Source organism: Primulina tabacum, chromosome 11 (genome assembly GCF_025594145.1).
Source record: "Primulina tabacum isolate GXHZ01 chromosome 11, ASM2559414v2, whole genome shotgun sequence".
NCBI classification, from domain to species: Eukaryota; Viridiplantae; Streptophyta; class Magnoliopsida; order Lamiales; family Gesneriaceae; genus Primulina; species Primulina tabacum.
Genome location: NC_134560.1, coordinates 9,726,382 through 9,797,912, shown reverse-complemented (window position 1 = coordinate 9,797,912; position 71,531 = coordinate 9,726,382). Strand labels below are relative to the sequence as shown.

The window sequence follows — 71,531 nt, the reverse complement described above, 5'->3', positions numbered from 1 at the left end:
CAGAATTCCAATTCGAGTGAAAAGTCCAACCAGAAATACATATATCCTCGTGTACTTTGGCGACATTGACAGAAGCTAACACAGAATCATGAACTTTACGACTAAGGGCATCCACAGTAACATTCACCGATCCCGAGTGATACTGAATCTCACAATCAAAATCCTTCAAGAGATCCATCCACCTGCGTTGCCTCATATTCAAATCAGATTGAGAAAAGAGATACTTCAGACTCTTATGGTCCGAATAGATGAAAAAATTTTCTCCGTACAAATAATGGCACCAAATATTCAGAGCAAATACAATGGCGGTCAATTAAGATCATGAACAGGATAACGAGTTTCATGAGATTTCAATTGACGAGACGCATAAGCAACTACCTTGCCATGTTGCATCATAATACAGCCCAAACCTTTACCAGATGCATCTGTACAGACTACAAATCCTCCGGTACCTGAGGGAATAGTAAGAACAGGTGATGTGGTTAATCTCATCTTCAATTCAAGAAAACTAGCTTCACATTCATCTGACCAAATGAATCTCTGATTCTTCTGTGTCAGTTGAGTAATAGGTTTAGCTATTTTCGAAAATCCTTCAATAAAATGACGATAATAACCCGCTAAACCCATGAAACTGCGGATCTCAGGAACATTCGTAGGTCTCGGCCAATTCAATACAGCTTCAACCTTAGCAGGATCAACAGATATGCCATGTCTCGAAATGAGGTGGCCTAAAAATACTACTTTATCCATCCAGAATTCACATTTGGACAATTTAGCATATAAATGTCCAGTGCAAAGAGTTTGAAGTATTAGTCTCATATGTTCAGTATGCTCTTTTTTTGATTTCGAATACACGAGAATATCATCAATAATATGATAACGAATCGGTCAAAAAAATCGCGAAAGACACGATTTATTAAATCCATAAAAACAGCAGGAGCATTCGTGAGACCGAAAGGCATAACCAAGAACTCATAGTGGCCATACCTGGTACGAAAAGCAGTATTAGGCACATCTTAGTCTCTAACTCATACTTGATGATATCCAGAACGAATATCAATCTTAGAGTAAACAGAAGTACCCTGAAACTGATCAAATAAATCATCAATACGAGGAAATGGGTACTTGTTTTTTTCACAGTATCCAATTCAGTTGCCTATAATCGATACACATTCACATAGTACCATCTTTCTTTCGAACAAATAAAACTGGAGCTCCCCAAGGTGATACACTCGGTCGAATATATCCCTTATCGTGAAGATCCTGTAATTGTTCTTTCAATTCTTTCAATTCCAGAGGTGTCATGCGATAAGGAGCTTTAGAAATAGGTGCAGTCCCCGGCATAAGATCAATACTAAATTCAACTACTCGATGAGGAGGAAAATCAGGAATCTCATCGGGAAAAACATCCGGGAACTCTTTCGCAACAGGAATATCAGATAAAGAGGGCTCCTTCTTAGAAACATCAACAATGTAGATAAGATCACCATCATCTCCGCTAAACAAAAGTCGAGACATTTCCAACGAAGATATCAATGGAATTTTGGCTTGGGAACCCTTGCCATAAAAATTCCACTTGGGTTCATCAATAGGTCGAAATCGAACCACCACATGAAAAAAATCAACAGTAGCTCGATTTGTTGTCAAGATATCCATGCCAACAATACAATCAAGATCGTGTATTTGGAGGACAATCAAATTCAGGAATATCACATTATCCTCGTATATCAATACACAATTATGCACAACTTTCTCAGACAGAATAATCTTCCCTGCTGGCGTGGCTATCGACAAAGTGTCATACAATGGGGTACACTCAATATCATGAGATGCAACAAATGCATGAGATATGAATGAGTGAGATGCTCCTGTATCAAATAAAACACACGCAGGACAATCGCAAAGCATGCAAATACCTGCAATCACAACACCAGGAGCTTCTTTCGCCTGATCCTCCGTCATAGCATACACTCTAACTTGAGGAGGGACTTGAGCAGTCTGACCACCCTGATCCTCGATATCGTGGAACATTCTACTGCTGAAAAAAAGGGAACAGGAACAGTAGGTCTCATCATACTGGGGCCATCTCTAAATCCTGGCTGGGGTTGGGAAGAAGTCGTACCCTTGTTCGGACATACACGAGAGAAATGACCTTCCTGTCCACATTAATAACAAGTACCAAACATACCTCGACACTGCTCGATAGTATGTTTGCCTCCACAATAACTACAATAAGGAGCGACAACGGGACTCCCTCTCTGGGATCCACTGGAACTCGGAGAAGATGAAGAAGCAGAAGAACCAGTCTTCTTGAACTTCTTACCTCTTGGACGCAAAGTAGGCTGCTAAGCTGTCACTGGAGGTGGAGGAGTATACTGTGGACCTCCTCGCCTTAGTCCAGCTTCGGCGGCCTTAGCTCGTTCGACTGCCTCCGCGTAGCTCGTAGGTAAACCAGAAATGACAAAAGTATATATAGCAGGATGTAAACCATTTACAAACCTGTTATATTTTGCTTTTGCATTCGCAGCTACGTGAGATGCATATTTCAACAAAGTAGAGAATTTCGATGCATACTCTGCAACAGTCATTGTTCCCTGTTGCAGACTATTGAATTCATTCTCCTGAGCAGTGTAATAAGAAAGAGGGGAATACTGCTCCAAAAACTGCGCCTTGAAGACATCCCATGTGACTTCAATCCCAGCTTCTTTCAGTCCAATCTCAGCGGCTTCCCACCAAGATTTTCCTCGGTCTTTCAGTTGATACAAAGCAAGCTTCATTCTCCGAGGATTGGAGTACTCAACAATATTAAACAGATGCTCGATATCTTTTAACCAGGCTTCAGCTCTTTCTGCACTCTCAGTGCCAAAGAACCTCGGTGGTTTCAAATCCTGGAATCGAGCCATCACTAAATCCATGGACAATCCTTCAAATTTTCCAACTATCCTCTCAGTACTGCTACTCGCAGTTTCATTCGTGGGATCCATCTACAAATCAGAGGACGAATATCACAAATCAATATCAATTTTAGGGGTGGAAAAAAATACCGAAATATCGAAAAACCGTACCGAAAAAAATACCGAACTTATCGAAAAAATCGGTATACCAAAAATTTCGGTACGGTATCATACCGTACCGAAATTTTCGGCATCGATATCGGTATGGAATATTTTTTTTTGGTATTACCGAAATACCGAAAATAATTTTTTTTATTATTATTTTTAAATTTAATTTCGGTATACCGAAAAAATTGTCGGTATACCGGTGTCGGTACGGTACCGGTATGAACTTTTTTCATACCGAAAATTCGGTATACTGAATGTGCGGTATACCGAATTTCCGGTATCGGTATGAAAATATTCCATACCGATATTTTCGGTACGGTATACGGTCTACGGTACCGTATACCGTACCCACCCCTAATCAATTTCACATCATCATCATCTCATTTCATCAATCTCATCAATAACTTACTCAAACTAAATCAAGTAGAAGCAAATAATACAAATAAATCAAACACATACGCACAATTCATTTGTGCCTATTCACATGTACACAAGACTCAATCGAGCATTCTCAGCTATGCTCTGATACCACTTTGTGTGGGGCCCTTAACTCCTAATCGTTATTACAATGAAATTTGATTAGAGTTAATTAATCATCATCTCATTTCATCAATCTCATCAATAACTTACTCAAACTAAATCAAGTAGAAGCAAATAATACAAATAAATCAAACACATACGCACAATTCATTTGTGCCTATTCATATGTACACAAGACTCAATCGAGCATTCTCAGATATGCTCTGATACCACTTTGTGTGGGGCCCTTAACTCCTAATCGTTATTACAATGAAATTTGATTAGAGTTAATTAATTACAGTAGAAAACGAGTTTAAATTTTCTATACAATGAGCCCAAAACATCTTGTTTGAATACTAAAAATAGTATCTCATCTCACATCATAAAATATGCCCACACATAATCAAACTCAAATACAGACAAACAATCATATCCTCGGGACATGCCCCGGTATATAGATACATATACATATATACTGGGATAGGCCACTAAACCTCAGCTCAAACTGTGATTCCCTCCAGAAGTACCATCTCCGGTCTCCTGATAACTCATTGTCAACATACAAAGACAAGAACAGCCCCCTCTGGGTGAGCAAAGCTCAATCTGAAACAACCACAATATATAGCACAAGTATCTAAACAATGGTATATGATATGCAATGCATGTATGTCGTGGAGGTATCAGGTCAAATTCTCATCCACTGAGCACATGTCAGAATCAATCGAATCGCTATCAAATCAATGCTCGAGCTGGCACACCGGCCTCAATCAGGGATACTCATATGATAACGTCGACAAAGCGTCATCAAATCCCAAACCTCAATCAATCATCGGGGTCACAAATGACTATGCTTTAAGGGTCATGTAATACCAAACATAGCATCGTGTTCACAAACCCCAGAATTAAATCAAATCATATCAGGGTATCCAAGGATCATAGCTCAACGTGCATGTCATGTATGCCACATAAAATCAACAAATAAGGCATATAGACACATTATTCTCAATCCAATCAATCAAACATATATCATATGATACAGATATCTGTCGTATGTTACTCGGTCGCAACATACCTCAATTCTTCGTTCCAGTCGATGTAGCTTGAAGATATCAGTATAATAATCTATCTACATCAATAACATATTCATTTCAATCAATAACATCATTCAAAATCAACAATATAAGTTTCAAATATCTTTTGAAACTTCAAAAATTCAAAACTTCGTTTCTTGTCGGTTATTCTTCCACATATATAATCAGAATTAATAACAACCGACAAACAATTCTTCAATCTCAATCCAACGATTAAAATTCTCTAATTATAATAAATTGAGAATAAGTCAAAATAACATTACTATAATCATCTCTTCTTCGTTAACATCGTACACTATTCAACAATCTTCAATTTCTGTATGATTTAACAATTTATCGGATTTATTCCAAAAATCGACGAATTTCAGATATCACCAAAAATATAAAATTTATACATCAAATCGAAGACCTCGTGTCAACGATCCCAGAACCGAAATCGGTTCATCGATTGGATAAACCGATAAGTCGCACGATCGAAAAGAAAATCAAAATCCCTTTTTCTACTTCTCTTCTCTTTCTGAAGAAAATGATGTACAATTTCAATTCCACCACCACAATTTAAGGTTTGTTTTTTTTTTAAATTTTATATTATATTATATTATTATTTTAATAATAATAATATAATATAATATATAATATTTTAACATCGATATATCCCTTTAGACCAATCAAACGATCAAATTTTCCAAAACTCAAAACATGAAACTTCTATATCTTTGCGTTTTCTACGTTATATCCAAATTTCAAATCATTTGGACTTCATATGACCAAGATATGTCACTAATTATTATTTTATCCTTAAAATTAATTCATTATTTTTCAACTTATTTACAAAAATGCCATCAGTATTTTTCAATTTATTTACAAAAATATCATCAATACTATTTTATTTTTGGGGTCTCACATCGGGGCTGGTTTAATTGGGTCTGAGACCGGTCCAAGGTCAGGTGAGGGTCAGAGGTGATCGATGATTAAGTAGCTAATTGTGTCCTAGATCGACTATGAGTCTTAGTGAATGTAGGAAGCTCCTGCACAGATCGGGTCATGTTTGCAGGGCTTGTGTGACGTGTATTGGCTGGTTCCATGGGTCGAGGCTGGTCAGTAAGGTCCCTGGGAGGTCTGGTCAATGGATGGCTCGAGGTGGCTCGGCCATGGTTCGAGAAAAACGCAAGGTGGCTCGAGGGAAGGGCCTTAAGATCGAGTTTGGGCTAGGAAGAAGAGGAAAGGTTCGAACCATGGGTCCACGGGGGCGAATCATGGTTCACGAGAGTAGTTTAAGTAATAAAAGTTTATGTTTAAAAATTTGAATTAAATCGGAAATTTAACGCTTCACGAATTAGTAAATAGAAAATTAAATCGAAAGCCTCGAATTTAAGCGAAATAAAAATATTAAAATTAAATATAAGCTTAAATAATTTTTTGGGATTGTCTAGAGTCAATAAAAGTAAGAAAAAGTCAAAATCGAGAATTTAAAGTCCAGGGTCAAAACGGTCATTTTACACATGGGTAGTACAAAAAGGCTTGGCAGCGCCCGAAGGGTCATAACGCATGTTAAATGATTTATTATGATGATTTTGATGAAATTATGATATTTTTTGATTTATGGTAAAGCTGTGCAATTTTTACTATTAAAATATTATTTTTGGAAAGTTATGGTATTTTATGATTTAAAAAGGAAAGGAAAAATATTTTGAATGATGTGAAATGACTGTGACAAGGATAGAGGATATGTAGGAGATCCGTTTTAAAAAGGAACAGTGAACCAATTTTATGGGAATATCGTGAGGGAAAAGGCCCCAAAAGGACCGTTTACGGGAAAAGGCCCAGAGGGAGACCGACGATCGTATTTCCATGGCCGTGCCTAGTGCCTGTTCCCATTCGCAATGGTGAGCTAAGATTGATCAGTCGACCAGAGGATAAAAGGCTAGTCACTTTCGAGGATCAAACTTCGCCTAAAATGATAAATGATTGAAAGCTTTACGATTTTATGATATATGATTTATTTATGCTTAAAATTATTTTAAATAAAGTATGATTTCAATACATGTGCTTGTATGTATATTACTTGATACTTATGTTTAGGACGTGATGAGTCATTAGACTCACTAGGTTTGAATGTTGTATGTGATGATGATACTGAGGGAGGCGCTGATGCTTGAATCGATCGAATTGGGCAGTACACTCCCGAGGGACATTTATTTCCGCATTAGCTTAATATTTAAAAATTTAAATATTTTTGTTAATGATTTTATTAGAGATTTTATGCTTTATTTTGAAGTTAATTTTGATCATGTTAAAGGTAGAGGTTGACTTTTGATAATTGACGATTTTAGGGATTTTATGCACTTGATATTTGAATTGTTAAATTAGTTTGATTAATGGAAATGTTAAATTATTTAATTTATTGATTTTCGATTTTAAGCGTTATTAAAAAAAATTAGTAGGATTTTAAAGTTATAAGGTAGTGGACGTTTCATAATGTATCACCGATCATTACAAACCACGCTATGTTAAATGACGTGTTTTTGACCTGAAAATTTGCTTATATATTATTTGTCCTTGTTTTATCATTTTTCATTCCTATGGAATTAAATTTTGAAATGTATCATTCTTGTGTTTTATCATTCTTCATTCCACTTGCACATGAAGTTTTTATGCTATAAATTAATTTTTTCCTTCATATTCGATTAGAACTGTTAATTAATTATTTATGATTAAAATACTTAATTATGTTTCTATGTATTATTATTTTATGTTATGCAAATAATAATAACAATACTTAAAAGTATAATAATTACCATTGTTGTTGTTTTATATAGGTAGTATATAAAAAAATTTAGTATAACAATTAATTTATTTACACAAATAATATAAATGTTCTTATTATAAATATTGTTACTTTTGTTCTTAACTTCTTAAACACAAATAAATATTACAATTAATTTCATTTCTTATTATTTTATTTGAGATACGTAGTATCAAAACTTATTACTATAAAAATTATTATTTGTAGTATTATTGACTTATAAGATACAACTAAGAAATATAATTTTTGTATTTTAGAATAATAATCATTTTTGTTTTAGGAAAATAATAATAATACTTATATTTATAATTATTATTGTTGTTGTTGTTTCATATAGGTAACATATAAAAAATTAAGTATTACAGTTAATTTATTTTACACAAGTAATATAAAATTTATTATTATAAATATTGTATTTTCGTTCTTAACGTATTAAACACAAAATAGGTTGTATAATTAATTTATTTTATTATTATTTTATTTCACATGCTTATTGTGAAAAATTATTATTATAAAATTATTAACTTATAAGATACAAATAAAAAATACGATTTTTTTATTTTAGAATACAATAATACTTATAATTGTAATTATTATTGTTGTTGTTTTATTTAGGTAGTATAATAAAAAAAATAAGTATTACAGTTGATTGATTTTACATAAATAATATAAAATCTACTATTATAAATATTTTTAATTTTGTTCTTAATTTATTAAATAAAAATAACTAGTATGATTTTATTATTAATATTATTATTATTATTATTATTTAATATAACCGTTTATTTATTTTACAGAAATAATATAAAATTTATCATTATAAAAAAATTTAAATAAAAAATATAAATTTAAATGATTCTACTGTTAATTTTTTTGGTCTATTTAGTATGAAATTGATTATCATAATTATTTTTATTATTATTAAACTATTAAATAAAAAATATTGTTATTATTTTTATTATTATTGATAATAGTAGTATAGTCAAACAAATTTAGCATTATCATAATTATTATTATAATTAATCCTAATAAAAATCAAAGCATATGTAAATTAATTTTAGAATGTATTATTTTATGATATTCCACATTTTCTTATTCAATTGTAATTAAAAAAATTTATTATCACCATTTTATTTTGTGTTATCCATTGATTTTTTTATATAGGAATGGAAAATGTGCCGGTGTTTTTATTCGTAGGTGGTAATATTATAATAGGAAATCACACTGTAAAATATAGTTCCACTGCGTTGAGGGCAACACGAATACGAAGATATATTAATTTTCATGAATTGAAGGAAATAGTCTATCGGGCTGACAAATATTGAAAGTTCAAATTTTATATAAAATTTGTCAGCAAAATATTCCTACATGGACAAGTCACATTGTGTAGAAGTACATATTGACATCAATGATGACAACAATTTACAGTTTATGCTAGACTCTAGTAAAATTTGTCAGCAAAATATTCCTACATGGACAAGTCACATTGTGTAGAAGTACATATTGACATCAATGATGACAACAATTTACAGTTTATGCTAGACTCTAGTAACGTAATGCGATGTATTGAATTGAAATAGATTTCATCGAGCATAATGTACATGCTAAGGTTCCTCAATCATACATTCCATGTATAACTCAAGGGTTCAATTCGATGGGATTTAAAGATAAAGCTGATACTTTTTATGCTGCTTTTTTTCGAACCAATAGATGAAAATCGGTTTAATTTGAATGATTGGACTGGGGGAAGGGATCGGTATATTACGACACCTAAGAAGAAAATGTTAGCTGGCCGATTTTCACTGAAGGATGGGATTCTTGTATAAGAGGATGGTACTCGGTTTACACAAATCATGCAGATTTCGATTGTTAACTGAGTGCGCATGCTAGTGGATCAGTTTATGTATTGACACCTGTCGTACCTGATGAAAAAAGTTCACGTAAATTGTCATTAGATGTTCACCTTGACGCCATCGAAATATTTACTGAACCTGATATAACTGCAAGTGAAACTGTTGAGGATCGGGTTGAGTTTAGAAGGGGGGAGTTGAATAAACTCAATGGCCAACTTATTAAATTTTTTTCGAATGATGTGCTAAAATCCTGTTAGAGATTTTAACGATTCTTGTTCAAGTATAAAGACCAGCAGATCACAAGATAATGTGCGGAAAACGATCTGTTGGTTAGTGGGTGAAAAATAATAAAGCCGAAAAGCAGTAGATAGCACAAGGTTTGTTTTTGGAAGTTCGAAGATGAATCTTCTACGTCTCCCCTTCTTCTGTTTTCAGAAGGTATCACTAAAAGACTTCGGTGAATACAACACAACAATTGTACACACCCACTTCAACATGACTTACCCTTCACCTATTGAAACTCTTAGCTTTACAACTCAACTTCTTGAATGATCTTAAGTTCTGGAAAAGACTCTTTTCCAGTTACAAATTCTTCTATCAATGAAATAGTGAAGTGAATAGCTTGAGAAGATATAATGAAAAATAGCTAGCACAATATGATCTCAATGATCAAGAGTATGCAATGAAGCGTGTGCTGCTTTTTCAGTGTTTGAGCTCTTTAGATAACTGAAGGTTCTAACAATGCTCGAATGATGTTTTTCAATTCAGAATTTTTGTTCAATGCTGCATCCTTGTTCACGAAATCCTTCATCTCCATATATAGGCTCTATTCAATGTTCAAAAACTGAACGATTCTTTTCTTTTTGGTGGTTCAGCTTTATTGCTTAAAATGGACCCTGCAGAATACATCAAAAGTAATCAGTCGCAGTTCATACCAAAAATGGTATACCGTCTTAAATGTTCTTGTATAGCATTTAATGGCATTTAATGAAGCAATAAATGCTGGTATCACGTTAATAGATCAACGGTAATATTTTAGAGACTTTGAGATATGCAAGATTCTGTTAGTGTATATTTCGAATTTTGTATCCTTCTAGTTCTGGTTTTAGCTAAGAAATTATTTAAGCAGGTTTTAGCGCGATACAAGTACTTCTGGTTTATAACATCTACTGGTTCTACTGGTTTTGAACTAATCCAACATCTACTGGTTTTGTACTTAATCCAACATCTACTGGTTTTTTCTTAGCATCTCCACAATAAATTTAATTCTAACAATTTCCCCCTTTGTGGTGATGCCAAAACCTAGATGTTCTGTGTTAGTAAAATAGAGATAAGAACGGATTAGATAATCAAAACAATTTATATCCAGAGAAAATCACATAAAGTATAAATATAAAAGAGACACAAAGAAAACAAAGAAAAATTAGTTTGTTCCAATATCCTTGAAGATGGCTTCATCTGGATTTTGAATCCTTCCAGTTGGTATGCTGCTACTTGCTCCAGTTATATCGTCTTCTCCCTTTTTGGCATCATCAAGAAGGACCCTAGCAAGTAATTCAACCATTCTCCCAGATAAGTTGTGAATGCCATTTGTCAGCATCTCCAGATAAGGAGTCTGATTAGAAACTCGATCATTAATAGCAGTGAGCGTTTGAGATTGAGAATCAATCTTGGCATCCATCAGGTCCATAGTGGTGGAGATTGATCGAAACATTTCATCATGCTCGGTGATCCTGGTAAATATATCAGATTGAGCAAGCGCGATCTGACTGGAACTTTTGGATATGGCCTGTCGAAAGACGATGGTCTCAGCATGCATTTTACTCAGAGATTCCGCAGTGTTCTGTATTTCCTTAGACATGCGTTCTCGGAAGAATTGAGCATCATGAAATTCGGCGGCATTTTCATAAGATATCCACTTGACAAAGTCTGAAAGATTTACAAGATCCCTTTGGAGAGCATCAATTTGGAATTCTAGATCAAATGGTTCCATAGCTGGGGAAGGAGTCATTGCTTGCAATCTTTGTTTAATTTCCTCCATTCGGGCAATGCACTCAGGAGACTGCAAAGAAGGAATAGAGAATGGTGCAGCTTCTGCTTGAGTCGTAACAGCTGGTTCTGGTTCAGCAGAAGGTCCTTCTGAAGCAGTAGACTGTTCTGTTGGCCCTTCGTCTGGTTGCTGCAAAACAGCAGCAGGTACAGATACAGCTTGTGGCTCAACAACAGAGGATGAAGTATGCAACAAAATTGCCATATTAGCTTGGTGAGCTTCTGAAAAATGCTCAAGTGCTGGAAGAGACGATGAAGCAGTAGTCATAACAGTAGCACTGGCAACAGCAGTTGCAGTAGCAGTAGCAGATTCTGGAGAAGGATCAGTAGTAGTAGGAATAGCTTGAAGTAATTCATCTTGTGCTGTTTGGGTCGGCATAATCGATTCGATTACCTCATCAACCGATGCCAGATCATGAACAGAAATCAAAGAGGATGATTGAGTAGGAACTTCTTGAGGTGCAGGAGTACTAGAGACCTTGACTTCAGGAGAAGCTTTGGTCGGTTCCTCAACTGTCTGATTCTTCAAAATTGCGGAGACAGAAGTGAGACTGAACTTTGGAGGCCGAGAAAAGGCCTTTTCCTTATCAGCAGTTTGTTCAGAAAGAATTGTCAGCTGCTCCGACAAAATTTGAATGACATTCTGGTCATGAAAAGCAATAGGACTTGCAGAGCCAAAATTTGACTTTAAGGTTTTCAGAACAGTGTCCATCTTCTGCATTTTGAATTTTTCCAGAATGTAATTGTGACGATTTATAGCTTCTATCACATTTCGTGTCCCTGGTAGCATCAAAAATCTTTTTCTCATTTTCTACTGTTTGAGCATAAACACCAGTAGTTTTCAAAAATGTGATTGAGTGGTAGACACGTACCTTCAGCCAATCGTCAAAAAATTTCATATCTTCTCTGGTTGAGATTTCAACTTCTTCCAGATGTAGATTTATTGATGTTTGAATGGTTGATGTTGCCACCGGTGACTGAGACAACTCAGTAATCTTTTCTTTCCCTTTTTCAGAAGTAGCAGGGACTACTGGTTTAAAAGCAGAAGAACCAGTAGCAGATTCTCTAATGACCACACCAGAAGTTGGTCTGAAGCTTTGAGCAGGTGAGGGCCCTGATTCAATCGGTTTGGCTTTGGTGGATGAAACAACAGATGGAAAAACTTGGCGGAGAGGAACATTCTCCAGTTCAGACAAAACCGCTATTTTCTTGATGCGGATTGTTGTGCGAGGCTTCTTCTTAGCTGGGGTGGGAGGCAGTGAAGCTTGCTGAGTGGGTGCTGCTGATTCTCCAGATTCTGTTTTGTCAGAATCAGACAAGACCACAACTCTTTTTCGTTTAATTTTCTTCTGCCCCTCAATTTGAGATTCTCCAATCTCCTTCTTAATGGCCACAAACTCACCAACGGTTAGCTTTGGCCTTAAAGCAAGCACGCTATCAGCATCAGTCATTGTTACCAAAGAGCCATCCTCTTTTGCTGTTCCAGGAAAACCAGCATCTTTCAACATCTTACTGATTTGCACAGCAAATCCAGTACTTTTCCTGAGAATCATATCCTTCATAATGCGAAACAGAAAACGTCCCCAATCCACTTTCTTTTCTGATGTGATGGCCACCATCACTTGAACCTTTTCTTTTGTTAGTTTGTCAAAGGTTCCAGCCTTAACTAACAAGGCTTTTGCTACTATATCAGCAAGTACCTGGTACTCAATTTTCAGTAGCTTTTTGAAGCAAGAAGGTGAAAGTTTTTCTCCAGTGGCTGAAAAATTTGTCAAGTCGATGGACATGTCTTCCTTTGAAATGTCCGAGAGCTCGGAAAGGCCAGAAATCGGTAGGAAGAAAGTGGAACCCAGAAGTACAGCATCAATAGAGATCGATGCATCTCCCTGTGTATAGGTAATCTTGCCTTCCACAACTTCTGCTTTGGCATAGAAATCCAGAAGAACAGACTTGTAGATAACAGCAGGCGATTCCAAGAATATTCGAAGCCCGGAATTTTCCAATGATTTGAACATCTTGACAAGATTCTCATCCTTAATAGTAAGAACAGAAGCAAAATTCACCTGATAAGCATTCAACGTATATGCTGCGGCCATTTCTAAATTTGAAAGATAATAGAAGTATGTTAGCAATAGATGCGAAAAAGCAGTAGAGACAAGGAAATAATCTGAGTTCGTAAAGCGTAGAAAAAAAATGAACGGTTAAAGCAAAATATACGGTCATCAGTGAACATAGGGACACGTGTCGATATGTTAGAAGAGAGAGAGGCAAAAGTGTCAGTTACTCTACTCATTTTAAAATATTTTAAAAAATTGGCGGGCTGTCCGAGGCGGTTGCTAAATAAACAGAAGCTGATTTGTCATTTTATGATAATATCTACTGGAAGTGGATAAGATGCTGAAACAAATGCAGCACTTCAACAACTTCTGGTATGTATACTGTTTTATCGAAAAGACAAATCAGTTTCTAATATAAATGCCATAAAGATGTTCCCCCTCAATTAATGCAGTAGTAATGGATATTAAATACTAAACGACTCTTGGCAATCTTTCAATTTAAACCGTTGAATTTTAACAGTCGCAAGGATCCTTATCTCCTTTGAATATCACTATAAATACCTGCAAGGGTTAAACAAGGTTAAGTAAACATAAAAATCAAATGAAAGAAGAGGTAACAACTGATCCGGAAGCAGAAGCAAGAATGTTCAGAAGACAGCTTGCTGCGATTTCTAAGAAGATGTTGGAAAAAGTCGTTCTGCACATAATGATCCTTGGATCATACTCCTGGAGTTGTAATATTAATAATCAAATAGATTGTTTGCTTTCATTGAGATTGATATGTAACATCGATCCCTTCCAGAAGCATGCTAATGCAATAAGAGAGTGCTGGTGGATCGATAATGATAATATCATCTATAATGCCCTGTAAAGTATCTGATTATACATTAGTGCTGACAAGACCCAAGCTTGCTAGATTCTTTTCGAAAAAGACTCTCCTTCTTCTGCTGAAGTACTTTGCAAGAATACTACAAGCTGCTGATATTACTAAAGACATGAGCTTGATTAGTCTAGAATTTCAGAAGATGTTTCGATTGTCTTGAGATTTCTGTAACTTTCGCTTTGTTTAATGTACTGGAAAATTTCTAATAAAATTTCAGTTGAAGTACTTGATGTTCCTTTATTCCTTTCTGCAAACAACTCAATGTTAGAAAAATAAAATAAATAAATGATTAAGTTCAGAAGGAAGTAAGTCGTCTTATGATAGCTTCTACTGGAAACTGAAGAAAGCCTTGTTTTGTTAATGAGACAAAATACTTTCTGCATCTGACACAAAATCACAGAAGATCAGAATAAAGTTCTACCTAAATTAGTGCAATTATTAAATGAAAATACTTGGTAACTGAACCGATGATAGCTTGATATGGGATGTTTCATATATATATCTACTGTAGTCAAGACTTTCTCGAGCTTTGGTGCCTGATTTTCATCTATAAATATGAACATGGGGTAAACCAGATAATCATTCTTTAAGAGAAATGACAAGAGATAATAGTCCTGATTTGGCTGATGATTTTATGAGGGAGGTGACCGCTGCAAGAAAGAAAGCAATAGAAGACAAAGTACTGAAAAAGACACTTGCTACCTGGACTAAAGTCCAGGAGCTTAAGTCCTCCTTCGAGAGTGGGCGAGCATCTTCCACCAAGGAGTTGTTAATGATGAAGAAATATTATCGACGTCTCCATAGTGCTGATAGTGCAGACGTCGTCTCTGATGATGGCGTCTACCTTCTTATGCTCTTAAATGAGCAAAAGACTCTGAAAAAGATTGCTTTTTCAGAGGAGTTTCTACGTACCTCTACTGGAGAGCTGACCACTTGGTTGGCATTCTGGAGGGAGTACGTTAAAAAAGAAGTGAGAAATGTATGCCCTCGCTTCTATTATTTTTAATGAAATTTTATGTCTACTGATTATCTCTATCGTTCAGCTTTTACCTTCTGCAAAATTAAAAACTGAATAATCACAGAGGAAAAGTTAAGCCATAATATCAGATGATGATAAATAATCAAGTTAAATCTATTAATCCAAGTGTATTTCGAAAGTAAGAAAACTTATTCTCAGGCAGAGGTTTTGTAAAAATGTCTGCTGCTTGCTGATCAGTAGGAATGTATTCCAGACGAATGTTCTTCTTTTGCACATGATCTCTGATAAAATGATGTCTGATATCAATGTGCTTAGTTCTGGAATAGAGTACTGGATTATGTGATATAGCAATTGCACTGGTATTGTCACAAAATATTGGTGATTCAGAGGCTTGAACTCCATAGTCTTTAAGTTGTTGCTGTATCCAAAGTATTTGAGAACAACAGCTTCCAGCAGCCAGATATTCAGCTTCTGCCGTAGACGTGGCTATGCAAGTCTGCTTTTTGCTAAACCAGGAGATCAACCTATCACCAAAAAATTGACAAAAACCACTTGTGCTTTTTCTATCCAGTTTACATCCTGCATAATCAGCATCTGAGTATCCAATAAGATTAAACGACGAGTCCTTGGGATACCAGAGGCCTACATTTTGAGTACCCTTAAGATATTTTAAAATTCTTTTACCAGCAATGTAATGTGATTGTTTAGGATTTGATTGAAATCTAGTACAAATGCAAACAGCAAACATGATATCTGGTCTACTGGCAGTAAGATATAACAATGAACCAATCAAACCACGATACTGAGTTACCTCTACTGAAATTCCCCCTTCATCTTTATCAAGTTTAGTAGATGAGCTCATAGGAGTGGAAGCAGCAGCACATGCTTCCATCCCAAACTTTTTCAGTAGTTCCTTTGTATACTTAGTTTGGTTTATGAAGATTCCAGTATCAAGTTGCTTGATTTGAAGTCCTAAGAAAAATGTTAATTCTCCCATCATGCTCATCTCGAACTGGTCCTGCATTAACTTAGCAAACTTTGCACATAATTTGGGGTTAGTTGACCCAAATATGATATCATCAACATAAATCTGAACTAACAATATGTGTTTGTTTTTGGCTAAGGTAAACAAAGTCTTATCTACAGTACCAACGGTGAAACCATGATTAATGAGAAATTGTGAAAGTGTGTCGTACCAAGCCCTAGGTGCTTGTTTCAGATCATACAATGCTTTATATAATTTAAAAACATGATTTGGTAACAAATAATTAGAAAAACCTGGAGGCTGTTCAACATAGAATTCCTCTTGTAGTAGACCATTAAGAAACGCACTCTTTACATCCATTTGATATACTTTGAAGTTTTTGAAAGCAGCAAAGGCTAAGAATATTCTGATAGCTTCGAGCCTAGCTACTGGTGCAAAGGTTTCATCATAGTCTATTCCTTCTTCTTGTCTGAATCCTTGTGCAACCAGTCTTGCTTTGTTTCTTACAACTGTTCCTTCCTCATTTAGTTTGTTTCTGAATACCCACCGAGTTCCAATGACAGCTTGGTGAGAAGGTCTAGGTACTAGAAACCAAACTTTATTCCTCTCAAATTGATTCAGCTCTTCTTGCATAGCTTCTATCCAACTGGGATCCAGAAGAGCTTCTTCAATCTTCTTTGGTTCATCTTGAGAAATAAAAGCAGCATGCATGTATTCATTTATCATCTGTCTTCTAGTCCTTAGTGGAGCTGCTGGATTTCCAATTACCAAATATGGAGGATGAGATTTTCTCCAAATAAAAGGATTTAGATTGTCTTCATATAAGGCAGCAGATTGTTTTGGAGTATCGACTGCTGGTTCTGAAATGTCAGCTGCTGGTTCTGGAGTATCAGCTGCTGGTTCTGGAATGTGAATGTCTGGTTCTGGATTTTGAATATCCTTGACACTTGCTTCTGCATCATCTTCACTGTCTAATTCCAGATAAACTCTGTCTAATATTTTACTTAAATTAGATATGTTAGTAATCTCGGGAACACTGCTGTCTTCATCAAAGACAACATGAATAGATTCTTCAACATTAAGAGTTTTATTATTGAAAATTCTAAAAGCCTTACTAACTGCTGAATATCCAAGAAATAAACCAGTGTCAGATTTTGAATCAAAAGCAGCTAAATGATTTTTGCCATTATTGTGCACAAAGCATCTACAACCGAAAACATGAAAGTAAGATACGTTTGGTTTACTTCATTTCCATATTTCATACGGAGTCTGATTGTTTCTCTTGTTGATCATCATTCTGTTTTGTGTGTAGCAAGCTGTATTAATAGCTTCTGCCCAGAAGCGCTGAGAAATGTCTGCATCTGCTAGCATTGTTCTAGCAGCTTCTTTAAATGTTCTATTTCTCCTCTCAGCTACTCCATTTTGTTGAGGCGTCCTGGCAGCTGAATATTCATGATGAATGCCCTGTTCATCTAGATATATCTCAAGAATCTTGTTAGTAAATTCAGTACCTCAATCACTTCTGATTCAAATGACAGAAACTGATTTTTCATTTTGAATCTTTTTCAGAAGTTTGATCAGGAGGTTACTGGTTTGATCTTTTCCAGCAAGAAAAATTACCCAAGTAAATCTAGAGAAATCATCAACAACAACAAGAGTGTATCTCATTCTCCCTAAGCTTATGATAGGGATTGGACCAAATAAGTCCATATGTAATAATTCTAAACATCTTGAGGATGATTTGCTGCCTTTATTTTTGAAGCTAGATCTTATTTGCTTACCAAGTTGACATGCAGAACATACATGATTCTTAATAAATTTTATGTCTGGCAATCCATCGACTAAGTTCTGCTTTTTGAGATTGTTGATAGACTTAAAATTTAGATGATTCAATCTTTTGTGCCACAACCAGTGTTTATTACTTAGAGATGCAACTAAACATGTAGGAGCAATGATATGATCTATGTTCCATGAGATTTTATAGGTGTTGCCTTTTCTTACTCCAGTTATAACAGTAGAATCATCAGCATTTTTAACTGTGCAAGTGTGCTTCTGGAATGCTACTGAAAATCCATTATCACATAATTGACTAATACTGATCAAGTTATAACAAAGATTTTCAACTAAAAGCACATCCTTAATAGTGATGTTACCATGGATAATTTTACCCTTACCCACGGTTTTACCTTTTTAGTTATCCCCAAAGGTTATCTCTGGTCCAGCACAACTTACTACTTCTGATAGTAGACTTTTCTGTCTAGTCATATGTCTTAAACATCCACTGTCCAAATACCATGTTGATCTACTGATCTTTGATTTCTTCACCTGTTCCTGCAAGCACAAATTTTAGTATCTGGTACCCAATCTATTTGGGTCCAAGCCTTATTAGTCCCTTTGGAACCCACATTTGTATAATTTTTATATTTCGGGTATCCATGGAGGTGTGTGCAACAGAGGGTCTGTTGTTTCTAACATTTTGCATCTTAGTATGTTGTTCTTCCCTTCTGTTTTTGTTGTCTAGCATGTATCTCTTCTGAACAGGTCTATAATTGTAGTACTGGTAGTTTTTAACCTTCATAGGAGGTTGTCTTCCTGAGTTGAATCCTCTTCTTATTCTAGAACTCTGGTCAACTTTTTCCTTAGGTTCAACATAACCCAGACCATAGTGCATCCTTTTGTTCATCTGATTTACATTCCTTTCTACTGAAGCAGTAGGTACTTCTGGTTTCTGTACCACACTGGATTTCACAAAGTGAATATACTTCCCTTTGCACATATCCAGTTTTGGCTTAGTATTCGTTTCAGAAGTGCCTTAATTATTACAAAATCCGAGACCACTCCTCTCTCCAGATTGTTTTTGTAATTCTTGCATCTTTTCCAGTGAAATAGAGGACTTGTTCCAAACATTTACCAGTAGTGATAACTTCTGGTTTTCAGAAAGCATCTTCTGGTATTCTGCTTTTGCTTCTTTCATTCTCCGTTTTTAATTTACTCATCTCAACTTGTAAATCATTACAGCTGTCTACTTGCAAGCAAGTTAACTTACTGTTCTGATCTTTTAAGTCCTGATTTTCGATCTTAACTTCCTCGAATGATTGAGAAAGTCTAGAATACTCTTCTACCATGTCGTGTAATGCTTTGACTAACTCAGTGCGTGTAAATTTATCAGAACCAAAGTCAAATACCTCTCCATATGTCGAGGTTGAATCAGTATTTGTCATCAGACATTTGATCTCATCTTCATCACTTTCACTCGAATGGCTTTCAGAACCAGAAGATTCAGAACTTGAGTCTGCCCATTTGGACTTACTTTCTTCTGCAACCATTGCCTTCCTGTCTCTTCTGGTCTTTTTATCATTGCGTTTGACATCCTTCTTCCTCTGGTCATCCTTCTTTGGTTTTGGACAATCAGCAATGAAGTGTCCAACTTTTCCACAGTTATAGCATGCCATATCACTAGGTGATGATTCCTTTTTGAAATTGCGGTTGGGACTTTGAAATGTTCTATGATTCTTTCTCATGAATCTGGAAAACTTCTTAACAAATAATGACATTACGTCATTGCTTATCTGTTCAGCACTTCTCTCAGAAGTGTTCTCTAAAGCAGTAGCAGAAGATGAGCTTGGAGCAACTGTAGTAGTAGAGTTAACAGTAGCTGCGAGAGCTTTGGTTGGTGGATTTGCTAAGGGCTCTTCTCCACTTCGAACTTCAAGTTCAAACTCATATGCCTTTAAATCCGAGAACAAGTCATGTAGTTCTAACTTGTTGAGATCCTTGGAAGCTCTCATTGCCATTGTTTTGACGTCTCATTCTCTGGGTAGGCCTCTCATTACCTTTAATGCAATTTCTCTATTGCCAAAGTCTTTCCCAAGAGCTGAGAGTTCATTGACGAGGCTGCTGAATCGTTCATCAAATTCATTCATAGTTTCTCCAGCTCTCATCTTCATATTCTCAAACTTCTGCATGGCTACAGACATTTTGTTTTCCTTTGTTTCTTCGTTTCCTTCACAGATCTGAATTAATTTTTCCCAGATTTCCTTGGCAGTATGACACATCTTGATTCTGCTGAAGGTATTTTTGTCGAGTGTCTTGTATAAAATGTCCTTCGCAACGTTGTCAAGATTGGCTTTCTTCTTGTCCTCACTTGTCCATTCATATCTTGGTTTTTCAAGCATCTGAGGTGCACCTTCGGTGATAGCAATAGCTGGATTTGGCTTTAAGATCTTTAATGGACCATCAGTGATGACATACCACATGTCATCATCTTGAGCCGCAAGATGAGCGTGCATTCTGATTTTCCAATCATCGAAATCTTCTTTTGAGAACATTGGAACTTTGCTGAAATGAGCCATGTCTATTAAATATTTTTCAGAACAAGAATAACTCTGCTCTGATACCACTTGTTGAGGATCGGGTTGAGTTTAGAAAAGGGGGGGGGGGGGGGTTGAATAAACTAAATGGCTAACTTATTAAATTTTTTTCGAATGATGTGCTAAAATCCTGTTAGAGATTTTAACGATTCTTATTCAAGTATAAAGACCAGCAGATCACAAGATAATGTGCGGAAAACGATCTGTTGGTTAGTGGGTGAAAAATAATAAAGCCGAAAAGCAGTAGATAGCACAAGGTTTGTTTCTGGAAGTTCGAAGATGAATCTTCTACGTCTCCCCTTCTTCTGTTTCCAGAAGGTATCACTAAAAGACTTTGGTGAATACAGCACAACAACTGTACACACCCACTTCAACATGACTTACCCTTCACCTATTGAAACTCTTAGCTTTACAACTCAACTTCTTGAATGATCTTAAGTTCTGGAAAAGACTCTTTTCCAGTTACAAATTCTTCTATCAATGAAATAGTGAAGTGAATAGCTTGAGAAGATATAATGAAAAATAGCTAGCACAATATGATCTCAATGATCAAGAGTATGCAATGAAGCGTGTGCTGCTTTTTCAGTGTTTGAGCTCTTTAGATAACTGAAGGTTCTAACAATGCTCGAATGATGTTTTTCAATTCAGATTTTTTGTTCAATGCTGCCATCCTTGTTCACGAAATCCTTCATCTCCATATATAGGCTCTATTCAACGTTCAAAAACTGAACGGTTCTTTTCTTTTTGGCGGTTCAGCTTTATTGCTTAAAATGGACCCTGCAGAATACATCAAAAGTAATCAGTCGCATACCAAAAATGGTATACCGTCTTAAATGTTCTTGTATAGCATTTAATGACATTTAATGAAGCAATAAATGCTGGTATCACGTTAATAGATCAACGGTAATATTTTAGAGACTTTGAGATACGCAAGATTCTGTTAGTGTATATTTCGAATTTTGTATCCTTCTAGTTCTGGTTTTAGCTAAGAAATTATTTAAGCAGGTTTTAGCGTGATACAAGTATTTCTGGTTTATAACATCTACTGGTTCTACTGGTTTTGAACTAATCCAACATCTACTGGTTTTGTACTTAATCCAACATCTACTGGTTTTTTCTTAGCATCTCCATAATAAATTTAATTCTAACAGAAACATATGAAGATGAGCATGAAGACCGAAATGCCACATTTGCTGATATTGGTCCATCTCGTACCGACACCGGTGATCATATGCATGCATATCTTTTTGAAGGCAATTCAAGCTCTAACCCTTTTGGCAGATCCGCCACCTCCGTTGGGGTTTAAAATATTGCTTAGAGGTATAAGAAAACTGTATTTTTTTAAAAGAATACTAGTATTTAACCCGTGCGATGCACGGGATGATACTATTAACAATTAATGAAAAATGAATAGATATATAAATTAAAAATAATAATATAATTATAAAATATAAAAACTATTTTTTCGCTAATTTTAAAAATACTGTCTTAAATACAACACATGTCGATTGATTTTTTGGCTAATAATCACCATCATATATCAAAATTTTAGATTGTGTTAGTCTAATGCAATGACATTATGCTTATCGTATTTAATGTATTGATGTCGACCACCAACCTTGATACATATTTAATTCTTTAATTTTCGAGTAGCTGTATATTATTATTTTTTAACACGTGATAATAAAATATTTTTAAATCACATTCAATAAAATTAATGAGAAATATTTTTTAAAACAATTCAGTAATATCGTCTAAATCCACCTTCACAAACAATTTTGTGACATGACACGTGTTTGACACATTTGAATAATAACAATAATTGTTTCATCAATATCTTTATCCGAATGAGTTGTGATTTTATCTACAAAATCTCTTCATAATATACACAACAACCTATTATTCCAAAAAAAAAATAAAACATGTGATCATAAGTAAATTATGTATAAATCAGAAAATTTAATTTATTAACATTTACTATGTGTATTCCAAAACAATGTCAATAAATTTTATAAGGTGTCTTCTAATAAGATGCATACTTTCTTCATAATTGATTTAATCATTTCTATTACAGGACATTTTATACTATCGTGTATCCGTGAACTTTGTAATATAGAAGAAAATTATCACATTAGTAATACGTAATAATTATAATTTTGTACAAATAGAATAATAATATTTTTTACTTCTCGATCATGAAAGACTATATTTCAAACTTAATGTCTCGTTGTTTCCATATGTAGGTAATTCATAAAAACGAACAAATCTAAATTTAAACGAACATTACATCTTGGAAGGATTCAAATCATATATGGTGCTAAAAAGAGGAGTCATTTCAGAATTTAATTTTAGAGTAGATAAATAGAATAAAATTGTTTTCTAAAATAATATGCAAAATTGCGTTATTTAAAATTTAAAATTAAATAAGACATCCCAAAAGACAAAAATTATACATGGGATATTTTTGACAGAATTATATCATACATTAACTCTTTCAAATTATGAAAATATCGAATTGCATGCATTGAGTGTCAAACATTTCTGTATCGAGAGTAATTTAATGTCCATTTGAAACTCTTTTGAATCTATCTCTTTTAATTTTTTTGTGCTATCTTATTTGAATTTTTAAGAAGACAATTAAAGATATACAATATACATGTGGTTTTGGAAGAAAACTACAATGCATTAATTCTTTCAAATTAAGGTAATTTCGAAATAATATCCATTTGTATAAAAAAATTTATGATTATTAAATGATAATTTAATGTCCATTAGAAAACATTGTTGTAGTGATAACTTTTAACACTCAACCAATTTTATTTTTAGAAAAATTAAATATTGTATTTCTTTTTTAGTAAGTAATTTGGGTAAAAATTACTTAAAATAGCAAAATGTATTTTTGAGTGATTTACCTCATGAGTGATACTGAACATTACAATCATTTATATTTTAAATTTATTTATACAGCTTTTAATTAAATTGATTGATATAATCAATGCAAAAATTTTAATATAGTTTACGTTTCAATAGAGTTTAGTTTCAATTTGAGTAAAAAAATAAAAAAAACATATAAAATATAAATCAAATTAAAAATTAAATTTTAATTAAATGAATTGATATAATCAATGCAAAAAATAATTGAAGTAATCATTTATTGCTGTATATATATATCAATATTCATGATATATCTTATTTTTCAGAAATGACATTTTGATGAGAAATTATTATTTTTGAAAAAAATCTGCTTATACACACACACATATATATATAGATGATTAAAAAAATATATTTATACAGTTTGTAATAAAAATTAAATATATTATAGTAACACAAATCATATCACAAATTAAATTAATTGATACAATCAATATAAAAATTTTAATGTAGTTTATGTTTTCAATCGAGTTTAGTTTCAATTTGAATGAAAAATAATAAAAAACATATAATACATAAATTATATTTCAATTAATATAAAAATAAATTAAATTTAAATTTAAACTAGATGAATTTATATAATAATGCAAACAATTCCTTGTTTTCCCAATTACACAAATTTTTTTGTATTGTTCCATGAATTAAATATGTACGCAAACATATGTGAAAACAAGGAAAAGCCCATTTCAGAATTCTTCAGCGCACCAAGAAGAAACACTGTTAATAGCACTCTCTCTCGCAATCCCACCGGCCTCTGATTCTCCTCCAGGTAAGACATTTTACTCTCTCAATTCCTTTTTCGTGATTTATGTCCTCAAGATCGTATAATCAGTCATTTTTTTTATATATATTTCTACATTTTGATCTGGGTTCGATTTTCTAGACAAGCTTTTCGTAAAGTTTGTTTTTTTTTTTTTTTGAGGGGAGATTGTTCCTCTATGTGGACCGGGTTTAGTTCATTTGTCTGTGTATTTCTTTGTAGCAGCTTGTATCTTCCCTCATCATGGCAATCATTATCATTGTAGTTTGTTGTGTTATTCAGCTGGAAAAGATCTTTGCGGATCACTGTATTAGCAATTTCAAACAAATGGTCGTGTGAGTCGACTCTTCTATCTTTTTGCTGTTTGTTTTGATTCAAGAAGTTTGATTTAAACTTATTGCAGAGTCTATGTTACTGATGACAGTAGATTGTGTATTGATCATGACTTGGTTGATTATCAACAGAGTTGCTTCTGCTCCGGGAAAGGTTTTGATGACTGGGGGTTACCTTATTTTGGAGAGGCCGAACGCGGGGATTGTACTGAGTACAAATGCCAGATTTTATGCAATTGTAAAGCCACTATATCAGGACATTAAACCTGACGGTCTTGCATGGGTATGCTTGAATTCATGAAATGCTTATGAATGAATGACCTCAGTAAATCTAGATATCTGGATTCGTTTTCCACAATACTTGGGATGTTTAAGTTTTTACGTAGCTTTAATTGTCAGAGAGGAGAATATGCTTGCTGTTCGTTTATTTTCTTAAAGATTCAGCATTTCTTTTCAGTCATGGACAGATGTGAAACTGACTTCTCCTCAGATGGCAAGGGAAACCATGTACAAATTGTCGCTTCAGAATTTGGTGCTTCAGTGTGTTAATTCAAGGTGAATGTCATACCATTTTAATGTAGAGATTAGCAAGGGTAGTATGTGATTATATGGGTGCATTTTGCATTCAAATACCTTGTGATTAACAAGAAAACCTCATTCTCTTGGCTAATTTCAGTGATTCAAGGAATCCATTTGTAGAGCATGCACTGCAATATGCAATAGCAGCTGCACACGTGAGATTTGACCAAAATAAGATTGATAAATTACATAAACTTCTTTTATTAGGTAATATCGAATTATTTTCTTTCTTATTAGGAAGTTAAGATTTTGAAGGTATATAGGCTAAACTAAATCAGTTATGCAGGTCTTGACATAATTATATTTGGTTGCAATGAGTTCTACTCTTATAGGAATCAGGTAATGCAACTAAACGTTATTTTCCTTTTAACTATTTGTAGTGGATTTCTAGTTTAGAACTTATCGGCTAATAAATGCGATGTTTAATTTCATTGCATCCTGATTTCTGAAAGATCGCAAAGACAAAAGTTTTTTTTGTTGATCAAGCATTAACTTTTGACCATTTTCAAATTCTGATGTGAAATTGAACTGGTCTTTCAAAAAAAACAAATAATCAGGCTAAGCAATTCAAATTTTTAATGTTTCTGATAAAATCGTCTTTTAGCCATCAGTAGTGTATGTTGGAAAGCTGTGAAGCAAGTTTGTTGCGAAGTGGTCTCTATAAACTTTGGACAAATCTCAATCTTTCCAATGTCAATATCATTAGCATATAAGTTCATAGTTATAGATCATTGAAAAAACTTTTCAACTGGTTTCTCTGGTTCGCAGATTGAATCACGTGGACTTCCATTGACTCCCGAGACATTGTCTTCCCTCCCACCTTTTGCTTCAATCACCTTGACTGCCGAAGAGTTGTCTGAAACAAATTGCAAACCTGAAGTTGCCAAAACTGGTTTGGGATCATCGGCGGCTATGACAACTGCAGTTGTTGCTGCATTGCTTCATTACCTCGGGGTAGTCAGCCTTCCTTCTGTGGTCAAAGAACATATTCATGGAGATAAAGATGCTACGGAACTTGATGTTGTGCATGCTATGGAACTTGATGTTGTGCATGCTATTGCTCAAACCGCTCACTGTATTGCACAAGGTAAAGTTGGTAGCGGGTTTGATGTGAGCTCTGCTGTTTATGGTAGTCAGCGCTACATCAGGTTTTCACCAGAAGTGATTTCTTCGGCTCAGGTAGCTATTTTTTGTTACGCCAAATGTTTTACTTTTTACTTTCAGGTATCTATTTTTTTCTTATTCAGTATTCATTTTAGATGTAATTTCCATCAAACTCGTACCTCTGTAATATGAACCAAGATACGAGATTTGTGAAGACTTTCTGTAGAATACCACTTGGATCATCAAATTATTTTTCACAAAAACGAATACAAGGAACTGATGATATCCCCTGAAATATGCCATATGCCCATATCTGGAAAAAATATTTCCTTCTGCACTGTGACCGCTAGTACGGAATTTGCATTAGGCACTGTTGAATGGAATTTGATTGGAATGATATTTGACAATCGGTCAATCTTTTGACTAGCTAGTAAGTTGCTGATTGTTTATGTAAAATTGTAAAACATGGACCAATATACTTCTGGACTAATCCGTGTGGAGGGGGATTACAATATTCTCGTAAGAGCGGGATTTGCTGATTATATCATACTTTCATCTTTGTTGCAGGGTTCTGGTAAAGGGTTGTCTATAAAAGAGGCCATAGATAGTGTGCTAAAATCTAATTGGGACCATGAGAGGATTAAATTTTCCTTGCCTCCATTGATGACTCTTGTAAGTACCAAAAGGCATCTCAGGTGCATGCAATATTATGGATACATTTTCAAGCATAGTACATCGACTTGTTTCAAAAGATTTCAATTATTCTAAGTTTAATGCCGCTTTTCATCCTTTCAATTGCATTATTTGAAACTACCTTCTTATAATGGAATGAAATAATGTAAACTATTTTCTGTAATCAACTCTGGTTTTCCTTGCCTACCACTAGGGGAAAGCTGATCAGATCTCAAAGTTCATTGCGAAGAAGTGTGACAAGCTTATAATATCCATGACTGTGGCTTTTTATAAATGCCAAGTTCACCAACCCGTTTTTTTCCTTTTGCTCTCCAAATGATAAACCCCTGTCAAAAGATACGATGTTCCATTTTTTTATATTCTGCATAAATTTTGGAAGAGCAGGAACTGAGGCAATTTATATCTAATAGGATTTATGTACTTTATGCTTTCCTTCATGAAGTTGCTTGAAATAGTAATGGTACCCCTGCAGTTACTTGGAGAACCAGGAACTGGTGGTTCATCAACACCGTCTATGGTTGGCGCAGTGAAGAAGTGGCAAAAATCTGACCCTAAAAACTCTCAAGTAACGTGGACGAAATTGTCAGAAGAGAATTCTGCACTTGAAATGCATCTCAACACACTGAGCCAACTGGCACAAAAAAACTACGATGCTTATAGAACGGCCATCAACCACTGCAGCTTGATTACTTCAGCAAAGGTATAATCTTATGCCATCATTCAACCTATACTTTATTATTGAATTGGCAGGATGTCATTTTTAGTCTGATAACCGTGAGGTGTGACATTTTTAGTCCTTTGCGTATGGTATACTAAGTTTAGTCCTATAATTTTTTTTTTCTATAATCAATTTAATCGTTTCACACAGTGTTCTAATTTTTCCATTGATATTTGTCAATTTATGACATTTCAACAAAAATGACTAAAATTGGTTTTCAATTATTTAGACTGCTTTTCCGAACTTTTTTCTGCAGTGGGCTGAGGGGGGGATTCAACCAAACCACATGGAAGTTGTTAGAGCATTATCTGGAGCTAGGGATGCCATGCTTGGGATCCGTAGTAACATGCGCAATATGGGCTCAGCTGCTGGAATCCCTGTATGTTCTGTGGAATTTAAGTAAAACATGTTTTTTTGTGAATGTTTTCATTCATCACTCTACTTTTACATCTATTTCACCGTTTATTTGCATTGAAAAACCATTTTCAGATAGAACCAGAATCGCAAACTCGATTACTTGACACAACAATTAACATGGAAGGAGTTCTATTGGCTGGCGTTCCTGGAGCTGGTGGATTTGATGCAGTCTTTGCTGTCACCTTGGGGGATTCAAGCCAAAATGTGATAAAAACATGGAGTTCGCTTAATATACTTGCCATGCTAGTGAGGGAGGATCCTCACGATGTTTACCTAGAGAACAATGATCCCCGAGTAACAGGTGTTTCTTCTCTTCATATTTCTTGAAAAATTAATTTTTCTTGTATTAAAGTTAATGGAATAAGGGGCATGATATAGACAAAATAATAAGCACAAAGTGTTGTTGTAAGTGTCTCAATATTATGTTGCTTACATTCTTATTTTGTTTCATGTCAAATTTTGTAACAGTTATCATATATTAACAGGTATTGATTTTTACTTGATAAATTATCATCAGGGTGAATCAGTTTTGATTTCCCCAAGCAAGAAATTCTTTCAGCAACTGCTTTGATATTTGATACGTATGTTGTCAAAATTGCATTCAATTTCAAATGTTGCTAATGAATAAGAATCGCGAATTAGTAGATGAGAATGTGAGCAATTTTGTGTTATTTAAAAGGCCTATATAGACTAACGGATAAAAATGTGAAGGAGATGAGAATAATTACATGGTATCTTGAAGAGGAAACATACATTCACCAGTAGTCTCTACAAGAGCAAGCTCCATCTCTAAAATGGTGGAATCGATTCCGATCCCTAACGATGATTTCTTGTTCATAGATCATTGAAATTAACGTAGTATAACTGTGACAAAGGTCCTATCTAATCGATTCCGATCCCTAACGATGATTTCTTGAGCTTCATTCTAATTGCTTATATTTTGAAACATTATTCCATGAAATCTCTATGGTACTCGGCAGAATTAGTCAACAATTGACCGACAAAAAAAAAAACATGTGGTTGGCTGGAAATTTTCAGAGGAGAAAACGCGTTTTTATACGCGTGTTCACACGGACAAGGGGCTCTATAAATAGAGCTCCCCTTCATTCTGAATCATCTCTTCTTCGAGTTTTCTCTCATCTTATAAGCATTTGAGTGCTTAGTTCTATAATATTTGTGAGGTGTTTTGTTCTCCTGTATTAAGAGAGTGTGTTCTCTTTGGAAACACATTGAGTGAGTTACACCACAAAATATTATAGTGAAATTTTTGTCATCTTGCCCGTGGTTTTTACCCTAATAATTTTTAGGGGGTTTTCACGTAAATCTCAGTGTCCAGTTTATTCTTTATTTTCGAATTTTATTATCTCAAATTCCGCATGTGAGACCAACACTCTGGTACGGCAAAGGTCCTATCTAATAGTCACCGTCATATTTGCTTCAAAATTTAATTGGAGGAACAAAGAAGAGAGGATTGATTTGCGAGAAAATTAAATTAAAAAATTATATTAAAAACAATGATTTTCTATATATTTTGCTGGCAAAGTTGTAGCCCCCAAAAAAAGTCTAAAATTCTAGATAAGGGAGTTCGGGGTCGTTCAACCAAGTTGAAAATTCAGTGCAATTAATGGACTAAAATACTCCCAATCGATCATATTGACAACAACATTTCTCAAAGTCAAACAAAATTGAGAAAATTCAAATTCATCCACTTATTTTTAAAAAAAAATTTAAAAAAGGGTGAGGATTTTTCCTTTGAACGTAGAATGAAGCTCAATGTTTACAAACAATACACAATTGCTTGATTGGTATTATGAATATCTTCCTTGAACGAAGAAGAAAACAATAAATATGCATTGATTAAATTGTAGTAAACACTTTCATCAATATATTTATTTGAATAAAATAATAATTGGGTATTATTTATTTTTCAAATTTCAGACAAGAAAAAAGTAAGGATATAAATATGAATATTTTCTTCCCATGATGAAAACATAAATCCACAGATCTTCAAGAGAAGGATATGTAAATTCAAGAAGCCAAACTCTTTGATGCAATCTCGAAAACATTCTCGGAGAGCCCATTTGCAGACAGTATCATCTCCAGCTGAGCCTGCCGAGGAAAATAAGGGTAGAAAAATGATTCCTTAATCCCATACAAGAAGAAAAAGGTAGACAAGAATCGACCCTTGTTCTTATCTTTGCAAGAACTTGCCGGTTTTCATCGTATCGCTTCCACCTCGAGAAGGTTGACACCATTCGAGAAGCCATCTACAGTCAACACAATCCCACCACTTCGTGAAACGATATAGAATGAAATTGTAGCACTGAAGAGCGAAATGGGACCTATGAGACATGAACAAGTAAAAATAGTAATTAATCTTCATAGAAGAGGTGCGGAGGAAAAACGAGGTATTCTGAGAGAAACTAGAGAGCCCCATACCGCATTAAGTAACTCTTCTTTCAATTCAGTAGCGATCTGCTTTCTTATGAAAGTTCTAACCGCATGAACGGCGTCAGGGTCCGCGACTTCCATCATGTCCATGATTTCCCCTTCACCAGGCAGAGTTATAGCTTTCGCAATGAATTCCTAAACAAATCAGGACATCTAAAAACGTCAGCAAACCTATTTCTTGAAAAAGAAAAAATAGTTATATTTGGATCCAAGATTTTGTTGTAACAAGTGCAAAAATGGACAAAATCAATAAAATGAGACAGCTTTTAAATATTGTTGATTCTAGCCGAGTCAAAAAACGAGACAAAGAACAATTAGCAGAAATATTATGGAAAATAATTTTCGTAGCATTTTTCCCCATAGAGTCCAAACTTTTTCTTACCTTATCCATGCTTGAGCCACCAAGTACGCTTTGGATTCCATGTAAAAACGGGGGACTGAGAACCAATGGTTTGTTTAGCTGAAACTCTGACACTAGGCTAAGCATCAATTTTCTTGCTAGCACCTGCCCAGCCTCCCAACTAAAAGAGCAGAAACAGCATTTCGGATTCTTCCAATTATTTGTAAGTAAATGGATTGTATGTCCAAAATCACATACCGATTGAACTCATCATAATCATTAACAAGCAGAAAAGACAAATCAGCATCAGTGAGATCGGAATCCATCTGAACAGGAGCACTATAACCCCTAAGTATAGATGGCACTGGATGCTCTAGGATGTCGCTGAACACGAACTCTTCTTCTTCCTGCACACAATCAACAACAATAAGATAAATAAAACTTTCGGCAACATAAACAAATATTAGAGCATATCATTTATCGTGGATACAATGAGGTCGAGCAGCTCAAGCCAAATTTAATTTTTCATCTATTTTATAGTTACAGAACACAAAAAATAGTACATTAACAATTGAAATCTACAAGCATATTATAAATTGCACACATAAATATCAGATAAGTATATAGTCCAAACTAGAATATCACTTAATCCATAGCTCGGTCAACTGAGTGGCGATCCTTGCAACCCTTTTGAAAATAGAGAAGACATATTTACACTAAAATAAATAATTCAGAATTAACCTTTGTCACCCTGAGAACTATAGTGTGTACTGGCTGACCATTGCTGGTAACATTTTCCAATTTACCATCATGGTACACGGAGGATAGAGGCATGTCCTTGCCTTTAGAGTCAAGGAGGCCCAACGCTACAGGAATAAACATGGGTTCTTTAAGCGGCTGTCCTGGGGTCGGGGGGACCTCTTGACTGCATCCCAGATCATATTACATCAATAGTGAACAAAGCACACAAGACACTTGCATAACTGTGTTTTCAAAATAATGAACTTTTGTTGTAGTATCAGTCTGCAAATATCTGGTCGGGTCAAAAACCAATAAAATCACCCCAACCTGCATATTTCTACCCCTAACTTTGCTCGTAAAAATTAAGGTTGTTTGGATCAAAACATTTAATTAGATGAATGGATTTCAACTGACCCAAATAATTGAAAACTTGAGATACATAATTTATACCCAAAAAGAATTATAGTGTCCGAGGATTTGAGTGGTCTCTTTGGTAGAACTCAAATCGCCCTTAACTTAAAATATTGTTATAGATTCATAAAATCAATAGCAAAATACTAATTACGTAAAAATGATCAAATAGGATCTTACCTAAATTTGAGAGAAAAAGTACGATCTTGAGCATTATAAGCAGAGTTAACTTTCAGATGGGGTGTCCCAGCCTGGGAATACCTGCAATTTCCATTAAAATAAAGCTTCTCAGAACCAATCACAAGTGCTTATAAAGTGTTGTGAGCCCAAGTCCAGCAGGCCCAAACATAGAGGAGAGGGAAAGGCCCATAATCAAAGCCGTATGTTCTAAAAGGGGAACAGGGAAGGCAGGAAGGCGAGAGGAATAAAATGTGAGGGAAGGGTAGTAATTCATTCAGTTATATTTTGTTCTTTACTAAGAGTGACACTAGCATGGCTAGGGAAGCATTTGTACAGAGGAATTAAACTCTGGGATTTCTCATATCATTTGGATTTAATTTCCATTTCCAGATTTGTTCTTATTCTCAGATTTTTATCGTGAAGTCGAGATACACATTTATTCAAGTCATAACATAAAGAGATAAAGACATTTTAAAACATACCACAACAAGAAATTGGACATGTCAGCACCATTTGCATCCCTCGTGGCATTGAAGAAATCTTCACATGTCACAGCTTGCCCATCATGCCTCTTGAAATACAGATCCATACCCTAAAAGGAGCTCCACAAATGCAATTATATAATTATTGTAATGTAATAGAACTCTAGAAAAAGAAAATATTAAAAAAGTTGACAGTTTCAAGCAAAAATATTCTTCTTTACCTTTCGAAATCCCTAACTGCTCAACGACGTCTTGTACATCCTCACCACTTCAGCTCCCTGGCAGAAGAAAATAAATTATTGAAACAATGATGACAAGAACATAATTCTACTATTTCTAGAGACTGACAAACTCACCAACAGAATAAAAATAATTAATTAACAAATTAGAAGTCTCAAACCAAACAAGAAAATAGAGAAAGAACCAACCTTTTCATACACTTGCCTGTGTAGAAGTTATCCATCTGTTAAGGGGTAAAGCGATAAGATGTCAGAATAATTTCCAAACTATCAGTTGGTACAAAACTTTAATAGCGCGCGCGCGCGCACACATATATATATAAAAGAGATTTTGAAGAATGGGAGTGTTGGAAACCTTTATGTAAGAATGAGGTCGCACAGGATGCGCCATGGGACCTGCATCCTGTAAGATTAAGATAAAAGGTAGTGGCACTGTAGCCAAACTTACTGAAACATAATGTGCATACAAATAAAAAAACATAATGAATGAAGTAATGCAACCGGAAAACTTTTCAAAACCCTGAGGAAATTGAAAAGTTCGCAACTTTGAAACATCAGCTATCCGTTTTACTGGACGGCTTCCCAAGTCAGATGGAAATTCCTGAAAAATAGACATTGGGTTTGATGTTCTTGCTAAATACACAACAAAATATGTGCAGCCCACTCCAACAAAAAATGTATCTCAACCTGATCACGGAAAACAGTGAGACCTTCCTTTAAGCCAAGCTGGAACCAATCCCGACATGTCACTCTGGCATGTTCTTAAATGTGAAATTTTGTTTCAACATTGAAATAATCGAAGATGCATACTCGCTATTCTCAACTTACAAATAAAATCACAAAATCCGTTTTAACGATATCAATAAGTAAAAAAATAGAACTTGCCAATCCCAAATGTAGAAGAAGTTAGTAATCTCCATAATATGGTACAGTAATAGTTGGCAATCAAAAGTCACAATCAACTAGTATACTAATATACAAAACAAGGAATATAATATTTCAGAGTACAAGAAATACAAACCAACCTGTTCCCTGTCCAACTGTGGAAATACTGGAAAAATAAAAATTGAAGGGCTAGTTAAAAAAGGTCCTAGTTTCAGTAAAGATTAGAAAATAAAGAAAAAAGAGAAGCAAAATTTATACAAAAAAGGCACACCTCGTGCCCAATCGCACCCAAGATTGCAGCATAATCCGCATCTGTTGCAGTTTCTGGAGATGCCAGGACAAGTTCGGAATTAAAATCTGTAAAAACAAAAAATACAAAATTTATGGAAAAAATATCATTAATATTAAGATTATATGATGCTGTAACAGCTTTCAACATACATTCAAACTCTTGTTCTCCATGGCTCCACTGTCAATAAGATAAATACCTCAGTAATGTAACATAATATCTATGTTAGTACTGACAATGGGTCCTCAAAAGGGGTGAACTAACAAATAATCGGGAACAGCCACGCTTCCACGGAATAACATTATTACTAAAATAAAGAGCATTTGATCAGTGGCAAACCATTTTGTTATTAAGCTATGATTCTACTAAATACATGAATTACCATAATCCAAGCGAAAACAAACTTTTCAGCATTCGAAAAATTAATAACAACATTTTACAAATATTTTCAGAAAAATCGAAGGAACGTATGAAATATAGAGTACATGGAAATGTACTTAGGTAATCACACGAGAACAGAAAACCAAACCGATTGAGTAATTACTGTAAGGTCCAAAATAGAACGATCTAATCCAACTACATGTAAATCTAGAGAAAATAGAAAATAATTAATTAAATGGTTATAGTTGCATGAATTAATTATGACATGCATGATTACATGTTTAAAAATAAGGTTTATCGTTGGAGTGCATAAAATTGTACTTTAAAAGTTATTCGAGACACGATCGAGGAACGTAAATCGAAAGCTAAAAAAATGAAAATATTTTTGGGCTGAAAAAACGATAATATTTTTATTAAATAATTATTTTTAATTATTTAAAATATGATATATGTTATATAATATTTTTGAAAAAGAAGTGTTTCGAGGTGTTTTTAAATGTCGAGTCATATTTTTAAAAAGTATTCGATTTTCGACGAAAATATGAACTTTTCGAAAACTCAACTGATAATTTCACAAACTTTCCAAAACAAAATATTTTAAATAATAACTAATGAGCTTAATGTTTAAATATGTACTTGAACATTTGTTTTTGAGCTTTATTGATAAAATCCATAGAGAAATAGGGCGCCGCATTTAACATTAGAACGAGGAAATCGACAGCAAAATCACATTGAATGAAATGATTTAAAAAGTGTCGGGGTATAAAAATAGAGCAGGATACAAAATAAACGGATACGAATGTTAAAGCATCTACTTCATGATTGAATCGATTGGATTTTCAATTGTACACAGTGCAAAATGGAGGAAAGATTGCATATAATGGATCTCGAATAGAATAATTCAAAATCAAGGCATGTGTGTATTCAAAAGCTCAAAGCCGTGCAAGTATGTTCAAGAAAAGGATACAAGGCTGGCACATAATCCTCTCTGTCTTCCCGATAAAAGATCGAAGAAATAACAAGGCTAAAGAGCCAACATCATGCAGCGACTAAATCAGGTGTCTCGGCCTCAACAGATACCAAAGTTGTTTGTACTTTATCCACCCAATTGTCCAGTCGTTCACGCAAGGATTTGATTTGAGGAATCCCTAAAACTCTAGGTTGTACCCAAGAAACATATACAGTTCCCTCAACTTGGTCAATAATTCCCTCGATGAGATGCACCTGCAACGTTATTCAACAAACCAATCAACCTCCACAAGAACCAAGATTTACCACAACTCAAAAGTAAGGTCCTACATATTCGAGTAACCTGGATGTACTACATGAAAATTGAACCCTATAGATGCTGCTTATCAAAAAAAGCCAAAAACAAATGTATTATCCAGTCAATGTACGTAATAAGGTTACCATTGCTGGGATCTTGAACGTGTCAAGGAAACTAGTACTTTCATGCATGTGTTATTAATATGGACATTTTGCAGAGTATACAACATTCTAAACTTGAACTTACGGAAAGGCTCTTCATAAGAAGAGACTCAACATCTTCCACAGTAAGTTTTGTTCGGTCTGCAATGATACTTAACGGAATGGTTCTATCTTCGGAAGGACGGCTGCAATTAAAAACATATTTTGTGAGTTCAATGGAAATTACAAAACATAACAAAATGAACTCATGAAAACTATCAACGTCAAGAGTTTTTGCAGTTTCACCTGAAGATAATCTCCATCAAGCAGAGAATGTTGATCTTCTCCAGAAGCATTTTCTCATTCTGAACCAGTGCTGGTTGGCTACTCAGAGCAGCTCTATGGATGTGACACAGTTCTTGATAACGAACTAAATCACCAGAGTTGAAGGATTCAATAATATAGTATAACCACTCAACTTTAGTCCCTAATAGACTTTTTATCTGAAGAAATTTCCAGGATATTAAGTATTAGATATAATCGAGAGGCATGAATATCAAACAAATACCCGAAGGAAACAACATACTCTGTGTATTTTCAATAATCAGAAAACTGCAAATGACGTATCAATTACTTTTATGATAAATCCCCATGCCAACTCAAGTTTTTATCTGAGAAAGTTTCATTATCTTATACACATTTAAATTTCATCACGAGACTGGATCAACCCACTTTCAAGCAAACAAAACGGTGCCCATGTATCTTTATCAGTACACATCTGATGAACGTAAAAGCATAAGCAAATTTTATTTTTCTATAAACAGGAAAAATAAAAGGAAGATCTCCAAGTAATATCTGGTGCTTCAAGCCACCAGCATATTATTCATAGCTTTTACTTTTTTCTATAAATGCACACACATCCTAAATCTGAATATATTGTATTTTCAGTCTTCATGCTATGTGATTGGTATAAATTGCAAAATCATATATTTTGAAATTTTAAAAAAAGTATAATGAGTTTCTGACCGATAACTTACAAGCGGGTGTGCAAGAAGTTCCCCGAAGTTGTAAATGTTTTCCCCCAACAATGCTGATAAGGATAAGTCAAAGGCCAAATCCTACGGAACGATAAAAGAGATCAGTAAAATTAAGCTTAAATGAAAACTCGAGGACATGTTATCCACGAATAAAACTTAAATACTTAAATCATAAATAATAGCTCATAAATAATAGCATTGTCCTGATTTTCCAATAGGAATTACAATTACTTCCACGTTCCTAATATCAAAAACCCACTATATAATCTTAATTCAATATCAATTTGAATCTATGCTTCTTATTCAAACCAAAACTTTGAAGACGCTGAAGAATGCTATGTGGGTAAAATAAGAATTTGTACACTGGAAGAAATGTTGAGTCATGGCTTATAATAATTTATTTTAATCTATGCTTCCTACTCGAGCGAAAACTTTAAAGACGCAGAAGAATGCTATAGGTTAAAATTAGATTTTGTATACTCCAATAAAATGTCAGTCATGGTTTGTAATACTTTTTTCATCAGTTAACTTCATGTTTCAGGTGTACATGAAAAATGTAGCCACCTTATTGAAACACAACATTATAGTAAAGTAGAATCTTTTCAAGAAAACCTACCAGCTTAAATGATTCAGAGAAAGACTCTACTGACGTGTAAGCCAGATAAAGGAGAGCACTTTTGTAGAACTCCGCAAATTCTTGACGGAATTTGTGGAATTGTGATGAAATCCAATGGTAGCTTGCATACACAGATGGATCAATGTCAGTCATGCCATCAAGTGTACTCTTTCCCTCCTCCAAAAGCCTCTTACAATCTTTTTGATCACCATTCTCAAGCTTAAGTGTAGCAATCTGCATCTTGATATAAAGTATTGGCTCGTCTATGCGCATTTCTTTGGTGGTGCGAAGCTTCTCAATCACCCCTTCTAGATAATTAATTGCTGCCATTTTATCTGGATATTGTCGAGAAACTATCACAGCAAAATGGGCAAGCTTGAGGAGATTAATCTTTGTCTCAAAATCGGTTATAAAATTATGGTAAAGCTGTATTAGAGCATCCCCAGCCTGAGTAAGTCAAGAAAGAGACAAGCAAATTAGGCAAGATTAAATTAAACAGATAAAAGAGCTACGACACTGACTGTTGAATTCGTCAGAGCATAATGAATTGTTAGCTTATCTTCCGTAAAAGGATGAACACAGATGAGTAATAACTACAGTAGAGAAAGTTTCAGCAGAGAAAAAAACGAATCCTAGGTTCTTCCGACTTCACTCTGCAAGCCAAATCTGTCCGTCACACCTCTCTACAAAATTTTGTAGGATCCTCCATCAGCGGATGCTAAGTAAAAAGTAATATCTACATACAATGGTTAGTATTTGGTTTACATTTGAAGAAGGGCCATTTCTTGGTGGCATTAATACTTGTCTAACAGCAGATTCTATCTCTAAAGGACACCGATTAACAGTCCGGTCTGATTACTTTGCATGGAATATGCAGGAAAATCCGCAGTGAACCTGTTTGGGTGGTCCAGTATCCTGTCTCTCTATTATCAAGAAATAATGTACAAAGATGAGTTGCACAGCATCCTCACATGAAACAATGTAACATAAAACTTTGATGACCTATCCAACATATATCTTGAGAAAGGAGATAAAATAAGGTAGGGAAAATATAGGCCTTGTGCTGCAGGCATTTGATGACAGTAACTATAGAAAGCAATTGGATGCATTTACCAGTATAAATGTCTAAAACACAAACATGATGGCCTGTCAGGAAGTCACCTAACATTAAAGCAATATTATCCACGCTCAAAAATAAATTTCCAGATCATGAAAATCTATTGAAGACATAACCCACACAAAACAAATGCCCAAACCCGCAATCAAGACTTGCTCAAAATCACACGAACGGAACCCTAAATCCTAAATATTCAACGATAAACCAAATCATACAATAGGTGACAAAATTAATACATCCATTAAGATGAATTTCGATTACATCACCTGAAATACAGTAAGGGCGACAAACTGTTCGAGCTTTAGAGTGAGCTGGTGCCAGAGCTTCCGCTGGTACAGATCTGAAAGAGCGGTGTACCATTCGGAAAGCTCAGGGTGCGATGTGCGCTGCGCATCCAAATACTGCAAAGCCGCCATTAAATTTATTCTCCCCTCTATTGGATCGACACCGAATTACAGGAAAAATGTATGGAATTATTGAGAGAAGAAGAGAAGAGATTCTGGAAATGGAGATTTCAATGGGAGTGCTTTTGTATGTTATGCTTAAATCTTGATTTTTGTAAACCTCCTTTGTTTATTTCCCACTCTCTTTTCTTTTTGCCGAAGAAAGGAATAAATTATTATTATTATTATTATTATTATTATTATTATTATTATTACTATCAATCTTAATTTCTTTTTTGAATCTGAAAATAAAAATAAATATTTTGAACTTACCTAATTGTAATTAAGTATTGCTTATTGACGAGAAGATGATGGATAAATATTAAATATAATGTTCTACTGGTAGTAAAATAAAAGGTTAGATAATTAACCTGAAATAATATTCGAGTTAGCGGGATAGACGAGTTAGCGGGATAGATGAACCATTGACCAATTGTCATAATTTTGATTTTTTCTATCAACATTTTCATAAACGAGTCTGACATTAAGTTTGATTAATACGGTTTACATGACTAACGTAATTTATAGGTTATCATAATTTCGATTTTCTCTATCAACAATTTCATAAATGAGTCTGACATTAAGTTTGATCAATACGGTTTGCATGACTAATGTAATTTACAGGTTATTATATTAGCATGAGAGTATATCCTATGGCACTGAAAACTAACTATTGAGGATTATATCAAAAAAAAAAAAAAAAAGAAAGAAAGAAAGGTCAGATGAATAAGCGAGATTCCAAAATGTGTGCATGATAATAACCGTAAACTTCAAATTTTTAAAGTTAAACGATTTTAGTACAAGTTTAAATGTAAAAAAGTGTTTAAATTTTTATTATTATAAATAATTTCAGTGATATTATGTCAATTAATAAAGAAAATAATACATATACATAAAACATAAATTATTATGGACTCCAGTCGAACCAGATCCTCTGCACAGCACACAATGTTATGTTATCAAACGACATAGTATTGTGTGTGTGTGTGTGTTTTTTTTTTAATTGGACTTGCAAAAAATGAGCCCAAATTTCCCTCTTTTTCTCTCGGTTTTTCCTCCATTTTCTTTTGTCCTCTCCACAAACAGACATCAACCCCATTTTTTTTTTGTCCCCTACACAAACAACCGTGCGTCACACAATCTGTAAGTTTAATATATTAAATTTTTAACATTTAATGATTTGAAGATTGAAGATTTTGGTTTATTTAGTTTAGTACTGATGCGTGACTAATCATCTTCAATCATTCATTTTTATTGTTTCTTCTATTTTTTTTGGTATTTTTTTAGCCAACCCAAAATATTAACATTAATTATCAGGGCAATGACGTCTAAGGAGTAATCCTCCAACAACTCAGGTCTCCATACTACTCTTGATGATACCACCAAAGATTATTTCTTGCAGCAAACTTTAAGATTTCCAAAAACTTGAACATATTTGTCATGGTTATAAACTGAAATTGTTGATAGACTGTGTCTCAGATTAAATTAATGTTTTTGATTTATGTGGTTAGTTTTATGCATTTTAATCATTGCGCTAAAATATTATAAATACATGACATTGCACTTTTGCATAGTTATTATACATTCACGTTGTGGATTCAAGTTCAAATATTTAACTTGCAACAAAATTAATTTTCTATTTTTCAATTTCTCATTTTTGCATAAGATGTTTGAAATTATTTCGCACCATTTCTCATGCATATGTTGATTGGATTTGTTCATATATGTAGAAGCGCTCAACTCAACTAAGATTTGTTTTGTAATATTGTTTTTGTATAAAGACAAAAATCAAATTGATCAGCAGATTTTCTTGATAGATTGTGGTTCAGATATTGAATACAAGCCTAAGATTGGCATGAAATTTGACAGCTTAGATGAGACTTGGATGTATTGGGTTGAATATGGTGGGAAAACTGGATTTGGAGTTAGAAATCATTATTTTAACAAAAACAAGAAACATGGCTTTATAACTTCGAATAAATATGTTCGTTGCAAGGAGAGCATTCGTAAACAAGACAAAAGAGATTCTTTGACACTCAATCCTCGGCTTGAGACTCAAACAAATGGTAAAGTAAGATTGGTAATGATATTCGAAGATAGTAAGTATAAAGTTACTGAGTTTATCGAAGAGCATAATCACCCCTCCATCTTCAAGAGACAGTTCACATGTTGGCTTCCCAACATAATGTTACATAAGTTCGGGCCTATGAGATTGATTTAGCAGAGGATGTTGGGCTTAAACAAAAATCGACTTTTCAGTTGATAAGTGGTCATGCAAGAGGAAGAGATGGTGTAGGTTATATCATGTTGGATGCTAAAAACTATATTCGATCAAAAAGACAAAGAAATATGGTATATGAGGAAGTTGGTTGTCTAATGCGATATTTTCAACAATAATTATCTAAAAATCCATCATTTTACCACGTTAATCAGATGGATGTAGAATAACAGATAACTAATGTTTTTTGGGCCGATGTAAGAATGTTAATTGACTATGAGTACTTTGGTGATGTTGTGTCACTCGATACCACGTATTATACGAACCGTGTACACCGATCACTTGCTATCTTCTCAGGTTTCAATCATCATAGAGGAGCGATGATTTTTGGTGCCACACTTTTGTATGATGAGACTGTGATAGATCTGTCCGAGCACCTATGAAGGTGCTTCAAACACAATATTCTCAATGAGCTGCAATAGCTCGTGTTTTAAGAATGTAAACACCGATGAATTAGATCGAGTTTGGTTTTAAAACAAGCGAAAAATACTCGAAATAATCATTCGTTAAGAAAGCTAATCAGTTTAAAGCTTTTAAATTTTGTAAACTGAAATAAGGGGTTGAGTTCTTGCATATATCAGTTCAGTTTTAGTGAGAACTGAACTAATAACACCTCAAACTAATCAAATTGATTTTAAAACGAAAGTTAAGCAGTTAAATACACAAGATATGTTTATGGACGTTTGGAAACTTCAAAGTCACCCCTTGTACCACCTCGGGTAGGTTCCACTAAAAGACTTTGATTTATACAACACCTTGTATAAACCCACTCAGTTTAGGACTTACCCTACTGCCTAACTGAACTCCTAGCCTAGACTGAAGGCAGCACCTTCCAACCAACACTTGTTTCAAGTCTATGTGTTAAGGACTACATACACAAGTTTTACGTCTTTGTGCAAGACTCACTTAACTTATCAGTACGCTCAATTTTCTGTATATGTGAGTGATTGTGTGTGTGCGTGTGTGAGAACTGAACTATGAACACAACATGAAAGTGTTCTCACACACTGAGAATTTTGCTTCTAGACATGCTCTATTTTTCTTTTGATCTTCACACACTTCTTGTTCTTTTCTTCACTGATCTTCATCTTCTATTTATAGGCGCGAAGCTTGATCGCACAATGATACTCAATTATTGTATCTGTTGCATTTTGAATTTATCCCTCGAAATATGTTTGTACTTTCTGACATGGCTTTAAACTTTGATGCAACGTCTATTATTGTCCTTTGACTGAACAATTGCTTTTGTAACTTTGTGCATAACTGGATTCCTTTGAATAAGCTTGTCGTGTTCTGCAACTGATTAGTTCTAACTGATTCTCTGAACTGGTCATCTGAACTGATCTTCAGTTGGGCTGATGAAATCAATTGACTCGTCAGTTGAACTGATTTCACTCGTTCAGTTGAACTGATTTTACTCGTTAAGTTGAACTGGTCAGCTGAGCTCTTCATCAGTTGAACTATTCATCGGCTGGCCAAGATTCTGAAGGTCTTCTGCTGAACCACCTATCAGCTGGACAATCAGTTGAACTGATTAAGTTTGGGCAATCAGTTGGCGCTTTCAGTTTGCGTCTTGATAGCTTCAGTTTTGGCTCGATAACTGATCAGTTCCAGTTTCTGCGCTCTTAGATAACAAGTTTTGTGAACATCAAAATGAAGATTCCGAACATAAAATATTCCAACAATCTCATCCTTTTTGTTGGTCACAAAACTTGAGCTATTAAAACGATATAAAATTTAAAATTTTGAAATTTAACTGATTCTCCCCCTTTAGGAGAATAAAAAACATTTAAAACGATGAAAATGAATTTTTCAGTTCGAGGGATAAGAAAACTCCCCCTCAAGAACTGAATTTAAAAATGAGTTTAAAACGAATGTAATACATTTTTTCAGTTCGAGGGATAATTTTAAATAAAACTCCCCTCAAGAACTGAGTTAAAAACTTCCCTCAAGAACTGAGTTAAAAACTCCCCTTTAAAAATATAATCATTTAAGTGTTTTAATGAAGTTTTAACATCTTTTAACATTTAAGCAGTTTAGACAACACATTAACTGAAAATATCAGTTCAGTTACATTCAAACTAACTGGATAAACATGATGTTTATTTAATCAAATAAGCGTCCCTTGTATTATACATTTAAGCACACCAACAAATTGAATGGAAATGCTACTACACTAGCAAATATTAAACAACATCAAACATCAGTCAGTTTATACATAATAGAACTGAATGTACCAATAACTGATTGCCTTGAATGCTTCGAAATGCTGCATCGATTTTAAGTCTCTTTTTGCCACAAGAGCAGCTAATTTGCCTTGGACTTGATCTTTGTGCTTGCTAACTGGTCGAGCTGATTCAAACTGGACTCAACTGATGCTGAACCACATTGATCATCTACTTTGATATGATATGGCAGTTAAGCGGCGGTATACTACTGATGATTAAGCTTCACTTTAATCATCAAGCATTTTAGCTGAGTTGAGTTTTGTCTGTTGATCAGCTGAACTGGTAGGCTGGCAACTGAAATCTTGTCCATCGATCAGTTTAGTCGTTTTGCTGTCATTTGAAATCAAAACCCTACAAGTTGCTAAATCAACAAAATCCGGAGTCGAGATAAGTGCCAAAAATGTTAGTTGCAGATCCAAAAATCTTCTTTATTCCCATGGTAAGCTTATATAAAATTTTTAAGAGGATTTTGAAATCCATTTTAAATAAAATTTTGAAACATATTTTAAAATATTAACTTTCAAATGTTCTTTTTAGAACAACTAGCTCTGATACAAATTGATAGATCGGTTCGGGCACCTTTGAAGGTGCTTCAAACACAATATTCTCAATGAGCTGCAATAGCTCGTGTTCTAAGAATGTAAACATAGATGAATTAGATCGAATTTGGTTTTAAACCAAGCGGAAAATACTCGAAATAATCATTCATTAAGAAAGCTAATCAGTTTAAAGTTTTTAACTTGCGTAAACTGAATAACTGAAATAAGGGGATGGGTTCTTGAATATATCAGTTCAGTTATGATGAGAACTGAACTGATAACAGCTCGAACTGATCAAATCAATTTTAAAATGAAAGTTAAGTAGTTAAATACACAAGATATATTTATGGATGTTCGATGACTTCAACTGCTCCTACGTCACCCTTTCTACCACATCGGGTAGGCTCTACTAGAAGACTTTGATTTATACAACATGTTGGAAACTAAATTTCAATGATTTGACAAACTAAGCTTCGAACCTATTGGAATAACTGATCAAAGTCATACGAGCTTAACTGACGAAGATTGCAAACTGATCAAGTGTACACAACTGAATGCGTACCAGCTAAAAATTATACACCTCATCAGTTGAAGCAGAAATATAACTGACTGATCAGTTGGGAACTGATCAGTTGAAACAATCAGTTATAAGTTTTCCAGCAAAGTATATTTCAGCCAATCTCTCAGTTGTACACATCATCAGTCAAGAACGACAACCGACCAATAGTACAAACAGACTGCAACTAGTAGTGGAACGTCGCATTTCAGAGTGAAGTGTACGAATGTCAGAGAATAATGACGTGGCAATCAACGGATATATCGATTCAAACGTTATTTAATATTACCGTTGAGAGGGAAGCCTATAAATAGGTGAAGAGATCAGCTGAGAAAATAATATACGAACTACTACTCTATTCAAGCTTGCTGTTACTCTGCTAAAATCACAACTCGTATCAAATCTCACTCTTATCAGATTTATTAGTAGCAATCAAGGCTACCTTTACGAGCTTGCTAGCACCTTGAAATCTTTGTTAGATTCATTCAGTTGTGTTATATTCAGTCACGAACTGTAAAAGTTATTGTATACTAAGAGTTTCAGTTTTGACAAGTGTTAAGTCCAAACTGAAGTGGGTCAGTACAAAGTTTGTATTCGATCAAAGTCTTTTAGTGGAAATCATATCTTCATGATAGAAGGGGTGATGTAGGAGTTATTCCATTCTCCGAACATCCAGAAACAAATCGTGTGCATTTAATTTCAGTTACTATCAGTTATTCTATCTTTCAGTCAGTTTACTTCCGCAACTGTTTTTCAGTTAAACTGATTGTTAATGATCGACGAGATTACCGAGGGTCAGTTTGTCACTAAACTGAACTCAATATTCGAAAAAAATACAAAATTCGATAGTGTTTATTCAACCCCCCCTTCTAAACACTTTTCACCTTCTAACCGATCCTTTCAAGTGGTATCAGAGCGGTTGTATCTTGTCTAAAGAATATCTCTACTCAAACTATTGATCATGTCTTCCTTCAACAAGATCCCAATGTTTTCCAGAGAGGACTTCGATGATTAGAAAATCAGGATCCAGGCTCACTTAGCTGCACAAGACGATGATATGTAGTACGTCATCACTGACGGACCAATGAAAATTCTGAAAGCCAACACAGCAGTTGCAATCACTGATGGGGCACCTCATAGGATTGAAAAGCCCAGAGAAGAGTGGACTGCTGAGGACAAAAGAAAAACAAATCTGGACAATGTAGCAAAGGACATACTGTACAAAAAGCTGGACAAAGTAACGTTCAGTAAAATCAAGATGTGTAAGACAGCTAAAAAGATTTGGGAAAAGCTGATCCAACTTTGTGAAGGAAATGAACAAACCAAGGAGAATAAACTTTCTATTGTTGTTCAGAAGTTTGACAACATAAAGATGAGAGCTGGAGAATCGATGCATGAATATGATGAAAGAGTCAGCTCTATCATTAATGAACTCAATGCACTTGGAAAAGTGTATACCGACAAAGAAGTTGCTCTAAAATTGATCAGAGGTCTTCCCAAGGAGTGGGACGTAAAGACCATGGCAATGAGGGAATCCAAGGATCTAAACAAAGTTGAGCTTCATGATCTATTTGCTGATCTGAAGGCCTATGAGTTTGAGCTGCAAACTCGTGAAGGAGAACCATCCACAGCAACAGCAACTATTGCCTTAGCTGCTGTTAGAACAGAACCAACTAGTTCAGTCGAGAAGGTTGCTGATCAACTAAGCAATGACGCTATGTCATTGTTCATCAAAAAATTTGGAAGATTTATGAGGAAAAACCAAGGGAAATTCCAGAAAAATTATCAGAGAAACAATTCTAAAGAAGATTCAAATGCTTGCTACAACTGTGGCAAACCTGGTCACTTCATTGCTGACTGTACCAAACCCAAGAAGGACAATCAAGGCTCAACTGAAAGAAAGAAGAAATCATATGAGCACAAGAGGAGACCCAGGGATGATAAGAAGTCTTTCAGGAAGAAGCATGAGGTACTCTTAGCTGAAGAGAGTAAATCAAAATGGGCAGAAACTGACAGCGAAGAGTCAGAGCCAGAAACCTCATGCAGTTTCAGTGATGGTGAGGAGGAAGTGAAGTGTCTAATGGCTGGTGACACTGAAGTGGAGTCAAGCAGTCAAGAGGTATTTGACTTCGCCTCAACTGATTTCACTAGAGAAGAACTTATTTCAACTCTTCATGACATGGTTAATGAGTATCAAAAGCTTGCCTTATCTTTTCAAAAGGCCAAAGCAAAGCAAACTGATCCCATAGACAATTAAAACTAAAACTGAGGAATCAGTTGATGAGTTGAGTCTGAAAAGGGAGATTGCTGAGCTTAATGCTGAAAGAAGCAGGAATCAATCAATGATTCATAAGTTAATGCTTGAAAATTCAAAGCAAACTGAGCTTATTCAGGCTTGGAAAAAATCATCTGCTGCATTAACTGATATACAGAACTCTCAGAAACCAGTTACTGATAAAACTGGTTTAGGGTTCAGTAACCAAGATGAAATGACTTCCAATGATACTCAACCAAAACTGAATATGGTCAAAGGGAAATACATTCACTTTGTCAAATCAGTTATGGTACCAGAACAACCTGAGCCAAGTAAACTGGTTGAACAGCCTACTGAAAGTACGAAAAAGGCTAGAAGATATGGTAATGGTTATAGCCCAAAAGTTTTAACTGACTCACGCAGTCAATCATCAAAAAGATTCAGCTGAAATTATTCAAAAGGCTACTCCAATTACTATAACAACAAGCCAGTTCAGAAAAGATATCGACTGAACAATCAGTTGAACAAAGCTAAATCACATGTTGTCTCATCTGCACACTACACACCTACCACACACAAATCGAGAAAGACCATCTGGAATATAGCAATTGGACAGTCAGTTAGACTGATCTAAGTCTGGATTCCTAAAGGACTAATCAATGTAGGATCCAAATAATTAAGGGTACCAAAATTATATCTTGTGTGTGATTGCAGGTAACAGGTACAAGCAAGAAATCAATATGGTACTTGGATAGTGGATGCTCACGACACATGACAGGAAATGCAAACCTGTTATCTCAACTGATCAAGTACACTGGACCAAACATCAGTTTCGGAGATAATTTCAATGATAAAACTGTGGGTAAGGGTAAGCTTATCCATTTGTAACTTTATCATTAATGAAGTTTTATTAGTTGAGAATCTCAAGTATAATCTGATTAGCATTAGTCAGTTATGCGATAATGGATTCTAAGTTCAGTTTGACAAACATTCGTGTTCAGTCAAAGACTCAACTGGTGAGGTCATCCAAACTGGCAAACGGTGTGGAAACACTTACAAAGTCAGTTGGAATGATCAACCTTATGCACCAGTATGTTTTATAGCTTCAAAATTTTCTAAAAACTGGTTGTGGCATAAGAGATTAAACCACCTGAACTTTAAATCCATTGCAAATCTGAGTAATCACGATCTTGTCACTGGTTTGCCCAAAATGGACTTTACCAAAGAAAAAATTTGTTCAGCATGTCAGTTTGGTAAACAAGTAAAATCTTCTTTTAAAAACAAGGATAGTAAATCTTCTTCCCGTTGCTTAGAGCTATTGCACATGGATCTATTTGGTCCAATACCAGTCATGAGTTTATGGGGAATGAAATACACCTTGATGGTTGTGGATGATTTTTCAAGATTTACTTGGGTTATTTTTCTAAAATCCAAAGACCAAACTGCTGCACAACTGATCAAGCTTTTCAAAAGACTATTAAATGAGAAATCAGTTGGAATTGATAGAATCAGATCCGATTGAGGAACTGAATTAATCAATCAAATTCTTTCAAATTTTTTAGAAAATGTTGGAATTAAGCATGAGCTCTCAGCAGCTAGAAATCCTCAGCAAAATGGTGTAGCTGAAAGGAGAAATCGGACCCTCAAAGAAGCTGCTAGAACAATGCTTGCTGATTCTGGCATTTCTCAAAGGTTTTGGGCAGAGGCAGTAAACACTGCGTGTTACACTCAGAACAGATCAATGATTAATAAGAATCATTTGAAAACACTTTATGAGATCTGGCATGGACGAAAAAGTGTGGTTTCCTACTTCAAAATATTCGGCTGTAGATGTTTTATTCTTGACAATGGCAAAAATCATTTAAAAGCCTTTGATGCTAAATCTGCAGAGGGAATATTTTTGGTATATTCATCAGTCAGTAAAGCATATAGAGTGTTTAACAAAAGCACACTAAATGTTGAAGAGATGTAAACCCTTCTCTCTGCTGATGGACGGAAAATCAAGGTTTCCGATCCAAAGAAAGAACTTAAGCATGAAATTCAGTTGCTGGCTGATATAATAGCCAATGGGCTTTTGGCGAAGGCAGGATCTTTTGCTGCCCTTACTTTGGAGAAATTTCAAGCCATCACTGTTATCATGGCTGGACGAAGACTTAACTGGAAGCTCCTTATCTTCAATATTTTGAAAAATATGTTCCAATCCACCAAGCAATCCAAGGGATTTGCTGTTCAGCTGAGCTATTTGATGAAAGCCAAAGGATTGATAGCTGATGATTCAGAAATATCATCAAAGTTCAAAGTTTTCAATGCCAAAAACGTTCAGCCACTAGTGACTAAGCTGGACATGTCTCCTAATCAGTTTGTTAAGATCAAGAAGGAGATTGGGACTCAGCAGCCTGCTCCCAAGTCAGTTAAACAGGCCAAGTCTCTAGCACAACTGAAGACTACCAAGAGAAAACTGATCGTCAGTGGATCCGATTCTGAGGAAACACCTTATCAGTTGATTACTAAGAAGCAAAGGACTCAGAAGACAAAGCCAGTGGCTACGTTGGCATCTATCCCAGCTGAGAGACTGAAGTCATCAGATGCTCAACAGCCTATTCAGGCTATTCCTTTGAAAGCTATTCCAACTGATAAGAAGAAGGAATCGGCAAAGGTTGTAGCTTCTTTGATCCAAATCAATCGACCTTCGATCCTTGCTCCTGCTCGACCCAAGGGAATCATCATTCAGGAACGAGTGGACACTACTCACTCTGGACTGAACATTCCACATATTCTTATTGATGAGAAAGGAAAAGACAAGTGGATTGAAGAGCCAAGGCCATCCAATGCCATTCAGACTCACATTGACCTCATCTGGGAACAGGTAAATGCTTTTGCTGAATCAAAACTGAAGGTTTATGATGCGTGGACTAGGTTCAGAACGCACACATTTGCCAAACAGCTGAAAAAGAAGTCAAAGCTGGATACATTCATCAAGTTGGAGGCAACTGTTATCAGAATGGTCAAGGCTGGTACAATAATTCATGCTTTGGGGAGAAAGAACTATTTCTTTGATCAAATCAGAGCCAAGAAGTTGGGCCAACTGATTGAGAAATTGTAAAGCAACTATATTCCCACTGGTCCAACTGCCTATAATGATCAAGCTGTGCTCACGCAGCTAGAAAATGATCTTATGGCTCTGCAATCACAGATGAAATTTTGGGAGATGGATCAAGAACTAATCAATCATGAAGGCACTTCAGAAGATGAAGAAGATAAATCGCCTTCTCAACACAGAGAGCCATCCCCTGTACAAGCTGCTGCTACAACTGAAGAGCCAGTACAGGATGTGCCTCAATCTACTGCTGCTGATCATCAAATATATTCAGAAGCTGACTTGATACTTGCAAATATTGATGAAATTATTCAGTCAGTAGTACAAGAATCTCAAACCGATGTACCTATTTCTGAATCAGTTGATCACTCAACTGATCAAGCAGCTCAAGAGACTCTTATTTTAATTGAAAAGCCCGCTGAGCATGTTGTCTCTGCTGAACCTGATGGTCAAACTGATGTACCAACTCAGTCACCAGATCAAGAGATTGCTGACACTGTGGAGGATCAGTTGCTCTTTATTGAAAAATTACCAACTGACGAGCCAGCACAAGTCTGAGCTGATTATCAAACAGTAGCACCAGTTGATAATCCTTCAGCTGAAAATCCCATACTCTCATATTCAGCAAGATAATTCATCTGCTGCTCAGAATCAATCTTCACCTCCTCTAGTTCAAGAAGAAGTCACTGAATCTGTTGTTCCAGAACAGACTATTGCTGAAACAGAGATTTCTGACAGGACTTTGGTCATATTTGATAAATCTTCCAAGAAACAAGAACCAGGGCCGTCTAGATCTCCTCATCCATCAGACATGGATTTAGTCCTTGAAGAGATTCAGGACATTCAACTCAATATGTCAAACATAATGCAAGAAATAAAAGAGATTCAATGCACTCGGCTTGCTCACTCCCTGAAACTGAACTCCTCCAGTGAATTCAACTCGGAGAAACTGGAATCTATTCAAGAGGCTGTGACCTCCATTTCTTTTGTGATGGACGAGCTTAAAAAGAACAGAGGCTTAGCTGAAAGTTTCTCCCTCACTCAAGACTTAATTGGCAAGCGAGTAGAATCTATGGAGGCCTCTGTCTCAAGGAAAATCGACTTGCTGCAAACAACTATGATGACTGATGTTAAAGATATTGCAGCTGATGTTAGGATTCTATCTCTCAAAGTGGATGTGCTTGACAAAAAAAGGGAAGAAGATAGATTGATGAAGGAGTAAGAGAGGATGAAACTGAAGAGACCACCTTTGTCAGTTATTAGATTATTGGCTTTCTTTGTATGAATATGTACATTAGAAAAATTATTTTATCTACAATGATTCATGATCAGTTTATTAAATTTTGAGTTTTGTCAATCACCAAAAAGGGAAAATTGTTGGAAACTAAATTTCAGTGATTTGACAAACTAAGCTTCGAACCTATTGGAATAACTGATCAAAGTCATACGAGCTTAACTGACGAAGATTGCAAACTGATCAAGTGTACACAACTGAATGCGTACCAGCTAAAAATTATACACCTCATCAGTTGAAGCAGAAATATAACTGACTGATCAGTTGGGAACTGATCAGTTGAAACAATCAGTTATAAGTTTTCCAGCAAAGTATATTTCAGCCAATCTCTCAGTTGTACACATCATCAGTCAAGAACGACAACCGACCAATAGTACAAACAGACTGCAACTAGTAGTGGAACGTCGCATTTCAGAGTGCAGTGTACGAATGTCAGAGAATAATGACGTGGCAATCAACGGATATATCGATTCAAACGTTATTTAATATTACCGTTGAGAGGGAAGCCTATAAATAGGTGAAGAGATCAGCTGAGAAAATAACATACGAACTACTACTCTATTCAAGCTTGCTGTTACTCTGCTAAAATCACAACTCGTATCAAAGCTCACTCTTATCAGATTTATCAGTAGCAATCAAGGCTACTTTTACGAGCTTGCTAGCACCTTGAAATCTTTGTTAGATTCATTCAGTTGTGTTATATTCAGTCACGCACTGTAAAAGTTATTGTATACTAAGAGTTTCAGTTTTGGCAAGTGTTAAGTCCAAACTGAAGTGGGTCAGTACAAAGTTTGTATTCGATCAAAGTTTTTTAGTGGAAATCCTATCTTCGTGATAGAAGAGGTGACGTAGGAGTTATTCCATTCTCCGAACATCCAGAAACAAATCGTGTGCATTTAATTTCAGTTACTATCAGTTATTCTATCTTTCAGTCAGTTTACTTCCGCAACTGTTTTTCAGTTAAACTGATTGTTATTGACCGACGAGATACCGAGGGTCAGTTTGTCACTAAACTGAACTCAATATTCGAAAAGAATACAAAATTCGATAGTGTTTATTCAATCCCCCCCCCCCCCCCTTTCTAAATATTTTCCACCTTCTAACCGATCCTTTCACAACACTTTGTATAAACCCACTCAGTTTAGGACTTACCCTACAGCCTAACTGAACTCCTAGCCTAGACTGAAGGCAGCACCTTCCAGCTAACACTTGCTTAACGTCTATATGTTAAAGACTACATACACAAGTATACGTCTTTGTTCAAGACTCAATCAACTTATCAGTACGCTCAATTTTCTGTGTATGTGAGTGATTGTGTGTGTGCGTGTGTGAGAACTGAAATATGAACACAACACTAAAGCGTTCTCAATTAGCTGCAATAGCTCGTGTTTTAATAATGTAAACACCGATGAATTAGATTGAGTTTGGTTTTAAACCAAGCGGAAAAATACTCGAAATAATCATTCGTTAATAAAGCTAATCAGTTTAAAGCTTTTAACTTGTGTAAACTGAATAACTGAAATAAGGGGAATGAGTTCTTGCATATATCAGTTCAGTTATGGTGAGAACTGAACTGATAACAGCTCGAACTGATCAAATCAATTTTAAAACGAAAGTTAAGCAGTTAAATACACAAGATATATTTATGGATGTTCGAAGACTTCAACTGCTCCTACGTCGCCTCTTCTACCACCTCGGGTAGGTTCCACTAGAAGACTTTGATTTATACAACATCTTGTATAAACCCACTCAACTTAAGACTACTCTACTGCCTAACTGAACTCCTAGCCTAGACTGAAGGCAGCACCTTCCAGCCAACACTTATTTAAAGTCTATGTGTTAAGGACTACATAAACAAGTTTTACGTCTTTGTCCAAGACTCACTCAACTTATCAGTATGCTCAATTTTCTGTATATGTGAGTGATTGTGTTTGTGCGTGTGTGAGAAATGAACTATGAATACAACACGAAATTGTTCTCACACACTGAGAATTTCGCTTCTAGACTAAGTAGTTGGCATGCTCTATTTTTCTTTTGATCTTCACACACTTCTTGTTATTGTCTTCACTGATCTCTATCTTCTATTTATAGGCGCGAAGTTTGATCGTACAATGATACTCAATTATTGTATTCGTTGGATTTTGAATCTGTTCCTCGCAATATATATGTTCTTTCCGACAGCCATTCTGGAATATTTTGGCTTTAAACATTGATGCAACGTCTATTATTGTCATTTGACTAGACAATTGCTTTTGTACCTTTGTGCACAACTGGATTCCTTTGAATAAGCTTGTAGTGTACTGCAACTGATTGGTTCTAACTGATCATCTGAACTGATCTTCAGTTGGGCTGGTGAAATCAGTTGACTCGTCAGTTGAACTAATTTCACTCTTTCAGTTGAACTGGTCAGCTGGGCTCTTCATCAGTTAAAATTTTCATCGGCTGGCCAGGCTTCCGAAGGTCTTCTGCTGAACCACCTATCAGCTGGAAAATCAGTTGAACTGGTCTTTGATATATCAGTTGAACTGATTCAGTTTGGGTGATCAGTTGGCGCTTTCGGTTTGAGTCTCGATAGCTTCAGTTTTGGCTCGATAACTGATCAGTTCGAATCCTGGTCAGTTCCAGTTTCTGAGCACTTAGGTAAAATCATTAAAAACAAAATAAAAATTCTTGTGAACATCAAAATCAAGATTTCGAACATGAAATAGTTCCAACAGACTGCAGCATCATTTAAATGGTTGTTCATAACATTTTTAGAAGCACACAAGCAAAAAAGACATGTCACTGACCAAGATCAAGCTATGGAAAAGGCTTTGAAGGAGGTGATGCCTGAAATATTCCATGGATTGTGCACAAGGCACTTAATGCAAAATGGCATCAAGCACTTGGGAAACTTGATGAAGGATGATTCTCATTTCTTAACTGATTTTAAGAGATGCATGTATGGTATTGATGACAAGACCCGGATTGAGGAGGCATGGATTGTTCTACTAGCACAATATAATATTCATGAAAACACATGGCTACAATCCACTTATAGTATAAAGGAGTGGGCAGATTGTTACACGAAGAAGGCTTTTACGCTTGGTATGAGGAGCACACAACTTAGTGAGAGTGTCAATTCTGATATCAAGATTTGTATGAAGCCCAACTTAGACATAATGCAATTTTTTAAGCACTTCGAACAGGTCTTAGAGAAAAAACGATACAAGGAGCTAGGTACGAATTTGAGACACGCCAAAAATTACCGAGATTAAAGCTAGAGAGTTTTCCTATGTTGCATCAACTTTATGAGATTTATACCCCCACCGTCTTTAATTTATTTCAAATGGAGTTTGTTTTGTTCGCAGCTGCTTACATAAATATAAAAATGAAACCCAACTATTATTTGAATATGTTGTTGGGCTAACTGATAAGGACGGAGAATGGAGAGTGACATTTAATCCTAGCACCAAGATGATTTCATGTAATAGCCGAAAATTTGAGATGAATGGATTATTGTGTTGTCATGCTGTGAAAGTATATGATGTGATGAACGTCAAAAGACTTCTAGTGTAGAGCCCAAAAATCAGTACACGTAAAACAAAACCCTTGCATTTATTTTAAATTGTTAAATTATTTATTTAATTTTAAAATGATTTTAACGGTGCATGACTTGTGATTGCATTAATTTAAATTATTATATGTTTAATTGATGCACGTTAAAATATTTTCTTGAGCTTGTATTTCAAGCGATTATTCGATGCGAGATCGGGAAAAGAGACCGGTGACGGTTTAGACAATTTACGAAAATGTGGTATTTTATTGCAATTCAAGAATTTAGCATTTTTATGAAGTTTTTAGCATTCTTAAAACCTAATTTAATTTTTAGGTGATTTAGAGATTTTAAACTTTTAAAGTTTATCCCATGTGTATTTTATTTTTAATTAGGAGATTTTAGTAAAGTTAATGTTGGTTTAACATTTTAATTAGCATGCTAATTAATTTATTAAGCATTTTTCTTCCCCTAAATTTACTGAAACTAACACACACACGTTCAACACACACATACACATTTCATTCATTTTTTTAGAGGAAAAGTCTAGGGTACTTTGTGCTCTCCAGCAGCCACCCTTCTCTTCGAATTATTTCAGCGAATTCACGTCCATTTTCTTCAAGAAATTGTGCCACAATCGTCCCGGATCGGCTCTCGCATCGCTTCGCTTTGGTATCACCGTATCGTGAGTTTTAAAGATTAAAGGCATGTATATTCTTTCGTTTTGCATCGATCTTGTCATAGTATATGTTTCGATGTTTATTGTGTGTAAAAATTTATGTTTGTTATGCAAAAGTTGAGCAAAAACATTTGAAACGATTTTGGATAAAAAAATTTAGATCTCAAAACCGAGTCTGCTGTCATTTTCATTACTGTGAATTTTTGGTTGATTTTATGGAAAAACTTTCAACATATAAAATGTATTACTTTTTGATATCTTTGATTTGACTGTAAATTCGTAATTTTTGGACAAGAAACGAGTGAGTTATGATCGTTTTTGTGGGACTGCTCAAACTGCGATGATATAAAAATATGTCATTTACGTGTTCTTGAGAATTGTTTGTTGCAGGCTTCGTTGGGAACCGCCGGGTGATAACTGATGCGTTTAGGTATATTGTATATGGTGTTCAGATATATTTTGGTGCTTCGTTTTGTGTCTTTAAGCACTTGGTTGTATTAGAAGTCGTAGGAAGCATTTTTTGTCGAAAATTCGTGTTTATGGGTTGTGTTGCGTGGCATGTCGTGCGTCGATGTTTTGGTACGTTTGTGTGAGTTTGAATCATTGTTGTAGTGTCCTAGGATGGGTCTTGTTGCATCGGTTCGAGTCGGTTGGGCGTGGCATAGAGTTTGCATCAAATTTTTTCTTTAGGGCCGAGTTTGCGCAGAGCTAGCGTCGCAACGCTCTATGGGGAGCGCCGCAGCGCACGGCTTTCGCAAGCCTAGCGCTGCGGTGCTGCCCTGGTGGCGCCGCAGCGCTAGAGCTACGGCAACTGCAGCCCCACGACGCTAGTGCCTAGCGCCGCATCACCCAGAGCCTAGGCACATATTCAGGACTTTTAAACGACTATTATAGGTCCATGTCTTCCTTTGTTTGGGGAATGTTCACACATCATTTTAGGATTCATTTCGGGGTTCGACGTCATGGTTTAGTACGATGAATAAACGAGGTCAAGTCCCGAATGATCTAGAAAACCATAAGTCAATTGTTTATTTCGGTGGTGAGCACGACTATTACGTCTAAGTTATGGAAATTAAGTGCTTGAAATTGAGTTAGTATGTGCAGCAGTAGCCCAAGCGAGATCCAACGAATCCCTCAACGCCATGTAAGTATGTTCGACGTGCAAAGTAAAATATTTTATGTTTTTGAGGTATGCTAATTGTCTTGTGACCAATTATGAACGGGTTCGAAAGCTGGAGAATGTGTCCGAGGACCTCTCCACCCCGGTAAAGTATGACCAGGTTTTGATCGGGATTGGAAAGCGGTAAAGTATGACCAGTGACCAATCCACTCGGTAAAGTATGACCCGAGATCTTATGTATGTGATAGTGGACATCCCTGCCAGCCCAGTACTGTGGTTTAGTCTGATCAGGCACACTATGTTACGAGTCACTTGCTTTGAAACATATCTCTACGCAAAATGATGATGATACGCATGTTTAAGTATGTATGATGCAAGTATATTTATGAAAATATTTATGAACCGATGGCACGTCTACGAATTTGTAAGTATGTTCAAAATTAAATTACGTATGTGATACTTTAAAATGCATGTGATTTTATTATATGTTACTTGCTATTCCCAGTTTATACATGTTTAGTCTTTAGACTCACTAGATTTGATCGATGCAGGTGAGGACGAGTATGAGGAGACGAGAGGCGGGGATCAGTGAGCTGGCTTGGACTGTGCGGTGGACTAACCCGAGGACCGCTTAGTTTTCAAGGATTTTTATGCATGTTATTTCATTTACTCTGATTTTTAAAGAAATTATTTCTTGTTGTTTAAAACAAGTACCTTTGCAAGTTCATTACATTCCAGATATTTTGTCAAACATTTTATTTGTATTGTATTTTGAAAGATAATTACTAATTTAAGAAAATTTTTATTTTTTCGCAAATTTTGAGTATGTTTAAAAATACGGTACGTTACATCTATAGCATTATATCTTGAATAGGTAGACGAGAAAAGCTAGGAATGGAGCGATACACGATTATATGGGCAGCAAAGTCAAAGAAGATCCTAAACTAGAAAGTACGGAATGATATAGAATACTTTGTATAATGCTCATAAGGCTGGCGACCGAGGCATCCGTCCACCCATCAACTTTCTCTTTGGTGGATAATTCGGTGTGTGATCCAACCAAGCAGGTCATAGAAATGCGTCTGACAGAAGTGAGCCAAGACAACAATGGTTGTGTCGAAACATCATCAATAGGACTTTCTATGGTACAAGCAAAAAGATTCAAGAAAAGAATTGGTGTGAAAAAATCAAGACGATTGAAGAGTTGGGTTGAACTTCAATCAAAACAAAGAAAAACAATTCTGAAAGTCAAGGTAAATATATTTATTACTATTGACAGTTTTTGGAAACAAAAATTGTCTAAGGAACTTTTTTTTTTTACAATCATTGTAGGACAATGGAAACCATGATGAATTGCCTATGTCTTATTCTGTATCGTCGATACCTCATGCATATGTTCAAGTAGCTGGGAGTTAATTCAATTTCACTGAATTATTGACGGTAGAACTTGAATGATATATATAATTTTTTTTGTGTGTCAAAATTTTAAGCAAAAAAAAAAAAAATTCACTCGTAAGTTGAAAACGTTTATTATAATATGTATTCTTATTTAACGTAGGCACTGCTTGACCATCCCCAATATTTTATTGAAGTCATGGATTTCAATGGAGATATATCTAACTCATATTCTTGAGTAGTTGTTATTCTTTTTGAAGGTATAATACTATTATTTGAATTGAATGCTAAAAATGTATGAATATTTTTTTTAGTCTATAAACTATTTTGAAGCTATCTGAAATATTGTTTTGCTTAAGTAGGATATCATAAAATAGCATATGATCCTCATATTTTTGTAGGTTTTATGCATTTCTCAAATAAACGAAGTCGTGATTTATGTTTATGAATCTTATATGTCACTGACTAAAATTGTTTTTATTGTACTTATTGAAATAATTTCACGAGGTTCATGAAAGTGTATTTTTTCAAATGCAGCTCCTTATTGAAAATATTGGTAAGAAAAACCCCTAATATCACACATTTATTGCTTAATTTTATATTTAGAACTTTTTTGGTGTTTAAAAATTTTAAGTTAACAAGTATGAAATTTTTTTTAACAAGTAAACAATTTTTTAGGTCGGAGTAGAAATTTTTTTCGTGATATGGAAAATTTGATAACAAGTAAAAATATTATTATTAATATAATAATATTTAATTTTAAAATCATTATTTTAATTTGATAGAAATTAATTATATACATTATTGCATATAACATAAATTTAGTTAAAATTTAATATATAATTAATTAAAATTTAATATATAATTAATTAAAATTTATAATTTAATTAAATTTTTTGTTTACTTTAAATTTTTAAGTAAAGTTTGTCAATTATTTATCATTGAATTATTTTTTGATTTTTTTAATTTTAATAGTAATACAATTTGGTCGTGCTTTTGCGAGTCCAATAAATTTTTTTAGAGAAATTATAAAAAAAGAATAATTTTTAAGTAAAGTTTGTCAATTATTTATCATTGAATTATTTTTTTATTTTTTAGTTTTAATAGTAATACAATTTGGTCGTTCTTTTGCAAGTCCAATAAATTTTTTTAGAGAAATTATAAAAAAAAAGAAAAAAGAAAAAAAAAAACATAATACGATGTCATTTGATAGGATAGCAACATAGCACAGCATACGAGTTCTAAGTTACTGCAATATCGATGGCCGACATGGCCCCATAAACTACTCGTCTTCGGTTGAGTGGTGCCTTACTAGCAAAGAATGAACTTTTTTGGGATATGGTGTGCAAGAATTCAATTAAATCGAATTAATAGATAGAACAAATTAATTCGAAAATTTGATTTGATTAATTCAGTAATTCAGTTTTGAAGTTTAAAAAAATCAGTTAATTAGATCCGATTTCGATTTTAATAAAAGAAATCGGCTAACTGAATTAAACTAATTATTAAATAAATAATTTTTATATTTTTTATTAAGCTTTACATATAATTTAAAATATTTTTTTAACGTTTTGATATTTAATATTGTACATAATTATTAATTTTTTTTATTTTTTATGAATATTATGATTAAAATAGAACAATTAAATTATTAATTTTATATTAAAAAGTTTAATTTATTTTTTTTAAAAAAAAATCGATTAATTCGATTACCGATCAAAATAACCGATTTTAATTCAGTTCGGTTAATCCAATTATAGTGAGAAATCGGTTCGGTTCGGTTCGGTTAGCCTCCAAGTCTCCAACAACTCGGTTAAGTTAGCCTCCAACAACTCGGTTAAATTGGTTGTCGGTTAATTCGGTTCAGTTTTTGACCGAATATTCACCCCTGGATACAAAGGTATTTCCAGTGAGAGCTTAACCGGATTAGGTTTTTTTTTTTTTCTTTTGGTAAATTTTTTTTATAGTACTCTTAAATATTTTTATTACTTGAAATTTAAACGATAATTTAAAATGTTATCTAAATTTTTTTCATTTTTTTAGTTTTTCACAATTAATGTGATTCGCCTTTTAAATTTATCTAAAAAAACTTATTTTTTTTAATGTTTCATGTCGTCTATCTTTGGTAGATCGTTTTTTTCCCGCTTTTATCAAATCGTTTTTTATTCACTTTTCAAGAATATATCTTATATGCATTCTTAATTTTATAATATATATATATATATATATTACATTCAGAGCAGGTATCTAGTGAGACGGTCTCACGAATCTTTATCTGTGAGACGGATCAACCCTACCGATATTAACAATAAAAAATAATACTCTTAGCATAAAAAGTAATACTTTTTCATGGATGACCCAAATAAGAGATCAGTATCACAAAATACGACCCGTGAGACCGTCTCACACAAGTTTTTGCCTTACATTTAATGTAGATTTAAAGTTTCTCTTAAATTCAAATACAATTTTTATCAGCTGTTTATTACTTATATATCAAGTGGATATCAACTATTCTCTTAAAAAAAAAAGTATCAACACAGTTGCAACAAAATATATATGTATTTCAAAATGTTAACTACTACAATTTTAAAAATTGGTTCGACATGACACACTAAGGTATATATATACTAGTTATTCTGCACACGCGATGCGTGTGTGTACAGTCTTTTTATGATTATCGATGGACTAAAATGAAATTTGACAAATTATCGAGGGACTAAATGGATATTTGAATTGTTGAAATAAAAAAAATAAAAATAAAAATGTGTGTTGAAATTAAACAAAAAAACAAAAAAAAAAAGTGTAATATTAGTATTACATAAGGGTAAAGTTGTAAGAAAAAATTGATGTCCTTCCTAGATTGTTACTATCATGTCCTCAACTTTAATAAAATAGAATATACACATGTATAATCCAACAATTGTAACCATAAAATAAAGCATATTTACATACATAACTGGCAACTTGCCTACGGAAACATTAGGTTCATAACCGAAGAAGTCGTTTCGAAAACATGTGCAACGTTTCAGGATGTTTGCAGGAAGAAAGAAGACTATCATCAAGTAGCAAATGCGTTACACTCTTCCAGTAATTTAAGGATGTTGCCTTCCGGGGCACTAATCGACGGCACAATAGCTCTGCTCGAAACGGGGCGAGGTTTTTGGCTGTGTGTCTCAGATTTGGTCGACGAGGGCGGCATGGGAACGACGGGAAGATCGGGCTTTCTTACTTGCTCTTTCCATATTCTTCCATGAGTTCCGTCCTAAAGATCGAATTCGATCAACTTAAATATCATATATATATATGTACAGGGGTCGCAGCCAAAAAAGAAAAAAATCTAAACGTATTGTTTAAAACTTGATGTTTGGATGAAGATATTCATATGAAGTTACGTAAATTTACATTAAGCATGGATGGTTCTGGCAACGGACACGGGATTGGTCTATCAAGATCGAGAGGCTCCATCGGGTGAGCTACCGGCTTGAACTCGAAAGCGATTTCGATACTCTGCGTGGCAATGGATACAGCCGTGGCTATAGTTGCAGCACTCGTTGTCTCTAAACTTGGAGGCAAAACTTCACGTTCATCCTGCATACCCTCACACACTCACACACACACATATATAATCGTTCGTTTTATATATATATATATATATATATATATATATAAAACTCATCAAATCTATTGATTCGTTTTCTTGTTCATCATGTAAATGAAACCAGAAAAAAAAAACAAGAGATGTAGCTACTCACAACCGCACTCTGAGTCCGACGATGTCCGCTGCTCACATAAAATCTTGAAAACATTCCCACCATTTTTCACACAAAATAACAACAATAATTCAATATTTATCTGATCTTTTGGCTTCTAAATATAATGTATTATATGTGTATATATAGGTCATAAAACGTTAGAATTTCTTTGTCAATAATGCAGAGAAGATGGAGTTCGTGGAAGTTAATGAGTGGTTTTGAAAAGTTAGGTTGTGGTTTTGTTTTCTGTTGGGATTGATTCTCTTTACTTATCTGAATTGAATTGATTTAAATAAATGAAACAAAGTATTACAGATGTAATCCTAAAGCATGCGGTGGATTAAAGAATTTATGGTTGGGAATCAATCAATCAAAACATGATAAGCTTTTTAAATGATGATGATCACTTAGATTATGTTTGTAGCTCAAAATTTCAACAATATTCAATTTTTCTTCCAATATTTAATTTGTCTTCCAGCTATATATGATTGAAATTATTGGCCATTTGTGTGTATTATTGTGAAATCATTTGCTGCATTTTGTGCCAAGTTTTCGGTCGATTAATAAATATCTATGGTATAATTGACCTTTAGTTTTGGAGTATCATTTTTTTATGAGGTGAAACCAACAATCGTTACTTTTTGTGCGTAACTTATATATACTAATTAGGAATACGATGAAAAACAATTCATAAATAATTTTTTTACTTATCATTCGATTAATATTAGGTAAGCACTCGAACTACATGTAAATCACGTTAGTTGGATAAAGCGCATTGGGTGTAATAGACTTTTCCGATAAAGTGTTTGTTGGTATGAAGAATAGAGCCTTTGAACATCGGTTAATTTCTTACTTGCTTCACCGACTCGAACATCCTTGAAGACTACCCTACCGGCAACAATTATTTATTCATATTTCTATTGCATCAGTGCATGTATGAGTAACATCCTATCTTCTTGACGCTTCGTTTGCTTTTCCATCAAAGATTGGTCTTTCCATTTTTATTTTTCTTTAAATATTTTATCTTTAATAATTTATTTTTCTTAAATAAAGTCTCTTATGGATACATTTTCTTCCTCTTTCGATTGAAATTAAAAATGGCAGTATCTATTATAGAATTATACTTTGACCACAGACAGTTTTTCTATGTCTTCTCTCTCCAATAATGAACTACGTGGAAGCCGACATTTGACTCTGAGAGTTTTAATATATATATATATATATATAGAAAAGTATAATGAAAATATATGTGGGCTGTTTAGCTGAGACAATATTCGACTATTTGAGCTTTTTTTATATTATATTATATATAGACAGATATAATATGATATGGTACATAAATAAGATATTGAAAAATGCATGATATTTGTTGTGAAAAAGTAAAAATTTATGGTAAAAAGTAAAAATCTCAAACTCTCAAAATTTACCAAACTACACACTTTATAATATTTTGCTCTCTACTCAATTGTATCAAATCTTTACAAATGGAGACCTATTTATAGGATTTCTTTGGAAAACAATCCAAAAACAATTTCATCATTACATACATCATCACACACTAATTTTCAATATTCAACACCTAATTTTACCTAATTTTCAACATTCAACATTATAATTTTCAACACAAATATTTTTCATATTTTCAACACTCCCCCTTGTGATGATGATCATGATACGATGATGTCTTCATTACGTGATTTTGTACTGCCTCGTTAAAAACCTTACTAGGAAAAACCCATTGGGATAAAAACCATAGTAAGGGAAAAAGAGTGCAGTCACGTAAACTCCCCCTCATGTTGACACGAACAATTCTTCACAAATTTCGTAGATTGTGCATCCCAATATTATATATGTGCTTTCTGAATATTGACGTAGGAAGTGCCTTTGTGAAGAGATCTGATGAGTTTTCACTTGATTGAATGTGACGAACATCAATACATTTATTCTTCTCTAGCTCCTTAGTAAATGCGAAGAACTTAGGAGGAATATGTTTAGTTCTGTCGCTTTTTATGTATCCCTCTTTCATTTGAGCAACACATGCAACATTATCTTCATATAGTATCACAGGCTTCTCGTCGAATGATAATCCACATGAGATTTGGATATGTTGGCTCATTGATTTTAACCACACACATTCACGGCTTGCTTCATGTAGTGCAATAATCTCGGCATGATTTGATGAAGTTGTTACAAGCGTTTGTTTTTGTGAACGCCAAGAATTGCAGTGCCTCCACGAGTAAATACATATCCAGTTTGGGAACGTGCCTTGTGTGGATCAGATAAGTATCCAGCATCGGCATAACCAATTATACTTGGATTAGCATATTTTGAATACAAAAGTCCCAAGTCTGTCGTTCCTCGTAGATAACGGAATATATGTTTAATTCCGTTCCAGTGTCTCTTTGTTGGATATATGCTAAATCTTGCCAACAAATTTACGGCAAAAGATATATCAGGCCTTGTACAATTTGTAAGATACATAAGGGCACCGATAGCACTTAGATATGGTACTTCTGGACCAAGAATATCTTCATCATCTTCACATGGACGGAATGGATCCTTTTCTATGTTTAATGATCTAACAACCATTGGAGTACTTAAAGGATTTGATTTATCCATATTAAAACGTTTAAGGATCTTTTCTGTATAATTTGTCTGATGAACAAATATTCCACATTCTTTTTGTTCAATTTGTAAACCCAGACAATACTTGGTTTTTCCAAGATCCTTTGTGAGAACCTGAATTTCCAGCAGCTAGAAATGTTTCAGCAGCTATCAAAATTCCAGCAAGAACTCATATTTCAGAAGCTGATATTTTTCCAGCAGACATGTATTTTCCAGCAGACAGAATCCAGCACCAGAAGAGCGAGAAAGCAGCAGACAATTACTGATTCAGCTTAGACTTGTAACTGAAGCATTAACATGGAATAAAGGCTGTTAATGGCAGATTATGGTCATTAATTGGGATGCTAACAGTCATAATTTGGCCTATAAATAACACTCTAAAACCTCTGAATTGGGTTACACAAATCTTGATATTATCACTTGAATTTTCGAGCTAAAGGAATACTTATTTTCGAGCAGTAGAATCCAGTAGGAAGAGCAACCAGAATTCCAGTAGACTTCAACCGAAATTCTAGCAAATTACTGTAAGTGGGCTTATATATAAATATCTTGAAATCCGTTTGATAATTCTGTTTTAAAGTTCAGTTTCTGTATGTTTGATTTCTGATATATGATTTTGAAGCACTGAAACTCCCTAGTGAACTAATGGTAGGAATATATATTCTGAACATTTCTGAATTCTGATTCTGATTCTGGCCTCATCCCTTAGAGGAGAGAACATATAGGGGACTAATATCAGTTTAGCCATGAAATTCACTAACGTGCTCAGTGCTTACTAATTCTGATTTCTGTTCTGAAACCTGTAAATTCTGAATTCTGATTTCTGTTATGAAAATACGAGTTTTCTGTATATTATTGTATTACTGTTTCTGTTGAAAACGATTTCGAAAACTGGGAGTTATTCCCGCCCCTGCTTACTGAGTGACAACCATATCACTCACCCACTAAACCCATCTCAGATAAAAGCGAAGAGGAAAAGTTAGAAGAAGAAGAGCAGATTCAATTTTGGGGCTGATGATGAAGATTGTTGTTCTCAGTTCTGATTCATATTTTAAATTCCGCTGCATCTGTTCCGACATTGTATTTCTGGTTTTACATTTCCGATGTAAAACATTATTAATTGAGTTGTATCAGACATTGAATATTCAGTATTATGAATAAAAGACTGGTTTCTGAATTCTGTACTTCTGAGGCTTGTTGTTTTCGAATGTGAATTTGAGGGCAATGCCGGTGTCAACCAACCCCCGTCTCGGGGCGTGACATCCTTCATTTCAAATTCTTCCTTCAAGTATGACACAACTTCTTGAATTTCCTTATTCGTTTCAATGATGTTTAAATCATCAACATATACAGCAATAATTACGCATCCGGATGTTGTTTTCTTAATGAAAACACAAGGGCATATTGAATTATTTACATATCCCTTTTTCATCAAGTGATCACTTAGTGGATTATACCACATTCGACCGGATTGCTTTAACCCATATAATGATCTTTGTAATTTCACAGAATAACATTCTCTGGGTTTTGGACTTTGTGCTTCAGGTATCTTAAATCCTTCAGGGATTTTCATATATATATATTACTATCAAGTGATCCATATAAGTAAGCTGTAACAACATCCATAAGACGCATTTCTAAATTTTCAGATACCGCCAAACTAATCAAATACCGAAACGTAATTGCATCCAACACGGGAGAATACGTTTCTTCATAATCAATTCCAGGCCTTTGAGAAAAACCTTGTGCAACAAGTCGAGCTTTATATCTTACCATTTCATTTTTCTCATTTCGCTTTCGAATAAAAACCCATTTGTATCCAACAGGTTTTACACCTTCAGGTGTAAGGACTATAGGTCCAAAAACATTACGTTTATTTAGCGAATCCAATTCAACTTGGATGGCTTCTTTCCATTTTATCCAATCCTGCCGATTTTTACATTCACCAAAAGATTTTGGTTCATGATCTTCATTATCAATTATGATGTCGATTGCCACATTATAAGAAAATATATCATCAATTTCTTCTATATCTTTTCGGTTCCATATTTTTCCAGTATTAATATAATTGATAGAGATTTAATGATTCTCGTCATTTTGTGGTTCTGACAGAACATTTTCATCATCATGTGTTTCTTCAGGAACACCATTCTCTATTTTGTGATCATCATGTGTTTCTTCAGGAACATCATTCTTTATTTTGTGATCATCGTGTTTCTCTATGAATTTTATTTTTCGAGGATTTTTATCCTTGGAACCGACTGGCCTTCCACGCTTCAGGCATTTAATGACATCATGAGTATCTTCAATTTGTTTCTTCGGAATTTCAATTCGAGTAGGGGCATTTGCAGCATGTATATATGATTTAGTTACCCCTTTTGTGTCTGCAAATGCATCTGGTATTTGATTTGCTATTCTTTGCAAGTGCACAATCTGCTGTACATCTTTTTCACATTGTTTTGTTATTGGATCCAGATATAACAATGATGATACATACCATGTAATTTCTTTTTCGGTATGTTTCTGTTCTCCCCCTAACATTGGGAAGATTTCCTAATTAAAATGACAATCAGCAAAACGTGTTGTGAACACGTCGCCTGTCTGAGGTTCAAGATATCGAATGATTGATGGACTATCATAACTGATATAAATTCCAACCTTTCTTTGAGGTCCCATTTTCTTTCGTTGCGGTGGTGCAATAGGCACATACACCATACATCCAAAAATTCTCAGATGAGAAATGTCTGGTTCTTTACCAAATGCAAGCTGCAATGGGGAGTATTTATGATATGCACTTGGTCTGATGCGAATTAATGAAGAAGCATGTAAAATTACATGTCGCCATATAGAAATAGGGAGCTTTGTTTTCATAATCATTGGTCTAGCAATCATTTGCAGACGTTTAATCAATGATTCAGCCAATCCATTCTGTGTATGTACATGAGCAACAGGATGCTCAACAATGATTCCCATAGACATACAATAATCATTGAAAGTTTGGGAAGTAAATTCACCAGCATTATCAAGTCTAATTTTCTTGATTGTATAATCGAGAAATTGATTCCTCAATTTTATTATTTGAGCAAGTAATCTTGCAAATGCAACATTTCGAGTTGACAATAAACATACATGTGACCATCTGCTGGAGGCATCAATCAATACCATAAAGTATCTGAATGGTCCACATGGTGGATGGATTGGTCCACAAATATCACCCTGAATACGTTCAAGAAACATTGGTGATTCAGTTTGGATTTTGGCTGGTGATGGTCTTATAATAAGTTTTCCAAGAGAACATGCTTTACATTGAAACTTATTATTCTGAAAGATCTTCTGATCTTTCAGCGGATGACCATGTGTATTTTCTATAATTCTTCGCATCATTGTTGAACCAGGATGTCCTAATCGGTCATGCCAATTTGTTAATATTGAAGAATTATCAACTACCATGTTTGATTCAATGAGACTTATATGTGTATAATGCAATCCAGTAGGGAGCATTGGTAGTTTTTCAATCACATATTTCTTTCCTGATTTATATGTGATAAGACACATATACTTCTCATTCCCTTCATTCATTGTTGAGTATCATAACCATGGGAATATATATCATTAAAACTCAACAAATTTCTTTTCGATTGTGGTGAATATAAAGCATCATTGATCAAAAATTTTGTACCATTAGGTAACAAAAATTGTGCTTTTCCACATCCTTTAATCAAGTCTATAGGACCTGATATTGTATTCACCGTTGTTTTTGTTGGTTTTAGTTCCAAGAAATATCTTTTATCTCGGAGGATAGTGTGCGTTGTACCACTATCGGGTATGCAAACTTCAGCTTTGCTCATAGCATTTTCAATATTTGAACTTCAAAAAAATATATGCAATGAAATAAAATTACTGACAATACATATGTAAATATAACACATATCATAATTGTACAATAAAACATTATTATATGAATACATAAAAAATAAATTATTGTACATTTATATTCTACCATTATATTGTTCATTTTCAGAGATATCATAGAGAAAATCTGTAGCATCAATATTGTTCATTTCTATCCCACCAACATATTGATCATTTCCAGATAAATCATTCATAAAATCAGCAGCATCAAAATGAGTTGAATCACTCAAACGGTCACTGCGTTCAGTGAAGTTGGTCTCTTTTTCTTTCCACTTTATCGATTCTTTATAGAGCTTGCAAAGGTGCTCAGGGGCTCGACAAATACGAGACCAATGTCCTGGAGTGCCGCATCTGAAACAAGAACTTTCAAATCTTTTCGAGTGATTTTCATTAACACTCATGTTCTCATGATGCCTTTTCTATGGGTGGTTCGTGACGCCCTTTTGAGATGAGTTATAATAATAACTATCTCGATTGTTTTCAAAACCACGGCCGCGACCACGACCACGACCACGACCTCGACCTCGACCAAAACCTTGTCTCTGGATTTGATTTTGGTTTCCAGGTTTAAATTCATTTTTACTCACAGCATTTACTTCTGGAAATGCTGTTGATCCAGTGGGTCGGGACTAATGATTTCTCATTAATAGCTCGTTGTTCTTTTCCGCCATAAGAAGACAGGCGATGAGTTCAGAATATCTCGCAAATCCACGCACTCTATATTGTTGCTGTAAAGTTATATTTGATGCGTGAAACGTGGAAAATGTTTTTTCAAGCATTTCCAATTCTATAACCTCATGTCCACAAAATTTTAGCTGCGAGATTATTCGATACATCGCTGAATTATAATCACTGACTTTCTTAAAATCTTGGAATCTTAACATATTCCATTCATCACGGACGATCAGAAGTATAACTTCCCTTATATGTTCAAATCTTTCTTTCAATCCTTTCCACAGAGCCATGTGATCTTTTTCGATGAGATATTCACATTTTAAACCTTCATCGAGATGTCGACGCAAAAATATTATAGCTTTTGCTTTTTCTTGTGATGAAGATATCCCATTTTCTTTAATGGTCTCGCTTAGACCCAATGACTCAAGATGCAATTCTACATCGAGAGTCCATGGCATATAATTTTTTTCTTGTGATGTCGAGCGCAACAAATTCGAGCTTTGTCAAATTTGACATGGTGGTACTAAAAAAATTACGATACATTTTATTAGTTAATGAATATTGCAATACAAAGTAATGGATAAACAACAAGTACAAACATTTGTAAAAATAAAGAAAACACACGAGGAGGATATTCTCCGATAAATAAAAGACTCGTGGGTATGATAACCAAAATAATTAAAAATAACCTTGAGAAATCCATCTTTTTTTTTCTTCGAAAAATTTGATGAAGAATAATTTTAGAGAAGAAGAGAAAGTTGGAGTGATTGAATGTCTTTGTGAGATCATATTTATAGGGCAAAAACTAGCCGTTTTGTTACCGTTTATGACCGTTGGTGTACAAAAAATAAAGGTATGTATTTGTATAATTTTATGGTAATAATATGATGTATATAATATTAGTCATGTTTAAATAATTATGTATATCATATCATATTATTATAATGATGTGTCATAAGTTATTTTGTTTAAAAACCTTATAGGCTTTTATACTTGTCGTATCCCTTATCGGGAGTGTGAGATGTCGTCTTAACATCCTCCCAGGATTTATAACAAGTTTTTGAAAAAAATTATTTTTATTATTTCTAATTTTTATTATATAATAACATTATATTATATATACAATAAATAAATAACAGTAAAATAAATATTATTACTTTTGTTACCTTTTTCTTATGTTTGGAGCTTGGAAAAGTATGGAGGACTTTTAGAGCTTCGTGCTGATAACGTGTTGTGAAAAAGTAAAAATTTATGGTAAAAAGTAAAAATCTCAAACTCTCAAAATTTACCAAACTACACACTTTATAATATTTTTCTCTCTACTCAATTGTATCAAATCTTTACAAATGGAAACCTATTTATAGGATTTCTTTGGTAAACAATCCAAAAACAATTTCATCATTACATACATCATCACACACTAATTTTCAATATTCAACACCTAATTTTACCTAATTTTCAATATTCAACATTATAATTTTCAACACAAATATTTTTCATATTTTCAACAATATTGACGGTTTTTATATTGATGAAATGATTTAAACTGAATACACTACAACAAAATCTTAATTCAACAACACGTCAAAAACAACGGTTTTTATGAAAAATCGTTGTGCTTTGTCTTTTAACAACAGTTTCAAGAAAAACCGTTGTCGTAGGCTCAAAAAACTCGCTCATAGATGACAGTTTCTTAAAAACTGTTGTCTTAGATATGTCTACGACAATGGTTTTTAAAAACTATTGTCTATGAACGTGTTTTTTGAGCCTACAACAACGCTTTTTAAAAACCGTTGTCTATGAGCGTGTTTTTTTGGGATACGACAACGATTTTTAAAAACCGTTGTCGTATGATCGTGTTTTTTGGGATACGACAACAGTTTTTAAAAATCGTTGTCTAAGAGCATGTTTTTTTGGGATACGACAACGGTTTTAAAAATCGTTGTCTATGAATGTGTTTTTTTGGGCTACAACAACGGTTTTTAAAACTGTTGTCTATGAACGTGTTTTTTTGGGATACCACAATTGATTGGCGTTTTTTTTGGACAAAACGACAACGGTTTTCTTAAAACCTTGTGGATTGGCGTTTTTTTTAGAAACGACAATGGTTTTAGTGAACCGTTGTGGATTAGCGCATTTTTTTTTTGGAGAAACCATAATGATTTTAGTTAACTGTTGTTAAAATAACGACGATTTAAAACATAAACCGTCGCTACATTAAAATTGCGACAGTTTTCACAAACCGTCGTCGATTTCAAACTAGCAAAAACCGTCGCTATTGTAAATTGAAAACCGTCGCTATTTTAAATCGGCCACGGTTAAAAAACCATCGCTATTCGATTTAAGGTAAGTTTTTTCGTTTCAATTCTTGGTAAATTTTTA

The 71,531-nt window shown here is 34.4% G+C and overlaps 6 protein-coding genes and 1 long non-coding RNA gene across 11 annotated transcripts; 2 read left to right on the top strand and 5 right to left on the bottom strand.

Annotated features, from left to right (window-relative positions):
* Window positions 1–24,201: 24,201 nt before the first annotated feature.
* Window positions 24,202–28,726, top strand: LOC142519180 (phosphomevalonate kinase, peroxisomal-like). Of its 2 annotated transcripts, none has more exons than XM_075622115.1 (11): window positions 24,202–24,357; window positions 24,631–24,683; window positions 24,813–24,963; window positions 25,138–25,235; window positions 25,357–25,466; window positions 25,546–25,598; window positions 26,028–26,438; window positions 26,931–27,035; window positions 27,529–27,756; window positions 28,031–28,153; window positions 28,264–28,720. In XM_075622115.1, the coding sequence occupies exons 2-11, from the start codon at window positions 24,676–24,678 to the stop codon at window positions 28,516–28,518; spliced, it is 1,542 nt and encodes a 513-aa protein (XP_075478230.1). In that variant the 5' UTR covers window positions 24,202–24,357; window positions 24,631–24,675; the 3' UTR covers window positions 28,519–28,720. The 2 variants fall into 2 exon arrangements, with proteins under 2 accessions (XP_075478230.1, XP_075478231.1); XM_075622116.1 differs by having other exon boundaries at window positions 24,234–24,357; window positions 24,614–24,683; window positions 28,264–28,726.
* A 1,299-nt stretch (window positions 28,727–30,025) lies between these two features.
* On the bottom strand, window positions 30,026–30,515 carry LOC142518989 (uncharacterized). The gene is made up of 2 exons (XR_012813687.1): window positions 30,375–30,515; window positions 30,026–30,300 (listed from the first exon to the last, which is right to left on the bottom strand). It is a non-coding gene; the product is annotated as an uncharacterized LOC142518989 (long non-coding RNA).
* Window positions 30,516–30,570: 55 nt separating this feature from the next.
* On the bottom strand, window positions 30,571–33,156 carry LOC142519619 (puromycin-sensitive aminopeptidase-like). The gene is made up of 7 exons (XM_075622658.1): window positions 33,018–33,156; window positions 32,797–32,906; window positions 32,315–32,395; window positions 31,724–31,907; window positions 31,241–31,389; window positions 31,025–31,163; window positions 30,571–30,777 (listed from the first exon to the last, which is right to left on the bottom strand). The coding sequence occupies exons 2-7, from the start codon at window positions 32,901–32,903 to the stop codon at window positions 30,571–30,573; spliced, it is 867 nt and encodes a 288-aa protein (XP_075478773.1). The 5' UTR covers window positions 32,904–32,906; window positions 33,018–33,156.
* Window positions 33,157–33,190: 34 nt separating this feature from the next.
* LOC142518987 (puromycin-sensitive aminopeptidase-like) lies at window positions 33,191–34,488 on the bottom strand. 4 transcript variants are annotated; one of them, XM_075621860.1, is made up of 6 exons: window positions 34,362–34,488; window positions 34,192–34,277; window positions 33,723–33,786; window positions 33,559–33,636; window positions 33,391–33,441; window positions 33,191–33,259 (listed from the first exon to the last, which is right to left on the bottom strand). In XM_075621860.1, the coding sequence occupies exons 1-6, from the start codon at window positions 34,380–34,382 to the stop codon at window positions 33,191–33,193; spliced, it is 369 nt and encodes a 122-aa protein (XP_075477975.1). In that variant the 5' UTR covers window positions 34,383–34,488. The 4 variants fall into 4 exon arrangements, 3 of the variants coding, with proteins under 3 accessions (XP_075477975.1, XP_075477977.1, XP_075477976.1); XM_075621862.1 differs by having other exon boundaries at window positions 33,241–33,259; window positions 33,391–33,438; window positions 33,581–33,636; XM_075621861.1 differs by having other exon boundaries at window positions 33,241–33,438; window positions 33,581–33,636.
* A 900-nt stretch (window positions 34,489–35,388) lies between these two features.
* On the bottom strand, window positions 35,389–39,332 carry LOC142518718 (26S proteasome non-ATPase regulatory subunit 13 homolog B-like). The gene is made up of 6 exons (XM_075621528.1): window positions 39,034–39,332; window positions 37,651–38,097; window positions 37,035–37,115; window positions 36,304–36,500; window positions 36,104–36,203; window positions 35,389–35,814 (listed from the first exon to the last, which is right to left on the bottom strand). Exons 1-6 carry the CDS (start codon window positions 39,181–39,183, stop codon window positions 35,629–35,631), a joined length of 1,161 nt encoding a protein of 386 aa, XP_075477643.1. The 5' UTR covers window positions 39,184–39,332; the 3' UTR covers window positions 35,389–35,628.
* A 14,925-nt stretch (window positions 39,333–54,257) lies between these two features.
* On the top strand, window positions 54,258–54,713 carry LOC142519618 (protein FAR1-RELATED SEQUENCE 5-like). The gene has a single exon (XM_075622657.1). The coding sequence runs from the start codon at window positions 54,258–54,260 to the stop codon at window positions 54,711–54,713; it is 456 nt and encodes a 151-aa protein (XP_075478772.1).
* Window positions 54,714–61,087: 6,374 nt separating this feature from the next.
* LOC142518847 (uncharacterized) lies at window positions 61,088–62,088 on the bottom strand. Its single transcript, XM_075621673.1, has 3 exons — window positions 61,938–62,088; window positions 61,588–61,773; window positions 61,088–61,447 (listed from the first exon to the last, which is right to left on the bottom strand). Exons 1-3 carry the CDS (start codon window positions 61,998–62,000, stop codon window positions 61,244–61,246), a joined length of 453 nt encoding a protein of 150 aa, XP_075477788.1. The 5' UTR covers window positions 62,001–62,088; the 3' UTR covers window positions 61,088–61,243.
* Window positions 62,089–71,531: the final 9,443 nt, after the last annotated feature.

What these genes read in the sequence shown, in the direction of transcription:
- LOC142519180 (XM_075622116.1), top strand. An exon ending in AACCTGACGGTCTTGCATGG is followed by an intron (nt 24,964 to 25,137) that starts GTATGCTTGAAT and finishes ATTTCTTTTCAG; the next exon opens with TCATGGACAGATGTGAAACT. An exon ending in TCTACTCTTATAGGAATCAG is followed by an intron (nt 25,599 to 26,027) that starts GTAATGCAACTA and finishes TCTGGTTCGCAG; the next exon opens with ATTGAATCACGTGGACTTCC.
- LOC142519619 (XM_075622658.1), bottom strand. Translation starts at nt 32,903, where the DNA reads ATGGATCTGTATTTCAAGAGGCATGATGGGCAAGCTGTGACATGTGAA. An exon ending in ACTTTTTCTCTCAAATTTAG is followed by an intron (nt 31,908 to 32,314) that starts GTAAGATCCTAT and finishes TCTGGGATGCAG; the next exon opens with TCAAGAGGTCCCCCCGACCC. An exon ending in GTGGCTCAAGCATGGATAAG is followed by an intron (nt 30,778 to 31,024) that starts GTAAGAAAAAGT and finishes TGATTTGTTTAG; the next exon opens with GAATTCATTGCGAAAGCTAT.
- LOC142518987 (XM_075621860.1), bottom strand. Translation starts at nt 34,382, where the DNA reads ATGGAGAACAAGAGTTTGAAT. An exon ending in TCACTGTTTTCCGTGATCAG is followed by an intron (nt 33,637 to 33,722) that starts GTTGAGATACAT and finishes TCTATTTTTCAG; the next exon opens with GAATTTCCATCTGACTTGGG. An exon ending in GACCTCATTCTTACATAAAG is followed by an intron (nt 33,260 to 33,390) that starts GTTTCCAACACT and finishes ACCCCTTAACAG; the next exon opens with ATGGATAACTTCTACACAGG.
- LOC142518718 (XM_075621528.1), bottom strand. Translation starts at nt 39,183, where the DNA reads ATGGCGGCTTTGCAGTATTTGGATGCGCAGCGCACATCGCACCCTGAG. An exon ending in AACTTCTTGCACACCCGCTT is followed by an intron (nt 36,501 to 37,034) that starts GTAAGTTATCGG and finishes AAATTTCTTCAG; the next exon opens with ATAAAAAGTCTATTAGGGAC. An exon ending in TTCTTATGAAGAGCCTTTCC is followed by an intron (nt 35,815 to 36,103) that starts GTAAGTTCAAGT and finishes ATAACGTTGCAG; the next exon opens with GTGCATCTCATCGAGGGAAT.
- LOC142519618 (XM_075622657.1), top strand. Translation starts at nt 54,258, where the DNA reads ATGGAAAAGGCTTTGAAGGAGGTGATGCCTGAAATATTCCATGGATTG.
- LOC142518847 (XM_075621673.1), bottom strand. Translation starts at nt 62,000, where the DNA reads ATGGTGGGAATGTTTTCAAGATTTTATGTGAGCAGCGGACATCGTCGG. An exon ending in GTCGGACTCAGAGTGCGGTT is followed by an intron (nt 61,774 to 61,937) that starts GTGAGTAGCTAC and finishes GAGGGTATGCAG; the next exon opens with GATGAACGTGAAGTTTTGCC. An exon ending in CAGAACCATCCATGCTTAAT is followed by an intron (nt 61,448 to 61,587) that starts GTAAATTTACGT and finishes TTCGATCTTTAG; the next exon opens with GACGGAACTCATGGAAGAAT.